Source organism: Teleopsis dalmanni, chromosome 2 (assembly GCF_002237135.1).
Source record: "Teleopsis dalmanni isolate 2A chromosome 2, ASM223713v2, whole genome shotgun sequence".
NCBI classification, from domain to species: domain Eukaryota; kingdom Metazoa; phylum Arthropoda; class Insecta; order Diptera; family Diopsidae; genus Teleopsis; species Teleopsis dalmanni.
This window is the reverse complement of record NC_051847.1, coordinates 93,913,893-93,985,981: the sequence shown is the minus strand read 5'-3', so window position 1 is coordinate 93,985,981 and position 72,089 is coordinate 93,913,893. Positions and strand designations below refer to the sequence as shown.

The following is a 72,089-nucleotide window of genomic DNA, read 5'->3' as shown; positions in this document are numbered from 1 at the left end:
ATTTTCTGTTAGGCCATATTAAAAATTTTTTCAAGTAAAATCGGAAAATCTCAGTTTTTAAAATTCGTAGAGTTTGCTTTGTATCGAATACCAATATATGTAAATCAGGATCATTCCTAATCAGAACACCAAAAAACTTACCAGAACCTCTAAAACGACTTACTTTTTATAATAAATCCTTATTTATTGTCATATCTATGTGGGCGAATAAATATTCACATGTGAATAATTGAAATCAATATTTCTGATAACCTTATCATTACTTCATTCATCATTAGTAAGTCTTAAATTAAATATATTACATATATTTATTTTTTAGACTCCAACTACTTAATCTTCAAAAGTCAATAATAATATTTTAATTTCATTCAACAGATAAATGATAAATGCAAAATGTTGCATGTTAAGAATTTCGTATTATCAGACGGGAATAGCAACTCCTGGTTTAATATTAATAATAAGTAATAAGGACGAATTAGTTTTTTTAGCTTGATTAACCATCTGAGTGTTGCAGCAATATCATCTTCTTTCGGTTACTATCTTTTTTCCTACCAGAAACTTTGTTGTGAAACCACTTCTTCACAAGGTAGTAAAGAAGTTACCGGCGACTCGGTTCTTAGACTCATTGCCATTGATCTTTGTGTGAACAGGCAACTCTTACAAAGAACAAGTTCTGTCCTTGCTTTTATTTTGTAGTGACTCGAACAATACATTATTTTTTATTTGTTTGAGCAGAGCCGTTATTCTCGTGAATCTTCACTTAAAAATTCTGATATTGGGGACAAAGACCCCTACATCAACTCTATCTTTAGTTTCGCAACCATCAATGTACTAACAAAAGATCACTATTGATTCGAAGTTATTTTCAATATTTAAGGATCAGGATTAAACACATCTTCTTAGCTGCAAATACTAAATTCCATAATGGGAATAATGCGATATATTCTATCGCAGATCTCTATGCTAACAATCAGGGTAAAAATATACCCAGACTACTAAGACTATCGTGTATATTGAAAACAGAGTGCAATCGTGCTACGATCAAATCATTTGTCCTTCTAATATCAACTATCGAATATAATGTTGGTGTTAAATGGTAATTGAAGTTAAATAATAATACAACCAATGGCAAATGATTAAATATTCAATACTAAGCTAAGTAATGTTGATAACTTTATTATGCATGAGTCTTATATATTTTAAGTAAATTATTACTTTAGCATAAAAGTGAACACACTTCTCCTTCACTTAAAGTTTTGGGTCGTTAAATTTTCTGTGGTGAATAAAATTAATTCCAATAATTCACAATCAAGCCACACTCCCCAAAAAACCGAGATTATCTTTAATTACTAAAAGTTTGTTTATTGCAGTAAGGCTAATTCTTTAAAACCACAGTTTTTTATACATTCCGAGTTAAGTTCTATTAAAAAGATACGAAAACCGCAATTATCCTTCCTTCTGATTACGAAAATGTTTGCTTTGCTGAAGTTGTGGTCTGATCTTAAAAGGCTAACTGCCATGTAGCACAACTTGTAATGATGTCCTCGCACAACGCAACAACGTGGCGTTGCGACACTGTTTGCTTTCCAATTGTGGGTGGAAGGATATACTAAGCATTTTAATGTGTTTTAATAAAAGCAAAATAATTTTTCGGTTTTGCTACAATTATTACATTAATTTGCCAATATAACGAGATTTTCCATGAATTTATAAATATTCGTTGGTTTTGTTAGATTAGTGGAATTTGTCACATGTCATCACAAGTCACAAGTAAATTAATAATGAAAAATTCTTTTTTTTTATTTTAAATCAAAGCTAAAAGCACTCAACTATTTTTATTTTAATTTATAATACATGAACACTTCTGATATTTAATTCAATGACACTTTAACATAACTTAAAAAATGTATTTGTAATTTTATGTTATTGTTTTATTTACAAAAAAACATCCCGAAACTGTGCAATAAAGAAAACAATCACTAAAAACTTTTAGTGAAGTAACATAAAAAACTTTACAACTACATTTTTTTAGTGTATAAATTCTTATTTAGTTTTTTGTATATTTTTATGGCACAATTTAACAATAACAAAGTCCTAAAGTTCCTTCCTTTTGAACAAAATTTTTTTAAAGGAGGAACAAAATCCTTTAAAAATCATAAAAGCGCAAAATTTTTCCTTAATATTCGGAGTTAAGGCACTGATAATGCCGAATTTGTGTACATAACCATGGATGCATTAACAGCTGCAAATAAGGAAATCCTGCACTTTATTCTGTTTATATACAAAACTTAAAAACACATCCTTCCACAAAGTTAAGAAAACAAATAAACTGTTATGTTGTTTCTGCAGCCATGTTTGTTAAATTTTTTTTTTACTTCTTCTTAAGTGTATTTAGGACAAATGTTTTTTTATTGCCTATACTTCAAGGGCGACGCCTAACAAAAACTCACATAAGACACTTGCAAACATGGAGACAAACTCGAATGTGCCTGCCCATTGTATGCTAGGACATACGAGCAACTGTAATGTATGCAGCCTCATACAAGACCACACCCACTGCAAATGAAATTACTCCTTACAGCCAAATTTTGAAATAACATTTTACTGTTGTTTTTACTAGGCAATCAAACCACTTACTTGGAAGCGCCGCGATGTAATAAAAGCCTGAAAGTGAGATGAGTTTACACTCCAAAGCATGGTTTTAGGCGCGTTGCTGGAAAACTGATAAATAAAAAAATTGAATGGCGTCGTTAAGTCTGAATTTTTTGCGTGTGTGCCTTGCATACTATTAGGCGCATAATAAAAATATTACCCCTTCTACAAGTCTCTAACTTTGCCAATTCACGAAGTGTTCGAAACAGTTTCTAAATTACTTCCACTTCATTTTGTCAACTTGGGCTTTATTGTATAAATAAGTATATAAATTTATGTATATTAATTCATCTGTATATATATATTTTTATGCTTTAATTAAGCAAACATACGGTCTTTCAAATGAATTTGACATGATTTCATATGTTCAGTTGACATATACAAAATAAAAATAAAAATATACACAACAGCAAATAAACCAAATTCAAACAGAAACTAAATTTATGCTCCTTATTAAGCACAAATACAAAGGACTTGTAAGGACAACATTTTCAGGAACAGAGAAAAATATGAAAACGTGTTGAATTGGTTTCAGATATTTCATTATATTCCATATATACGTATATCCTTTGTTGGTTTTCATTTATACAATTTAATTTTTATAGCCATAGAAGTTGGCTAATTAGTCCTTTTTCTACAAATTCATTGCTTTTCCGTTTTATTTATTTTAATTGAGTTCTCTTGGAGTGCAAATGAGCCCAAAGTGCGTAGCTTTTTAAATAAATTATTTGTATAATTAATTTTTTTCCCAAAAAAATATATCCTAATTACTTGCTATCTACCTTTGAGAGACAAAAAAACCTTTTCCTTATGAAAATAAACAATTAAGAAGTATACCTAAAACTCTTTTAGGATTATATTTTTATATAGATAAACGTCAGTAAAGTGTGAAGGTTATTTTTAAGAATTATATTACAATTTTCAACATATTTTTCTGAAAGCCATCTAATTAATAAATAAATTAATAATGAGTAAAATTTTTGTCCTCGTCTTTTCTTTGCTATTCGAATCTGTCTAACTTTCAAATAGTTTCTTTTCGTCATAAACGCGCAAGAAAAAAGAAAAAAATATTGTAAATATATTATATTTATTTTTTTGACTCCAAGTACTCATCCTACAAAAGCCAACAAAAAATTTTTATTTCATTAAACAGTTCAAATTGATGACCATAGATGACTTGATATGGAAAGTGTCGTAGCAAACCGTAAAAAATAGTTAAAATTGAAATTAACACTGCACTGACTACAAACGGTGTGGAGCACTATACCATAGTAAAACAAAATGTCTCTAACTAGAAGAATGACACTAAAGGATGCGGCATATGGCTTAGTAATTTTTTCCCATTCTAGATCAAAATCGGACAGTTGAAGAATGTAATTCTTTGACTCTTCTGCTTCAAAGCAAAGCCGATATTCTATCTACTTAAACCAATCCATCATGTTGAAATTGTAATGAAAGCGTGGTGACCCGCCATATAACCTTCCTACAACTTTAGCTCTATTCTACTAAGGATCGTAGTTTTAAGGCGGTTAGTTTGAGTATTACAAGTTTAGCCTTAAAACTTCCTATACTATATACATAACTTCTGTTTCAAGTCTGGAAAATGATATTAGTCAAAAACAGTCATATAAAATTATAGTAAAAACAACTACTCAATTTACAGTTTAGGACGGCTTATAAAAAGACATTTTGCTTCTTTCAAGATGTTTTTTGTCACCAATTATTGGATGGTACTACTTATACCAACCAAAATTGTATTAAGATTTAAAATTGTATTTAAGATTACTTTAAACAAGCTTTATTTTTATTATGCTTTAAAGCAATAAGCTAGGAATCGGGTTGCCATCTATTTGCTTTTTATTTTATTTCTGTAAAAAGTTTATTTAAATAATTGTTTAGTGTTTTACCTTTCTGAAGACAATTGATCCATAAACCCACCTGTAACATATTTATAGTTTCAAAATTATGTTGCCCCAAAACATTTCCTGCTAATAAAATGGTCTCATTTTCTTTGATTTGATTAGTTCCATCAGTTCCAATCCATATTTTGTTTTTCATTCTGTTTTTGTATCTTTTATCCCTCTGGTATATTTTCCATCTACAGCACGATTTCTTGTTTCTTCAGTTCTTAAGGCTTAAAATGAAAATATCTATATGTCATAAATGCATAAAATCTGAATCCAAATAAAGAATCAAAAAGAATACTTCTACATATTTGATAATATTTTATGGGATGAATATATCTATATATAATTTTATGTTGATTTAATTATTTGTCTGAAAATTATATTCATTACGTTACCTGATCATATAATAAAACTGAATAATAAACTTGGCTTTCGTCATAAAACTTAATTTGAATATATGAAGTAATATATAAATCTTCATCATTCGTTTAATAAATTAATTTTTTAAATTCGTTGGAAATATTAATTTACAATTTTATTACCAATTAATCAAAAAATATGAAATATGAAATGTTTTTTTTAAAAAAAACTTCAAATCAGACAAAAAATAATTTGTCGCATGAACTCTGAGTCTGAGTCGCTTAAAATTCCCGCGATTGCAATTGCATCCATCGTCTACTCCATGAATGCAGACGTCGTTGGAATCTTTAATATGAGTTCACAAATTGCATTGCATGCTGCATGCAGGGCACTGAAAAAGGACAAAAAATTTAAAATCCTTGAATGTGAGCAACATATTGCAAACTTACAATTTCCCAATATGCCATGTTGACAGCAATTTAATCTGAGAATGATACGAAAGGAAATGCTGGATTCACACATTCCCTGCTGCAAGTAATTGACGTATGCAAAACCAACTTTCCAAGTGGTTTTTTTATTGAGTTTGTCGAAAATATTTTGCGCTTACCTTGAATTTTCAACATTTCCGGAATATTTTACTTTGCCGTTGCCGTTACCGTTCCCGCTACCGTTGTTGAGTACCGGCGCGTCAGCGTGATTTTACTAATCGCGGTTGGTAGCAGTGTTTGCCACCGACAAGTCGTCAACTTCATAGGTACGAGTTAACTATGTATAGCTCAACATTTTTTCAGTGACGGCAATGAGATAGACAAAGTGCTAAAGTACTGGAGGGCAGCAGCTGCCACTTCAGCTTCAGCTTCAGCTACGAAAATGTCATTGCCTGCAAATTTAACCACGGAAAATGTGGTGCCGTGCGCACGTGAATGTCACAAAAAATTTCATTTAGTGCATTATGTGGCATTTTGTGGTATATTAAACATGCAATATAAGTTAAATTATCCCATTTAACATTAAAATTAAATTTGAATTTTATGTATTAGAGAAAATGCACGAAAACAGTGTATATATTCTGTAACAGCTGCTGACTTCTAAAGCTGATGATTTATTCAAACTGAAAGTACTGGATATAAAACCACTGAAGATGCTCTAAAATTTTATGTCACTTAAACCAATAATATCGAAGTATTTTAGTGATGAAAATTTTTTAATGTTTTTGTATACAATTAAATATTTTTTAAAAGAAAAATTATTACTATTATTATTATCCATTGTCGCAATGGAAGCATTAGTTCAAAAATTTCTATTAAAAAAACAGTTTTTTGAGTTATCGTTTGTCAGGTAAAGAATAGTTTCCCAATATCTTTGAAATATTGATCTTAAATACCTAAACAAACGCATACGAGTGCTTTTGACAACTACTCAATGTTAACTGGTTGTCTCTATCTTCTATATAGTGGGTATTTATATGTAAAAGGATCCTTTTTACGCTTGCAGTGCTAAGTAAAAATACTCGAGCTGTTGCCAAAGATAGTGAATAGACCAATATTAAAAATCATGCAGTTTTGACAGTTTCAGACGCAATGGCTTTGATAAACTAACAAAAATATTGTAATGAGATGATCTAAGAGATCTACATCCATAAAATATTGTGATATAATGGAATAATATAAAGGTCTTCATTTTTAAAACAGATTAATATTTTTTTGTGCTCGTTTAACTTTTTATCAATAATATTATTTTATTAATAGCAACCAATTAATGGATTTCTTTAAAAATCACCTATTAGCATAAGAAGCTTGTTTGACCAAAATAGGTATTTGCTAAAAATCTTTATTATTATAAAAGAATATATATTCTATTAAGCTTCTACCAACTAAAATATATCTTATATATTGCCTAGGACTATAATAAGGCAACTATGTTTCTAAAATTCGATAAAATAACACATTACTTACTTCCACGGTGTCTATGAAAACAACACTTTTTAGGCAAAATTCGAGATTATTTAGAAATATACTCTTTCTTTCTTTCTAATATTTCAGTGCCTTATAGAGCAATTTGTTTTTATCATTTTATATATTTTCGGAGTATACTAAAAAAATTTTTGCTTTCTTAAATTAATAGATAAATTTAATACTGTGCACATCTCAAAATATGAAGGACAAAATATAACTAGCTTTAGGTGTGTTTTTTCGATGACTATCCACTTAATTGCCCGTCGATTAACCTCTTGATTGTAGGGATGGCTCTATGTTTTATTCATTGTTTCACACCATATTGTAAGGTTTTTTTATTGTACTAAAATGTTCCAAACAGCACTTAGATCTGTGTGGGATACGTTCTTGTTTAGAGTTTGCTGTGACCAAATGCAATTTTTATTTCGAACTAGACCTCAAATCACGAAATGTCTATACCTAGACTTTATCAAATGTTCTCGCAAATGGATTCGTACATTTTTTTGATATTGTCTGAAACAACCAGAAAATTTAGGCGTTACTAGAACCACTATAACTGAACCATTTAACATCAGATTATCATGAAGTTTTATCAAATACTGTTTTAAGATTGTCAGATAGATAGATATATGCCATCCTACAAACTTATTGTAAATCACTTTAAATTAAGGTATATTTATTCGGGGCCTCCCAACAACCATATGAAATTATTGTTTGATTTCCAAAAGGGAAACAATAGGTTTATATTAATTATATATTATTTATAGTAAAAAATTTAATTCGAACTATTATTAGCATAAATAGCTGTATTTATGAATTTTGTGTAAGAAACCCAATGTTTTAACGTTTAATTAATTAATAAAAACCCCTGTCACTTAATTTTAGCACAATTAAAATTATTAATTCCCTTTGTAACTGAGTTCTAAGCTGATATGAATTAAAATTTTATTAAAATATTAATGTTAAATAAAATTACATTTTATTTTACTAATGAATTTTAAATTTATTTATGTTTTACAAACATAATGATGCGCCTTTAATATTCCTATAGAATATGTTTTGCATAAATCATATTTTTGGTAATTTATTTTTTTCTGTTTATACCGAATCATATATCTATTTTATATCTGTCGTTTGACATCTTTTCTAATAAAAATCTACAATAAATTTTAATTTTACAATGCTTTATAATTTTTAATATTCGGTCCTTTTAAAGGACATAATCAAAATAGCTTTGGTCACCATATCAGAAATGTCGAAGCAATTTCCTTTCTGAAGTTAAAATAAATCCCACCGAATGACGAAGGAAAAGTTGTAAAACTTATTTAAACAAAAAAGAAAAAAACAACAAATATTAAAACAAAGCAGAAAGGTACATAATGTTTATATAATCCTTATGTAAGTACCCGTATTAAGTCCCGAAAAAAGTATGAAAAAGCAAAAAAAAATACTCGCAAAGTTCCCACCACTCCCACAAATATTTGAAGTTGTTAACAATATTGAAACGCATTAAAAAATTATTGCGAGGATTTGTAGGGAAATCAGATCTCGTATCTCATATTCCGTTTTACATAATTTTTAACAATTTTAAGCTTCTCTTTCATAAATAAATATCATATTTATTATTTACAAATATATATTTTACATTTGCGTATTATCGGTAATACAATTAAATTTATTTGGCATTAAAGTGTTCATTTCTGTCAACAAATTTTATTGTCAACATAAAATGTAAAGCCATTTAAATCAATTTCATTTTGGATTATTGTTTAAAATATATTTTTATGAAATATTCTTAATCCTTTAACAGGATATATGTGTATTTTAATAAAGAGTCTTTCAAGTATAATAACCAATTAAGTATTAAATAAAAGTATATTTAATGGATAAAAAAACGTAAACGATTAAAGTTATTTGGATAATTTTTTTTTAGTTTTAGTTAATTTGACCCCCTGTACCCAATTAAAGTTTAAAAACAGAAACTCTGGCCAATATAATATTCTTCGTTTATTAAATCAGGGAATGACTTTCCAAAGTCAAAGAACTGCACAGCACTGTATATACTTTTATAGACTGAAATATGTTTTTATTTAAAATAAAGTAGAGAAACAACTTAGACTTTTAACAGAATAATTAATTCTCTCACAAAAAGAATGTTTCAATATAAAAGTAATTTTTTGACGTAATGTAATAAACCAATTAGTCGTTACGTAGTCCTATTTTTAAGTAACATATTCGTATCATTTTTCATTATTAACTTTATCTTAATTGATAACTTAATTTTATTTAATTTAATATTTTTTAAATAAATGTTTTTTAATATCCTCTCTAAGCAATACTAAATTAGTGAATCAATTTCAAAATGCCATTTTTTAATTTCTACTCTACATATACGAATACCTACACCTAGAATCGAATATCTCTTAGTAACTGAAGCGATCTTAATTGTGGCTTTGTCCTAAAATAAAATTATGAACTGAATCAATGATTTAGAATATTCTTCAACCACAAAATCGAATCACTTAAGAAACTAATCCGGTTAATGGACCTAATTTATAATGCCATTACTATTTGACATAATATAAATAAACGATATCGAGTTTAGTATAAACAATATTTTCCCACAAATGATGCGTAAGCTTATGTTATACAAAATGCAAGTTTTTATTAAGAGTTTTTTATAAATATGATCATCGATTCCTACAAAACGTATAAGGTATCATACCTCATTTACTCATACCATGCCTTATTAACAATTCTTTCTCTTACTTTTTTACTTTTCCTTAACTCCACTTTTACTAGAGGATAATTTTACTTAATTCCAAAAATCAATTTTAAGTCATTAAGTTTTGCATATTTTTATTGTATTTTTACTTTCCATATTTCAAATACAATTAGTAATGTTGGTGATACCGAACTACGTATTTATAATTATATAAATAAAATCGAACCAAATAGAATCGAATGATATTAAGGTCGTGTGCGAGTTAGGCTAAGTTGCGTTCTAAATGAGGGAAATTCTAAGTTGTGCCGATAATGTAGTGATGTGTCGATACGTGTTGATAAATGGCTAAATGTGTGCAGTGCAAAAAATCCCAAAAAATCTCCCATTTGGTTTAGCATCAACTTAGCCTAACTCGCACACGTCCTAAGACTAGTTTGTCTTCGATTGAGGATTTGCTGATATTTCCCAAACAAAAATATAAACATTGACTTACATAGTAACATTCTATATACATACAACTCTGTCACATGATATAATAGGATTGTTTTATGAACTTCCTTCCTCCTACATACAAAATTAGCTCACTTCAAAACGATTGCCGTGATTTCGACCCTCAACAATATTTTTAATTATCTTGAAAAGTGTCTTAATATCTTCACTTCATATCCAAATATGAAATTTTCTTTTCTTTATACAACTATGAGGGTATTAATTTTTTTAACCTGACAAATCTGTCTAGTTCACAGAATAAGGAGGTAAATATTTAGTTAATATTATATTTTCAATATTACCTGTACGTTGCGTAAATTAGAGGTGTTAAATCCAAATTCAATGAAGAGTACCCAACTTATTAAGTGCAATGGACATGACTACTAAAGCATACTAACAAAAACTAAATATGACATCTATAATTTTTTTATTTATCACTATTGGATGTTACTATCTTATAATGAAGAGTTCTATTTAAGTTTATAATTAACCACACCATACTTACATCGTTTAACTTAAAATCTCTACTTTATTTAAATCAACTAAAAATAAAAAAATTGTTTCAGAATCAAAGATCTAAATACTTAGAATTTATTTTATTTTCGAATAAGACTAAATACAAATTGCTTTAAATTCCAAATGCTGTTGTGAATTTGTGGGATGTGCCTATTCCGCAGATTTTGCCTTATCCGTTCTTATTTTCTTTAATATTAAAATGGTTTCTTGCCTCTGCAGACAAGCAGATTCATTAAAACAGAAGACGATGAATATTTAAGGTTTATTTATTTTCTTGAAATGAATTTCTCGAATAAATTCTGTACTCTTGGCGGTTAGTTTTGACCCAAAAAGTAAGAGTTGTCAGTAGCAGTTGTGAACAATGAAACGCAGTTGAAGGATTTTCAAACATTGTTTGAAAAGTCACTAGATTTTTTCAGGTTACACACCAAAATCCAAACGAAGTGGCATATTTGTGGAAGTGACAAAATTTGTAAGTTTTTCTTTCTCAATTCTCATGAAACTTTCGCTACCGTCGGCATTTGCTGAAAACAAAATAAAACAACTTTACATAGTAAATATTTGGAATTTCAGACATATTTTTTAATAAAAACTTCTTTAAAGTAGGTTAACTAATTTGAAAGCTTTGAATAGTTTACCTAAATCTTCTTCTGCTTTTGATACAAAAGTTTTGATTTATTTAAGAAATGTGCAAATCTGCATACTGCAGAAACTTTTTATTCAAATATTTTTAAAGTGTATAAATTTACTGATCTTTTTATTTTTCTTATTTTTTAATTTTAGTGTATGAAAGCTTACATCGAGTACGAAATTTCTGAAGGCGCTTATGAGATCTCATGCCCTGACGCCCAATGTCCAGAGCAGGGTATCATAACATTAGCTGAAATTGCAAATCTAACTACTGCAAACCTTATGAAGAGACATCATCGTTACCGTCTGAACAGAGGTAAGCCACATAAAGATACATTTATTATAACGAAATTGTCAATAACACTTTGTCTTATTTCCAGAAATTGAGTTAGACAAATCACGTACTTGGTGTCCTCGCGCCGGTTGCGAGACCGTATGTCTTGTTGGGCCGAGCCCACAAAATGACGCAGCACCTTCCACATCAACATCACAAATTGCTGCTACGAGTCCTGATACTGATGGTTTATCGCCACATTTATGTGCTGTACAATGCCCTACATGCAAGGATATTTTTTGTTCATCGTGCAAGAAAACTGTATGTCATTATCTTACTGATCTTAAACCATTATAATAATTGTTTTATTTTCTTTAATCTATAGTGGCATCCTAGTATCACTTGCGAAGAGCATAGTAGACGGCTGGTTGCAGATGGTCAGGATGATATTGGTATACCTTTTGATAATGACTTAATCAAGTGCTGTCCTATGTGCGCAGTTCCCATTGAAAAAGACGAAGGTTGTGCTCAAATGATGTGTAAACGCTGCAAGCATGTTTTCTGTTGGTATTGTTTGGCTAGTTTGGATGTAAGTTACTGAGAGATTGTATTCTTATACTAATATATCTAAAAAGATTTACAAATATGATAATATTGTTTAAATGTGTATATGTTGGTGTGGTATATAGGTTTATCAATTTCGTAGTTGTAATTTGACAAAACTGCTTAGTGACATATGATAAATACGTATAATTGTTATGCAGAACAGCATGCATTTAGAGTAAAATTAAAAATTTTTTAATTTGAATCATTTAGCAATGGCTAAACATGTTAAGATTTTAAAAACTTGTAACACATATGTGCACGATTCCCCGGACGCTCCTATTTAACAACGGATTGTATCAGATTCAATTATTGGTACGGCAGTTCAAGTAACCACCAGGCTTATGGCTTATCCTTACAACTACGGTTGCTCACGGTTCCTTCTCGATAGAACAAATTCTGAGATTGTTGATAGTTATCTGGCGAATCGGTTGCCAACACAAAAGATTTATGATAACCGCAATGCTTAGCACCATTACAATCTAATTATATCTATTTTATTCTATTATTTATACATAATATAATTTTAAATGTTTTTTTAAAGATTTTGACAGCTGAATTTAGTAGCTTCCTTCCCCAGCAATAATCATTCATCACAGATTTTAAATAGCAATAATTATTTCGTTTGCTGTCAAATGACAAACAATATTGTTCATCTTTACTATTTCTTTACCTACATAAAGTTAAGCTCAAGCAATTTATGGTGCTATATCTGTAGACGTTAAGTTTAAGACGTTAAGTCTTATTTGAAGCCAAGTATGCATTGCAAAGCGGTTATCAACAAGTTTCTATCTAAAATCTGTAGGAATGAAAGATGCTTTCTCGATACAGTGAGAAGTATCCTTGCGTAATTGAGGTCAGCGTGTAGTTACGAAAAAATCAGGACACAGTTACTTGTCAAGTATAAACAAGACTATTTCCAAAATGTGTCCAAACATGTCCTCATCATGATATCGCCAAACATGTTGACTTACATATTAATTAACGCCCAATTAATTTACAACTCTGACCTCTTTAAGTGGCAGAATTCATTCGTTGTGTGCCAGGTTTGTTTAAATTAGCATTATCTATACCCACATTTCTTCTACCAGGATGCTACAGAGCTGAAAATTTCCTCACCCTAATTTTAATTAGGGTGAGGATGCTCCTAATTTTATGTTTTCTAAATTTTCGATTACATCTATCATGATTTTATTCTTTTGTATGGTGAGTTACTTCTGCATGTGAGTTTTGATTTTAATGAAACCACCATTAATTTAATAATCGTGCTATTTATCTCCTCCCACGAGGCATCAAAACATCCCTTTCTTAGATCATGTTAAATGGCACGACTACGATTAAGACTACGATTACACAACAACAAAATTCTCGAATGGCATTCGCTTTATATTTCCTGGGAAGAATGACACTTTTCTTATACAACAAAACAACAAGTGTCGCAACTGCATTTTTACTTCCCAATATGCCGCCCATCTGTTCTCATGTTCCAATGCACACACGAATTTGAGACTTATTAATCTTTCGTTCCACCCCATTAAAATTGTGAGGTGTCCGCTTTGATCCGGAGTAGTTTCAATTAAATCGCCCCTATTCCTCACTTATTCTTTATCCCAAACACCTTTTTTGCCAAACTTACCTCCCCTACCTTATCTATATCCTAACCTATATGTTCGTATTTTTTAATTCCTTCCATCTCTTCTCGGACAACAACGTTTGTAACAATATCGCACCATAAGATTTCAGTCTAATTATTTTACAAAATTAACGATCTAAAATTGAAAACTTATATATTATAAATATGTTTTGCTGAATTAAAATGTTTTTTTTCGTTTGTAGGATGATTTCCTTCTGCGTCACTACGATAAAGGACCTTGCAAAAATAAACTTGGACATTCCCGAGCTTCTGTGGTGTGGCATAGAGCTCAAGTAATTGGCATTTTTGCTGGTTTCGGTATTTTATTACTTGTCGCATCGCCACTATTGCTGCTGGCAGCACCCTGTATTATATGCTGTAAATGTCGTAGCTGCAGTGGTTCTAAAACCGATGAAGGGGATGGCGAAGTAGAAGAGGGCGCAGTTCTACAAAGGTAATAACGATTAGTACAATTATATGCGTATAAAATCAAACTAAATAATATTATTTATTTCGTTTCAGTTAAAAATCCTTGGAGTTCGTAAATATGTACATAAAATAGTTTAAAGGATACACATTTTTTGCTTCTGAAATCTAAACGCAATCTTGTTTCACACAATCTTTATTTCTAATTATGTATTCATTTAAAATTACGAACAATGCATATTTTATTTTGGTTTTATACATAAAACTACTTTAAATTAATTATAAATTTACAAGTTAATAAATCTGATTTGTTTTACTAGACGCGTAGAGTACACATCCAATCGTGTACGTAACACTAAAAATGTATTAAAAATTGTACGTATATATTTAAAAAAAATTATTATGTGTTAACTAAATTGTGATATTTACAGTGATTCGATTAACTTTATAATATATAAAATCGATAACTTTAAACAATTAAATTTATGTTTTATTTTTGTTTCTCATTTGTAAACTATTTAATTGCATTAGTACTAATATATTTTGTACATTTCCGTGTACGTTCAATTTAGTTTTTAATTTAAGAAAAATGTTCACTTAAGAATATTTATTATAAATTTTAAAATTTTAAAATTTTATGCGTTTTAATTAGTTTTAAAGATCTTACTTTGTAATTAAAATTAATTAGTCTAAGATTGATATGCTCTAAAGTATTATCTTTGCGTACATATGTTTGTTAATGAACATAGACGATAACTTAAAGAAGTATGTGCTCTATTACATATGTAAAATATAAATGCTTTTATTTACATAATATATCATCTGAATGTAGTTATAATAACGAAATGAACATGTAATGCATAATGTTAAATACTAAATAAAATATTAAAGTTTATTATTCAAATATATATATATATATTAGATTTTGTAGTTAGTCACGCGTATTTACACACTTTATTGTAATTAAATTGTACTATATTTAATAAGTTTAGCTATTTAATATATTTACTACAATTCGACATAGTTTTGTTTTTATTGTAATAAAGTCAAACAATTGAAGAATTCTATAACCGATACGATACTTATTAATCTTGAAATTATATTATTAAAATCTTGTCATTTTAATTGCAGATAATTGAATATTTGAAGTAAGAATATTGTGACAAAATGTATTCTATAAATAAATATACTTAAAATCAAAATAAAAATGTTAAAAACAATATATGATAACATTTTTTAATTTTAATATAGAGGAGGGAAGAATTATTTTAAAATAATATTTATTTTTAACAGTAGTGAACAAAATTATAATTTTTAATTGTATATTTTACTGACCAAAGAACATATTGATTTAAAAAATAGTTTCTGTTTTCTTTGACTTTAAAATTAAATTTAAATTAAAATTTGTTGTTAAAGCTTTCTGTGAGGTTTTTTTCCTATTAACGTAAACAATATAAACAAAAGTGAACTCGTAACTATTCTAATTTAAATTAGAATTATTATAAGAAATAAGGAAAAGAAAATACTATTCGGAATTCCAACTCGGTTTATAGGGCGTAGAAACACATTAACATGACTTCTTTAAAATGGATTCCCTAATAAAGGACTATACACAAAATACCATAGAAAAAATTAAAAATGAACAATAAAAAATGTCTGTTGAATAAGAAAAGTACTAGTGTTTATAATTTGACAGATTCCAAGTTCTAAGTCTAACAGCTATTGTCCAGCAATTATAAATGAACTTATAAAACCAATGAATATTTTTAAAGACCGTTAGTCAGGTGATGATGAGTATTAAAGAATACTCGAAACGGTTATATAGTCGTCAAAAGAATTTAATTATAATTACAAATAAAATTTTACTGTTGTGAATAACTTACCATCAAAAGTCTTTGTATTTAAACAATAGTTACTTTCGTCATAATTAAAAATTAAATTTAAATGTTTTTTTTTTTTTTTGAAATGTAGATTATACTTTTACTCGTATTATCTGCTCTTGCTTCTGCGATTGTCAAAACACGTATCCAGTATACCCATACGACTTTCATTAAGACGAATGAGATGTGGGATCACGAACTAAGAGATACTATATGGTTATTCAATAGCATTAAAAAGTCCGAATTAGCAGATGAGATACTTTTCAGGGATAATAGAATAGATGTCATAAGTTTTAATATCATTATCCCTCTTCTCCACTTAGTATGTTTGCTATCGATTAAGATAAAAAGTAAGTGAAATCAAAAAATCTGCAGTGATATAAATAGCATAATACTTTCCAAATTTTATTCATTCTGGTTAATTCAATTGATTGCAGTGGGTAGATATACCTTTGCTTACCGCATAATTAGCAATTATTCAGAGTTTTAATACCACATTCTTTACAAAAGACTTCTGTAGATTTAACTAGCTGAGTTTATGTAATTTAACGTTGGTTTTGGTCTATCGATGAGCACTCCGATACACTGTCAAAAAAATTCTTTCTTAAAAGCCTTTGCCTTCTAACTCCTAATTGTTTTGTCCTTAAATTTCCTTAAATTCTACAATGAGTATATTCTAAAGTATAAAATATTTTAAGTTATACGTAATTTTTTCATGTAGGTTGTAATACATCAATGACCTGAAAGATCTATCAGTCTATCAGTATGGACTTAATCCCTCTCAATAAGTTCCGCGCACCTAGCATTAATGTATGCACGCCGGGATATACTGTACATGTTGCGAATGACTGGCACCTATTGTAAGTTAGCTGCAGAAATTAGAGATAGATGCCTATCTTAACGATATCTACGGAAACAAAAACCAATACCACTTAAAAAGCTTCTATATAATCACAAAAGAGTGCTAAACTTCCTACTTTATCATTATCTTGAATGTTCTTATAATCGAATACATGTTTTTTTTCTATTAAAAATTTCTATTAACAATTTTTTGATTTTTCTTTTTTTCGTTATTTTCCAAGTACCATTAAAAACCACAGTGTGTTACAAGTATTACTGGGATAATGAATAATACTAAAGCAATTATTAAAAAATTTTTTAATAAAAAAAAAGTGGATGAAGTAATGAAATTAATTTTATTTAATCAGCATGTTTACAAAATTTCTTATTTTATAATTTTGACCTAAATTATTTTTGTTTAAGTTTAAATTTTGTTTTATAAATAATTTAACAGTTATTTCAAATGACGAGTATTTTCCACATATTTAAAAAAGCTTATAATTTGTTTTTTAGTTGTATTTTATTGAAGAATCTGAAAAATTACATGTGTTTTGTTATGTTTAAATTAATTTCAAAATTTATTATTTTAGATAATTAAATTTTAGATAATATTAAAAATATTCATAAATTGTAATATTAAGTTTTAAATTTACTTTTAAGTTTAATTTTGAATAAATTTAGAAAACATTGAACAGTAACCCATTGTAATATTTACATTTTCATAAATAAATCTTTCCTTTCTACTATTGCGCTCCGAAAAAATTTTTTTAAAATGAATCAATCAGTGTAGTCCTCGGAAGTCGGAATCAAAAAATCCATATGAAAATAAATTTTTAACTCCAGTTATTGTAAATATACACCATAATGCAGTTAATATATTAAATAAATTGTCAGACATCTTTCTAATTCTTGATAAGCGGTGTAAGGACGGAAATTTACAACAAATTTTCGCATACATAAAAAATGACTATATTTAAACATTACATACTTAATATAGCACGTACTGGGAATGAATGTTGCAAATGTCTGAAATTAAAATAGATAAGGATAGGATAGGATAGAAATAAACGATGCGGAGCACTGCGACCATGATTGACACTTCGTTTGACACTTGCGAATTTTATATAGATTCCCCAATGCCTCTGGTGTATAGAGTGGGATTCAATACCTCTTCTCTAATTACGTTAATAAATGTGGGTTTGTTACCTTTATTAGCTATAATTAATCCAAGACACATAATATATTCTAATTAGCTGCCGCCCAGTAGACTTGAAATTAGCTGTTGGATTTTCTATGGTGGAACAGTTTCTTCTTCACCTGGGAAGTAGGCAGAGGCCATGACTATCCTATTGTTGAAACTTCAACTAGAACCGCTGCTAGGTCTCTAGAAATAAAGTTAGTTAACGGAAGATGTTTTACGTCTCCACAGATTATGATAGCTGCACGTGGCACTACTATCGATCGGTCATACACCAGCTTACCTGATTTTGAGTTTAGTCCCCGAAAAAACCCACCCTAGCACGAGAATAATTGCAGCACGCACTCGCAGTCCATCCAAGTCATCTGCAATTACATTGAAATAAAATATAATTAAATAAATGAATAATATCATAATAAATAAAATAAATAATAAAAATCACCAGCAACTGAATGAAAGGCAAAGTATGCTGGTGGGAATGAAAACAAAACAGTGAAACAAGAATTGTCAAAATATTCGCCGTAAGAGAAATTCGAAGAAAAGATCAAAGAAAGCTAATATAGAATATATTATTAGAATATAGAATATTATTATAAAATATATTATTATTATAATATATATTATATCGCAGAATATATACAAAGAATATTTCTACATTTAGCATTATCTATGAAAAACCTAGTTATATCATTGTGATTCATTGTATTCCGTCTACCGTAAATGATATAAACTTGCAGAATATATATATCAAGAAACATCAATACAAATCATATACATAAATACATAAAGAACATTCTTCCTTCAGAAAACACCTAAGTCAAGCGAAGGAAATCATTACGTTCGATCGCATGACGGCTCTTGAGTACGAATAGTTCATGCATTTGGTTATTCATACGAATAGAACAAACTCTAAAGACATCCAGTTGAATCTGCAGACCAATGAAAGTTTGAACCAATATATACATAGCTCGGGATCACTTGGAAGAGACGACCATCGTTTTTTAATTTATACATTCATGTAATCATTTATTTATAAAAATAAGCTTAACTCTTCATAATATTTATTGACCACTCAACATTATTTAATTGTTATAAATCATAAACTACAAAAGATAATATAAAACAAAAGCGAGTCACTGAATATTTTGGTTAAAAATTTTATTGTAACGATCCTCGAGAAGCGGAAGATATCCCAGCAAATAGAAACGACCTCGAGAAAGTGTCGTTATAGAGCCTATTAAATTTGTCGTCTGCATGGGTTAAGCCTAATAGGGACGCAAATTTGCACAAAATTCCTTCTTTCATAAACATCACAGTAAATTACGTTTAACACTAAAACAAAATATCCACTCACGTACAATTGAAGATTTGTTCAAAATTCTTAATTGTTGTTTTGTTCTCAAATTAAATAAATTAATTTGTATTTAATAAATTTATTATAAGTAACTCACCGAAAATCGCTCCGCAGCTATGTAATTGTACCAGTTTAAAATAATCTGAAATTTAGTTAAACAAAATTGTTAATAAAGAAATATATTTAAACAAATAAATAATATATATACCTTTTTTTATATTTATTTCTATTAATGCGTAATATTTATTTTATTTATTATTGTAAAATAAATTTTAGAACTACCGCCGAAAAGTCACAGCATAAAAAAAGCGTCAAACGTCAAAGTTTTCGCCGTAACAGGTATGTTGTGATGTTGCAGTCACTTCTCGAATGGTAAATAACGGTCAGCGTTGTAATATTTTAGTACTATTTTACTAATATTTTGATAAACATTTATTAGGTTATTTGTATTTTGATTCTTAATATATAAATAAGTGTTAATTTAAAATATAATAGAAAGTGTGGAAACGAGTTATATCGATGTGTGTATATTATATTTTTATTATATGTATATAAATTCTTAAAAATTTGAACATCTATATAAAAAACGTTATATATTGGTGAGAAATACTTAAGATGAAAATTCAAAACAGTTTAAATTTCCTTCGAAAACTTGAACAACATAAAAAATACATAAAATACAAATGTGAATAAAAATACATAGAGAATCGTTTGATTTTATTGACAACAAACTTCAAAGTAATGACCGCGACCATATAAAGACCATGTAAAACCATTGACCATATAAAAATTAATTTTTTATTTTTAAAAATGACGGTTCCTTCGAAATACTATTGGTGTTCGTGAAGAAAGATTTGCAAAAAATTACCTGCAAGCTGTAGCACTGAAATATTGAAATAAAATAGCTTCAAAATATTAAAATACAAATTAAGAATATCGCATTCATACTAAGTATATTGTATACATAAACTTATAATACAATATGGGAAAACACGAAGCATCTGTATGTAAAGGTAAATTAAGTATTCGTTTTGATGACACAAATTTTATAACAATTAAATTAATTTACATCAAGTAACATTTACTTACTTACGGTTTATTTAGTTTATAATTAATTAATAATAACATGTTTAACGAAGCATTTGTACTCTCAAACGTATCAATTATAAAGATACCTCACTTTCTGAGTGAGGTTTCACAAAAACACAAATTTTCTCTGTGTCAAATACAAAATGTTGCCGTTACATGGATTACTGTAATTAAGATTATCTAGAAAAGAAATAAATTAGTATCACATCAAAAATTCCACTACATACCAGGTAATAACCTGGTATTATTATTATAGTTATTAAGGCCGTGTGCGAGTTCGAGTAAATTGATAGTAAATTGAGTGAATTAGTAAACTATGTCGGTATGGCTGCGAATGTTGGTATTTACCAGAATTTCGAGTAGTGTAACTTAGATAAAAATTATGTAAATTAGGCGTTACCATTGTGAATATTTTATAAGATGTTTAATAAATAAATAAACAAATTTGAAAACTTTTGACCAAAAATAATAATTAAGTGCAATAAATAAATAAATAAATATTTACATAAGTACAGTGCAAAAAATCTCTAGGAAATTTTTATTTACTTTACCTCAATTTACTCCCACTCCAACTCGCACATTAACATTTTATGTTAATAGACAATTTCGAAAATTCTATTTTACATGAAAAGCATCCACGTGTGCTCAGGATTGGGAAGTAACAAATAAAATATATATATGTAGGTTATCCCAAACAACCTTTCAAGTTTAAGATATTTAATTTACTGTAGTAAATCGGACTTTAAATTATGGCGCTAATAATTGTATTAGTTAAATAACTTAGAAAAAATTTAAGTTTCAATTAAGTTGATTAAATAATATCATTTAAAAACATTATGCTTAAATCAATGTTACAATCAATGTTGTTACAGTATCCCTTGCTACCCAATTTGAATATTTGGTTAGTACATGATACACTTCCTTTTTACATTATTTATCGCCTCTTTTTTTCTCATTATTATTATATGCTTTTATAATGTTAAAATGTACTTATTTTATTAAATAATGCCGTGTTTACATTACGAACTTTCGTTAACGAACTTTGCTAAAGTTGATTTAATATTAAATTATCGTTTCGGGTTTTCATTTCGATAAAAGTCACATATTTTAACATATTGTTGAGCAATTAGCTGTAAACATTATTATGAAAATCTTGTTTGTTACTTATAAATAAATATTGAAAAACTTGTTTTTTAAGAAAATTAACTGAATAAAAATGCAGATTATTTATAGAATTTTGAAGTCTTTCGATTGGTATATAACATTAGATCTCTGATGCGTATTTTTCAAATGATACAAAAAAGTAATTAGCAAAAAAGTTTATTTTTAGAAAAATCTAGAAATGGTAACAATTTGTACGCAAATATTTCTAATACAGGAATAATTAAAGCAATAAAAAACACAAACTAGAGTAGTACACTTTTGTGAAATTTAAAGTCAAAGCTTATAAATTCGGCAATATTTCAACTCAAATATCTCCGAAAAAGTTTAACACATAAATCATTTTTTAAAATTTATTTAAATAACAACCCAGCTTTCCATTGAAATATTGCTAACTTGGCACTAGCAACATATTAGGTCTGTTCCACGAGCTACTCATAGTAACTTTGAGTACACACTGTGTATACACAAGCGCGTTCTACAAGCAAATTTTCAAGTATTTTTGTGTAAATTTTACTTCTGTTTTACTCATTTTTTACTATGAGTAGCTCATGGAACAGATCTATTATTTTAAAAATCTACCAATTTGCCATTTTTGTACAAAAAACTTATCGATAACGCATTAAATTTAGCACTGTATTCTGAAAAAGGTATTAAATGAATTAAACTTTCAGTTAAAGTTCGAAGTTTGTTGATCCTATTTATAATGGGTGCTGTTTTGCGCTCAAAGTCGATTTCCAACAGAAAATCTTGTAATGTAAACCCCGTATAAAATAGATAAAATAGCAACTAGGAAGTTGCACAATTTTCTACAATAAATTTTATAGCAACTACTTCAACTACTTCAGCTACTAATTACTTTCAGTAACACCCCTGTTTTCATTTGCTTTCATTTTGAAAGTTATGTTGGCTCTGTTTTGAAGTCAGCTGTTTTTGACTTTTGGGTTTGTGGAATCTAATTTATTGCAGATAAGCGAGCTGTTAAAGTTTGTTTATTGTTTAAACTGTTTCACATTAAACTTGTAAAGAATAAAATTAATTTTTTTTACGTTTCCTATAAGTAATTATTAAGTTATCTATTTTGTGAACAAGATGGAAGGACAAGCGTGCCCACGTTGTAAAACAACAAAATACCGGAATCCTTCTTTGAAGCTTATGGTCAATGTGTGTGGACACACATTATGCGAATCTTGCGTAGACTTGCTCTTTTTAAAAGGGTCTGGCTCATGCCCAGAATGTATGGTACCATTAAGACGTAACAATTTCAGAATACAGCTCTTCGAAGACCCGCAGGTAGAAAAAGAAGTTGATATACGAAGACGTATACTACGTGATTACAATAAGAGAGAAGATGACTTCGAAACTCTAGATGATTATAACGATTATTTGGAAGAAATTGAAAATATTATATATAATCTTGCTAACAATATTGATATAATTAATACAAATAAGCGCATCGAAACATATAAACGTGAAAATAGGGAAATAATACAACGAAATAAAACACGTGTTGGTCGTGAGGAAATAGAATTGACGGAGTTGATTGAAATTGAACGCGTCCAGGAAGAGACGAGACGACAGGAATTAGTTGCGCTTGAAGCTGAGCAAAAAAAGAAGAAAGTCCGTGATAAGGAGGCAATGATAGACGAGCTTATGTTTAGCGGTAAGAATGCAACGGAAATTGTAAATGAATATGCGGAAAAAGCAGAAAAATTACGAGAAGAGCAAAAAAAGGTTCCACCTCCTGTACAATTTTCTAGTGGTGTAAAGTTCGGTCGTGACAAAGATCAAGTTTATTTGCCAGTTCCAAAAGCCGAAGAGGGTCCTTTATACGTTCATGTTTTACCAAAGTTATATATGCTCGGTCCAACTCCTCCAACAGCTGATGATATACAAAAAAAGAATTACTTAGCTCATATACGCCAGGAAACTACGGCAGAACGCGCAGGTGGTTATCGTGCTAACATGGCTTGCCAACGGGCGCTACAGGAAGCTTATATGGGGTTGTACTTCAGTAGTGCAGATATGTAATATAAAATCTAAAGATTCCTAATGCTTTAATGTATTTATGCAGTTCATAATTAAGAAATTTAAGTATTTTAAATAAAAATAATTGTAAGCGCTAAACTTTTGTGATATTAATTGTTAAATTTAATCAAATTATTTCTATTCGATTACATATTATGGAATATTTTAACTTCATAGCAACAAATTTATACTGAACCACCTTGTATTACCAAAACAAACTGTAAATCAATTAATGTTGTTGCTGTTATGGCTTGCGTTGGAAGAGGTGAGCGTTTCTTTGACATTTGAAAATACAAGTTGGTTCGAGAAGTAAACCCAAGCGTTCCTGAAAGAAACTTGGTTATCCGTGGTCATCGAATATCACAAATTTAATATTAATCGAAAGACGCTACGTTATCATATATGTAAAATATATTTATTCTATATTAAAACAGCATTTAATATATATATATTAAATGCTGAATTATTGTCAGTTTTGAAATTCCAAAAGAGTTATACATTTTTACTAATTGCTATTGCTTGCTTAATTTTGAAAAGACATTCATAAAACTAAGGATAATATCAAATATCATCTATAAATCCAAACTGCACAGAAAAACTATGTTAAGGAATGCCATAAAATATTATTACCTAAGTTTTGAGTTCAGGATTGTGTTCAGGCTAATAATTAAGTTAATTTTAAAAGTAGATAACCTAATGCATTAACCCTGCTATAACTATTTTTTTATACTCTCAAAAATATATATCCATATTTTTCGATAATAATAATTCATGAAAAGTATTATTATTAGAAAATTTGTTAGAAAATTATCATCATTTAAACATTCCTTAATAGTCAAATTGCGCTTTAACCCACATAACCATGGTTAAAATGATGTAGGCAACTCTTGAATCAGGAACATATAAACCGCAAGAACTTTATATAGGAATGACCAAATTACTAGGAAGGGGACTTGTTAACAAGAGTTTTGAAGTATTGCAACGGACGTTCATATATTAATAAGGACACTGATGTAACGCCGGTGTCACAGGCGATTATATATATCCTAACAGACTGCTTTACCATTGAACCTATCCTCTTTATAACAGGCCTGACGTAACGCAACGAACCTATCGGCGGTTATATGCATCCGATATACTGATTTAACCTAAACATCTTAATAAGAATCCTTATGTAACACAACGAACTTATAGCCGGTTAAGTGGAACCTGATATATTTATTGATTCCCATATTTAACATCTTAACGAAAGCCTTGACATTACTTAACAGAGTCATTACTTTATGTGAAATTTGATATGCCTATTTAGCCTTAAACCTAACATCTCAATAAGAGTACTGATATAACGCAATAGTATCTCTGATGTAACGTAGCAGGAGTTCTGATGATTTACTTCAAGGCTGTCCAGAGCAGATGCGATCGCGGACCAATACAAACACTGTACAGATTGAAGGGCCGCATAAATAAATACTTACGTTCATAGTTGTTTTCAACAAAAATAAAAATACGGTTATAATGTTAAATTTAGTTTTCTTAATTTATCAAATTAAATTAAATTCACTTTGTGGTATACTAACATAAATAAAATAATGTAGTTTTATCAGTACACGAAAAGAAAATTTGCGTAACTGTGCTAGATTAAAAACAGCCCTGATATACTGACACATCTTTGAACAAACATATTAACAATAGCTTTAAACTAACTCTACGAACCCATAAGCGGTTTATGTGGAATCCAATATAATGATTCACATTTAAATTATAGTAAGAGCCGTGACTAAACCCAATTTACCCATACAACCAAAATTTTTTTTGATATAGTGATTAATCCGTAAACTGAATATCTTAATAGAAGTTTTAATGTGAAGCAACGGTATCTCTGATGTAACGCAATAGAAGCCTTGGTAATATACCAATACATAATATACCAATACAATATACCAATAGAATAGTCTTGCATATCGGTCTCTGTGGTATGACATACTGTTTTATCCTTAAGCCTAACATTATGATAAAAGCCGTGCTAAAACGCAATGGACTCAATTACTTCCGATTAACAAACAAAATCGGAATTTGATATGCTGATAAGATACTGATTGCTATCTTAATAAGAATCCGGCTGTAGCGGAACAGGCTGTTATGCGATTACGTTAATTCTAATATACTGATTTATTCTTAAACCTAATATCTTAATAATAACCTTAAAGAAACGCATTTTTTGTGCTACTGTCGATAAGCTATAAACTATGTGGAATCTGATATGCTAATTTACCCATAACATAACTTAATTGCTAATTCACCTTTAACATAATTTCTTTTAATAATTTTTACATTACGAATCGTTTGTATTTTTTTATTATCTTATCGGTAATATATGCTGGTTCAGAGGAGTGTGTGTTTAATGCTTACTTCAAAACAATTCAAATACATTGTTGTTTATACATATATATGTATATATATTTATTTAATTATATCGAATACTTTTTTAAATATTAGTTATTTTAATATATAATCAATTATATATAAACTGTCATTTTTATACAAATTCACATGTCATAGTTTAAATCTATTTACTTATTAATATGAAATTTATAGTACTTTCGGTATGAGGTAAAAAGGTAAGAATTGGCCAAAATATATTTAAAAAGGTAAATGTAAAAAAAATATGATGAAAACCAAAGCGTTTAGAAAGTAAATATAAGTAAATAAATTTAAAATATTAATATAATTAACCTAACACTAAGTATTTAAGTTAACATTGCATTTATGAGTAAACCACTTAGACTGGCTTACACTATAAAATATTCACAATCGTTTTTTATAACATATATGCATGCGTCTTAAAAATAAAAAAATAATAAATTATAAATAAGAATAAAAAATATTCTAAGCACTTGAAATTATGTACAATTAAAATAATAACACATTCATTTAACACGAACTAAAGTCAATTCGCTTCTAAAGTTAATCAAAATTACTATAAAAATAATAAATTTATGCTTTTATGCTAGAGATAATGTTTGAAAATATTTTATAACATAAAATGCCTTTAATTTTTTTTTTTAAGGCCAATTACATATTTGTTTATTTCTTTTTTTGACACTACTGTAATTTAAAAAAGTTTAAACAGTCAGGAATGTTCTTGATTTGTTTTTTTTTAACTAATCATAAACTTCTATAAATTTAATTACTGAATTGTCTTCAACAATTTTTACAAAATCCTCGATTCCTTACTTAAGGTTTTAAAAAAACTTACATAGCATTTCTTTGCTCTAAGTTTGAGATACAATTGTTGAAAAGTCAAATATGAAACATTTTTAAAGAAATTGCTTAAAAATATATTTCAGTATTGAAGTTTAATATATTATAAAATTGGTAAATAAACATCAAAGTTTTGCCAATTTTTTAAAAAATAAATTTTTCCTACTCTTGATGTGTTTGAGGGGTTTTTTTATTTCTAGCCAAAGTACCGATAGCGATTGTTGTAGAGAAGATTTTAAAATTTTGAGGTACTTGACAGTATGCCACTCACACTAGACAGAGTCATCTGTAAATCAAAAAAAATGTTAATTAATTACATTTGAAATATTATGGAAATTATGAAGGAAATACGCACCATGGTACCACCACTTGGTCTTCTTTGGATTTTTGTTGCAGGTTTTGACATAGAGTGTGTTATCTGGCGGACGTTTCTTTTCGCGGCAGCTACTCAGCATGGAGGCAATACTTAAGCACACAGATTGAACTGATAACGCTGGTGACCAATCATCAGTAAGAATAGAGAGGCAAATGTGACCATTTGAATAGACGTGAGGATGAACAGGTATATTATTTCCAACAAATGTTACCTAACATATGCATTTTTTGAGAATTTTATTATTAAATCAATGTATAATAATTAATATGAAATATAAAATCAACAATTTAAATGCACTATATATATATACACTACATATTGTGTAGTATATTAACAGTTTTTATTTTTGCAATTACAGGTCCTATTCACACTAGCGACAGCTTTACGCTTGAAAATGGTTTAATTGGCTAATAATAATAGTGCTTATGAAAAAATAAATCAATTTTCGTTGACAAATACGTGGGTTAGGATGTGAATGAGTAATAGTTGTGTGAAAGGAGAGAAAATTGTAAGGCAGTACAGTTTGATTTAGGGATAGGTCAGAAAGTTTGTATGTACGTTGGAGCAAGAAATCAGATGGGCAACAATTGAAGATGTTTAATCCTACACTCCTTTCCCTCTCTTCTTCAGGAACTCTGTTTTAAACATAAACTGCTGCATGTGTAAATATGCATAAACAATTTTTTATATTTTATTTCTATATGGACTAATTGTTCAGTTAATTAAAAAATACAACACAATTATTTTTTATTTATTTTCTATTCGAAATAAACCTGTTGCCAAAGATGATAATTAAAAATATTATATTAATAAATTATTTTTTAAACAGATAATTCAGTTATTTTGGATAATCTCTGAGGAACTAATATTTCCAATTAAGGTATCATTAGTTTCTCGAAGGTTATTATCAATGATCGATTAAATATTGGTATAAAATAAAAATTAAATAACAATAAAAATATTTATCGTTTAATTAATTGACAAATAGTTTTGAGGCTCTATGCTCCACTGAGATTTAAAGGAACAAAGAAGAAGAAGAAAGAATTTATAAATTACCCGATATATAAACATAATATTAAAGATTTAACTAAAATTTATAATAACTTACCTCTGGCGAATCGAAGGGATATTTGTTATTGAATTTAAATAGAAGCTCAAAACATTCTCCTTCATACAGCGTACCCTCAAAACCAGCAATTTGTATTTTCCACCTATGGATTGTTATTATATATCAGTGTTATTTGTTATAGAGGGAATTGTTGTAAAATAATACTTACTCTGCCAAATTTTGTCCAACACTTTCCGTATCAACAGTCACGCCTGGTGGTGGTTCCTTAATTAAAGACATCAGCTCCTTGTGAAGTCGTCTCTGTAATAAAATAAAACAAACATTTTTAATTTTATATAACATATTTATATAATAAAATATATTAATATTTGTGTTATATATAATTAAAGTACAAAAAATAAGTTTTTGCATCCTATGCTTCAATACAATTTTATTCTTGTGAAATTCTTTTTTCCTTTCAGGATATCGCTTAATAAATGTCAATTATTGATTTAATTAGCAAAAATGTCGTGTGAAAGCGATTTTAGTTCTTGACAGCGATCTAAAATTTTGCTGTGTGAATAACGTATGGGGTTAAGTTAGAACTATTAATAATGGGGGATATAACAATAACACTTATTAAAAAATTAGAGAACATATTGCAATTTTATTAAAGTGATGTTGGAAAACTTGAATGGAAAAACGACTATATTCCAGAATTAATTTCATAAATTTCATGCGATTGATGTCAGTTTCGTAAGAACTAAAAGTATGTAAAATCTAGTTTCATAATAAACTGCTTAATTGAAATTTCACAGGAATACTGTGAAGGTGGTATATTGAAAAGGGCATCTGAGATAGTAAGAGAATAATTTAAACCAATATTACAAAGTTGCCGTTAAAAATGTATGAATACAAGTATCTTTTTCTGGAAAAAAATGTACTAATTCTTAGGAAAGCGAAAGGTGGAAACATTTCATGAAAGTTAAAACTCTTGAAACAAGCAATATGGAATAGAGTATACGATATGTGTTAAAAAAGGACTTAAGGAATGGTGAGATTTGAAACAGAATAAAAAAACAAACTAAATCTATAAATATTTTGTTATTTTTTTTATATAAATTAAAAATTGATTAAATACTTCTTGATTCTTCTTCTTCTTGAGTTAGTGCTATTACGCACTTTTACTCTATAATGGCTGGGGGGCTTATCTCTACCCCACACTAGGCTTTAACTGGGTTAAACAAAAAAAATCATATCATTCATAAATAAAAATCATATCAGCATATCTTCCTGAGAGTCCAGAAGTGGACTTGAGGATTATTAGGGCAGGGTTAATTAGCGTATCAACTTTAGTGAATAATTTTAGAGCTCTGTCTCTGATATATTTTTTCACTGAGTCAATCCTAAGATCTCTATGTATGTCTGTTGATCTAATATACCATGGAATCTTAAACAGTTTTCTTAAAGCCAGGTTTTGAGCTATCTGTAATTGTTTTAAGGTAGTATTTGAGGCTTTGCTATATGTAACACATTCGTACAGTAGTGCAGGTCTAATTACTTGCGTATAAAGTAACTTTCTGTTTTTAAAGTTGAAGTGATAATTATTAAATAGCGGTTTTAATAAATGTAGAACCTTAGAGCAGCTATTCCGTTTGTATTTCAAATGTTTAAGCCAATTGAACCGTTTGTCAAAAGTGACTCCCAGATATTTTATGTTATCCCCCCACTGTATCTCCGTGTCGCAAACACTCACTCCTGGAGGATGCTGTCTTCTTTTTCAAGTTATAAATATAGCCTTGGTTTTGTCATTATTAATTTTAATCTTCCATTTTTGGAAGTATTCCACCATAAGGTCTATATTTCCCTGTAAAGTGTTGCTTACATTTATGGCATCCCGATCCGAGTAGATCAAGCACGTGTCGTCTGCGTAAAGCGCCATAGACGTGGGACTAAGTATTAGAGTTCAAATGACCTACTAAGTTCTATTTAAATATCAAAATATAAAGCTCGTAAATTGCAGAATTCTTATCCTCCTGTCACTCTATACTGACTGCAAAATATTTTGTATACATTTTAATTATCATAAATAATGAACTTAATTATTGTCAAATGTTTTTTATTTTGTTTTCCATCTGCATATACTTTAAATAATCGATACGATATATCAATCATACTAGAACCTCTGTTGACAGACAGAGATATGATAATTTCACACTTGCAAAATACAAGGTTAATTTTGTATATTTAAGAACTTCATTTTATTATAAATAATTTCATAAATTGTTAAGTTTTTGTAAAGTTCTCATATATAATTTTATAACCAAAAGACGTCAGCAAAAATGTTTATAAATAATTGCAAAAGATAAGATTGTAAAAAAATGCTTAAAAAGCTAAAAATTTATGAGTTAAATGAAAATATTTTATTACTTAGAGAAAAGTGCAAAAATTAAAATGATTATTTAAAAAATTACCCCAAAATTAAAATTTATAATGATGTTTCTTAACCTTTTTCATGCCCTACAAAAGTAAATCTTCAGTTCACATAATTTGTTTCGGCTTTTTAATAATAATATATCAATCAAAACATCAGTTGAAAATAAAATAAGAATAAAATTTTTATAATTAAAGCTTTTAAAAACCAATAAATTCATTATAAAAAATGTATATATTTAAATTTATTTTGTCTCTATTTACTATATTGAAATTGAATAGAATCACAATAGTTCAGAAATTAAACTCAAATCTCAATTCAGAACTGGACCGCAACTATAACAAAATATCTCAAATTCAATTAAATTTAAAGTGCCTTTTATAAAAATACTATTGAACTATTTTTAGTAAATATGGTTCTTGAGATATCTAAAGCCGGAGATTAATGTTATACTTGAAAAATAGGACTTGATAAATGTAAAACAGAGAGCTACAGGATTAAAATATATATTTAATTACTGTATAAAATTTTTTTTATTAGTTATAATATTCTTACTGACATATAAGAGGTTTTCACTCTGCTTTGCAAAGTCAAGTCATTGCAAGATGCACGAAATGCAAAAATGCTACACTAAAATGGCGAGAGTGCGAAAACACACCTCTGCTGCATACTACATTCACATGAGAAGCAACAGATGTCAAAACATGTCTTTGCAAGCATATATACATGGGTTAAAGTATAGTAAGATTGCAAGCAATTGCAAGAAAGGTTTTACTGTCCATTGACAGCTCGCGCAGTCTGTATATGTCGTGCATCTTGCAATGAATTTGCAAGACAGAGCGAAGAACCCTATTATATATATAATGTAATATATTCTGTATACATTATTATTTATTCTATATATCCATTCTACATACATTTTAAACGTTCTTTATATATTCTTAAATATGGTGTATACATTCTCATATATATATATAATTCAATGGGACATTATTATATACGTCCTTACCATATACGTCCTTAGATATTCTATATATATTATTTGTATTAAATTGTTTTGCATTTATATATACAATAAAGATTTCCGTAGTGTCTTATACTGAATGTACTGATTTAAATAAAAGGTGTGTATTTTATTTAAAAGATATGTTATCTGACACAATTAATTAAGTATTATAATTAATATATATACATATATATAACAAATAAATAAACCCGTTCAGTCTATTAAGCCAGAAAGCTTAACATGAAATATTTGAAATAATTCGATAAAATTACAAATAAACAAGAAATATAAAAAAGTAATAAAGACAAATATAATGCGAAGTTGGTTTGAAATACAATATACATTATAAAAGAACGCTTTTGAACCTTTGTTTGAGTGCCCTGAGTGCAAAAACCGTATTTTGCAAGTATCTACGTGCTTATTTTTCTATTAATCAGTAAAAACAATGAGTTGTGTACAGTATGAACAAAATAATGTTCATACTATACTCATATAAGAGTATTGATTTTAGATAGATAAGATATCAATAACTGATTGCTAATCAGCTTTGGGAAAATTGAACTTCTAAAAATCTACAAAATATCATATTCCATGATTTAACAGTCATAGACTCAAACAATTTCAAATGAGAAAGTAAGAAATTAAAAAATATTAATTTTTTTATAATTACAATCGTATGTATGAAATATTCGTAGAATTGTTTATATTTTATTGTCCTATTTTAATTGTTTATTTTTGTCATCTGAAGACAATACAAATCTTACGCCACTAAACACAACATGGTATCATACGATTATGTCATAAATATCACAATACTATCCTTATCAGACAGTCTGTTTATTATTTTACTATCCTCTCTATCTAATTTTATCTCTATTATTTTTTTAAATACAATTATACTAACTAGCAAAGAAGCCCTAGTAGCTAAAATCGTATCGTGCCGTGATGATTAATCACCATGTTTCATTTAATTAATAAATAAATAATATTTTTATATTTATATTTAGTTTTTTTGTAATTATTACAATTTTTTTAGTATTTTTATTAGTTCTTAGTTACTATTTTTATCTATAAATTAGAATTTGATATATTATAACTGATGAGAAAAAAATAGTAGAACTTAGTTGAGTCACAAATATAATTATATTTTTCATGATTAATTTTTTTGCAATAATTAATAATTTATAACAGATATAATATGCATTTTTTAAAAGAAACTTATCTACATATATTTTATATTCAAATTTTATATATATGTATACAAATACAGATGATAGATCTATTTAAAATACTATAAAAAATAAAAATAGATTCTATTAAAAACCCATAAGGCTACAGACCTCAGACCTCCAAATGATTAAAAATTACTAATTATTATTATTTAACAAATACATAGAAATATAATGTAAGAAAAAGAAATGATATATGATTTAATTTATTTAGTATATTGTAGAATGATCAACCCACCACACACTAACTATACTAACTGTACATCAATAAAGTACCTCAGTGGGGATCTGAATAATTAATAAGTAATTAAAAATTTAATATATCTCTGATATTATTTAGATATATATTGCAGAATGATCATGTAAGAACTTTTTATCGCTATCTAATATAGTAATAATTTACTATCTCTCTTCCTCGCTTATGTTTAGCTATAAAATACTTTAAATTATATACTCAAAGAAGGGCACCACTACTATATTCTCATGTCTAAATATAAAAATAATTTTTTAATTATAAAGTTTCATTGAAAAATACTTTATAGTTTTTTGCTGAATCTTAACCTTATATTTATTTTATTTAAATATTTTTAAGAAATTTAAAAATGTTTTTTTGTTTATATAGCGTTTTTTTTTTTAAAATAATTTTTTTTTTTTTATTATATACTTGCCTCCCAGCGATGGTTGTCTAGTACTAAAGGTTTTCCACATTTTGTAGTAGTCGACTTCGTCGGTATATTTGTTTCAGTGATAATTTCCGATTTAGTCGGTTTGTCTTTTTTATTTTTAAAAATTTTTAACATATTTGCTGTATTTGTTTTTATTTATTTATGCTTAAGTTTATTAATTTAATTTTTTTTTGTTTATTTTTAAAATTTTCTTTTCAAAGTTTTTAACACATTTTTATTGATCTTTTCAGACCCTCTTTTGGTTTTTAATGTACTATGAACTTTACACTTTCTTCGGTCAAAATTTACACTTCACCGACACCTCAGGAAGTTCCCTTTAGTCGCAATGTAACGTTTTAGGCGCCGTGTAAATTTCGAATGTATTTTCTGTATAAATTTCCGCTTCGAAGAAGTCTACTGGCTTCTAAAATTGCGATAATTTGTACTCAGCCGTGAGAGTAATTTTACAATTTTTCCGTTACTGGCAAAAATAAAGTAAATAAAAAATGCGATATGAAGTAAAAGCTTTTCATAAAAAGGCAATTATTTTTAAGTGTGCGAAGTGGAAGTGGGGAAGTGAAAGTACATAATGCTCTGATATATTTTTACTACACATTTATATTCTTTCTGCTTCGATAAGATTGCAAAATGAGACAAGCGTTTACTAGCTTTTAATTAAGGAGTAGACTGCTGCTGCTGTTGTACTGTTATCTGTTGTTTTCATTCAATAGTACGAACCCCTTTCACTGAAAATTTTTCAAAGGGAGTACCAATCAACTGATCGATAAGTCTACCTCCATACTCATACGTATATAGTATAGACCATTTGTTGGTCTAAGCAATTTTATCGCAATTTTTTTCATTTTTTAATTTGTTTGCATTGCAAGCAAAATGAAAAAACAAGTTATTAAACAATTAAGTTCTTATCAGATAAATGCGCAAAATAAACTGATAAATAAATTTAAACATTTACCGACCTGTTATACTACTTTCAGACTGCTAAAAATAATTCAATAAAAATAATAATAATTTTAACTGTTAGTATTAAATGCCAAAAGCTGCGATGCTAGAGAAACAAAATTGTTAAAACATATTTGAAATAATCCATGTCACTATTTCTTAATCCAAAACTTACTGTAGATTGAAGATATAATATATATGACGTTAAGGGCGAGAAAAGCCAACCGGCAGTTAAGAAATCAATGGGCACTAATACTAACACGATTTAAAAAGAATATTGTTAATGTGGCATTATCAACTGCAAATCCTCTTCATACTCATTGGACTAAATCAATACCTAAGTAAGGGATAGCAGATAAAAGATTAGTAATTACTGTAGTCCGTGCAAATCTTTTAAAATCATAATTATTATAAAACAAATCTTTAATGTTATGAACAGGGACCGTAACAGTTATTATTGAAAAAATAAAAGTCAACTAATAACTCTTATTATTAGCTTTCTAACATAAAACTCAAAAAATAATTGAATATGCTTTATACTATATTTTTCAAAAATAATTATTATTATGTGCTTTTTATTTTTCCACATTACTCATACACGCTGCTTTTTATTTTAAAACACACAAATGATTATTATTTTTGAAAAATGTAATATAAACCAAATCTAATTACTATTTCTTGCCTTTCATTTTAAAAAGCGTATATATTATATAAAGCATGCATAATATTAAAGATGAAAGTTATTAAAATGATAACTATATACTTAAATTAGAATTTAGATAACTGTTAGTTGCTACTTTTTTTTTTTTGAAAATTTTTGAAATAAATATGGATTTCGATCCCTGCTTACGAAAAAATTCCATGCTGATAGGTAGTATTAATTCCATGCTGTATGGAATTTTGACTGTAGTAAGTTTTCTAAGCTTCATTACATTATAATTTTAAATTCAAGGTGTTATAAGAAACTAAGGCTTCTGACGATAATATCTGAGGGCTCCATTAAAAATTAAATGACTATACTGATAAAACATGTTATGTTTCATCTTACTCTGAATGAAATAAAATTCAAGTTGGAACATCTTAAGATATATGCTGAGAGTAGTGACTTCAACATTAACTACTGAAATATGTTGATATAGCAAGAAAATCCTCGCTTAGTGAGTTTCGTATATACCATAGAGAATTCGTTATCTTAAGAGTCTGCTTTATAATTATTTGATTTTAATACACGTTTCAACGACACATTAACCTTAACATATAAAAACGATATATAATAACTTTAATCTGATGAACTTTTATTAGAGAGTTGCTTAGAAGTCAATAAAAAGCACGAAAAGCATAGGAAACCAATTCTGACTACCAACCAAGTTATACAACCTCTTATAGAGCACAAGACCTGTTTACGTATTATTAGCGAATGCAATTGAAATTTCAATAGATAAATATATTTGAGAAATCATAAAAACTCAACCGAACAAACCATTGTCATGAAATAAAATTAGGAATATTCTTCATAGTTTCCTATTTTTGTATTTATTATTTGTATGGTACAGAAACACTACTTCCAATATATGAATAAAATGTGATATTTTTAGTTTCTCCAACTATAGAAATCTAAGCACAGATATATAAATATACCTGGGGTGATTACGACTTATGAGGCATGCAGAATTGACAACGGTTCTTAGAATAATCTGCTATTATGATCAATTTCTCCACTATCCTATATGCTATTATAGTTTATTTCCCAAGATATCGAGATTCCAAGTTGTAAAGTTTTTATAGTGATTATGATACAGTGATAAAGGTCTAGTCTTCGCGATTGCACTAACTACAAGCGCAAGCGTAATGGCAAGCACTTCTCCATATCAACTCTCTACAACAATGCCAAGATCACTCGTGTTGACGAGTATCTTCTGTCACTCGCTCGCAGGTATCTCACCCGGCTCCATGACCTTCCCCCCGACGTCTCTACTCTTCACACTCTTTCAGAAGACCTTGTTCTAGCTTTGCGCTATAACCCCCCCAATACCTGGCACACTACTTCGATGAAGTGGACCATAACCTTTCCACTATCCCCTTATATAACCGCGGCTTTCGTGACCCTAGTCACAAAGTATATTGTTGATTCAACCCCCGCTGGTTAGTCGTAACCCCTTCCCCTTCTATATCGTCCTTTCTACCTAGTTCATGCCCTTGCTTTCTGATTTAGATGAGCCTAGTTCACTAGGTAATAAATCTATTTTCTCATTCCTCTCTCCCATGATTACTGGAATGAAGTTTCCACATTGCTGTGGAAATCTTCTCCTTTCATTCCTAGGAGGTGGTTTTAGTGGGTTCAAGTCTCACACTGTGGCTTTAGAAATCTGTTGTCTGTTGACAGCGCGTTAACGAAATCAGAATAATGCTTTCATAGATAGACTGGGATGTTGGTTTATTTCATAAACTAAGTATAAAGTGCTTTATAACAGGGTTCTTCGTTTATTTGTTAATATACCATATAAATGTATATCATTTGTATACTTGAGACGTATATCTATGTAATGATATCAATTAGTTTAAATGACATTGAACTCATTTAAAAGTAGTCCGCTGATTATTGTCTCCAGTGACATTAAAAAACAACCTCTTTAAGTAAAGTATAGAGGAGTACCACTGTTTTTATGCTTTATAACAAAGTTAATTTTACAAGGGAACACGGCAAGATTTTATCAAAAAGAAATAGATACTTTCTAATTGAAATGCATAATAATTTTTAATTTTTTTATCACTTCTTGTTCATTTGATTAAAAATTGTTACTAGTTTCGTAATATAAGAGAGAGAAAAATTAATACGAGAACACATGTGATGTGTCAATCATTCGGAAAGATGCAAGATACTTCATAAGTGCCAATTGACCTTTGGCATATAAATAATAAAAAGTAATTAAGGAGCTTTAGTAATAGTGAATTGAAACTATGACAGCTACAGTCACAGCATGCAATAATACAATAATAATTGCAATTATTTCAAAGCTGCTTCAAAGTGCTCTAGAATAAATCAGAATGTAAGTGAAAATCATTTTCCACATTAAATAATTTAATTACATGTAAAATATGTTTAAATATTTCATTATATTTGCAATAAACAGAAGCAGAGTAGGTTGACGTAAATACTAGACAAATTTGTTAAAATAACTTAAATTATTTAAAATTAAAAAAAACTAAATAAAACTGTAATTAAAATAAGTGAAAAATTAATGCATTTGAAAAACTGCCAAATTTTCCGCGGTTGCTAGGGGAAAACTTAAAACTAAAATTTTTACAAAATATATTTTTATTTTTATACTTCTTGACATGCACTTTTTGAGTTAAGCAACAGTAGATACAGATAAAGTATCTCAGTCTTGTTTTGAGAAGAATATTTCGTTTTTGTTTATTTTTGTTGAAGTGTTGACTTAAATTGTGTTTTCTTTAATTTTTTGTATCTGTCAAGGGCTAAGGCTGAGTTCAAGGCAAAACGAATTTTTTATTTTTTATTTATTTTGTTTTAGTTTCAATTTTTCCCTTTTTACAATTTTGTATCTTGCGCTGGTCATGGTAGTTGGTTGTATTCAAATTAATTGACTTGATATTGACGATATAGTAAATGCCAACACTGATGCTTTTTAATTAAGAAGCAATGAATATAAATTAAGTAATGTACCCATTAACCAGCTAACAATTAAAGATAAAATTATTTCAAGGCATTGAATTAACAAACTGATTATGTACTTAATTTAGCTGACAAGCCCAGTCCAGTCCCAAGGCGTGAGTCGGTGAGTGTCACCATTCGCGTGTAAAAGGCAAATATCAGAATGCGTGAATTCAATGGAAATGCAAAATGTGTAATGTGTAATTTAGTAGAGTATGTTTTGCCACGCCTAATAGATGTCTATCACATTCTACTATTAAATAGATTTATGTTAAAAATAATTAAATTATTAACTAAATCTGAGTTAAAGCAAAAAAGTTGAATATAAGTAAGAAATGAACTTCATAAATGTCAATAACTGCGTAACACCGATGATATTTTCTTTGTGTAACCTTACCTACTGCTTCAATTTAACTTAAAATAAATATGAGCCACGTCTTAATACAAAACCAATACATAAAAAAATTATGCCAATTTCTAAGTAAAATATTTGAACTAGACATTAATCCTTGAAATAATATTTAGAATTATTAATGTTTGGTTTATTAACATAATAGAAAGTATTGTATCTACCTTTCTATTTAGCTTTAAAAAAATTTGAGTAATGATAACTATTTAACAACTCCCTCTAAATAGCATTATAAGCTTTGGCAAAGGTTTTAAGTTGTTCTAACCCCTGACTTTTTAATTATACGGTAGCACAATGGGTCTAAAAGCCTAAGTGGATTTCTTGGCATAACACTGATTAAGACGTCAAACCGAAATTAACCAAAAAAATAATGTTTTTGTTTTAGGTTGTGATATATAGACAGTTGTATGAACGGTAATTTTACGCTCTTTCGGGTCATGACCCTAAAAGCATGTTATGCAGTTAGTCAAATCACAATAGTCGATGTCGTTCCATTATCACAATTTTTTTAATTTTCTGATTGTGTCTAAATGATATTATTTGTGCGGATCTATGAGCACAAAGGTGCAAATTCTGATGTTTATTAATATAAAACACTGTTTTGACTAGAGAGAGAGAGATAGGCTTGTCACTATGACCAAAGCCTAGAAATTTTCCACTTGCTCATATTCTTAAATTTTTAACGTCACCATAACTGCCTGCATAAAATGGCCTTAACAGTTCTCCTATTTAGATATATTACTTGTTTTACTTGTTTAGATATATATATCTAAACAAAAGTTATTAGTGTTAGTTTTTTAGTTGATTATGAATAGGCATTTCTTCACATATTACACATACGATTATTACCCATATCTATATACAAAACTAAACAAGGCAAGCAAGCAATTGCGAGAAGTCGTATAGGAAAGGGAATTATAAAAACAAGCGTGCTAAAAATATGACGGAATACACATCCTTAGTTAAAATTTATGATCATACAATCCCAATCATACAATAAGAAGTCTGACAACTGATCTCTGTGCAATATGAATGGTGTTATCTTCATTCCTAATCTTGTAAAATATATTTACAATAACTATTTAAAGCAAAGCAATTAATACTATTATTTCAATTGTTTTTATAAAGGGGTTTTTCTAAGAAGTTTGCTTTTTAGGTTGATAACATTGATAATTTATATTCAACACGTTTTGCTATTGCAATATATATACACTTTGGTGTTCTATATGGGCTGAGGGAATCACTCAACCACATCTCTTTTAAAGATGTTACCGATCAGAACATAACGGTCCATAGAAACACTCTCTTATTTTAATAAGACAGTGTAGCGTACCAAATAGTACCGAATTTAATCAGATTACTCATATTACTAAAAATATTCGATTAACCCATAATTTCATGTTATAATCCTATGGATTGGATTTCGTATTAGCGAGATCTTACTCCTTTGAATTATTTTCAGTTTATATTCTGATTATATTATTAGAATTTCTATGTGAAGTATTTTCAGTCTGGAGACCTCATATTCAGATATTAATGGCATATAGTATTTTTCAATAACAATATTTTTATACCCATTATCATGATTTCAATAAGTTTTATTTCACTTTAAAAATCAAATATCTTTCTAAAAAAAACACTTTGTTTTATTGTTTAAAAATTTTGAAAATTACTTTCAGTTAATATTTCCATTTCTTATGCAACAAATTTTAGAAAATAGTAATAAATATAAAAATACTTAATGAGTAATAAATTAGTTTTTAAGTGTTTTTAGCAATAAAAACAATAAAAAGTCTAAATGTTAAACTTAAAAATATTTTCAGCATTTGTTCAGATGTTCAGAAGTAAAATAATGTTAACAATATTAATGTAAATAAATAACAAAAAAATATTTTAATTATTTACAAACGTTAAGAAATGCTGCCGAGTCGTGTAGAAAGGGGTATAATAGATGGCCTATTATGCACTGGGTTTTATACATATAACGGCGCCACATGGTCTTCAAAACAAATAAATAATAGTAATACTATATATGAATATATATGTTTTATGTGGTCACCAAAAAGTTATGATACTATTTAAGTTAAGCTCGCGGCACCATTGAAGCTGTCTTCAATTTGCATTGTTTGGAAATTTATTTAAATCGCATACATCAACATTAACTGGTGTTAAAAAATTATTGAAAATGCTGTTAACAAATTAAGAGATATCAGCAAACAAATTGTGGGTTGACTCATTTATTGCGAAATATCTGAAATAATTAATCAGTAAATATTCGTCATTAGCCTTAATGACGTCAAAGGCAGAGAAAGTTAAGTTTTTAGGATCTTCTCAGAAAAAAAATTAATTTTTCCACCATATAAGTGGTGGCACTGTTTATCATGTCTGACAAATATAAAATATAATCACATATTAATATACCTACATATATACGAGAACTATGTATTTTTAAAACCAAGTAATTAACAATGAATTTAATAAAAAACTTGATAAAATCATTTTATTCAAACTTAACAACGAGGAAGCATGCATATCAAAAGCGACATGCAACACTTTTTTAATACACAAAAGCCAAACCCAAGGTGAATGTCAGAACATTCTGAGAGCTCTCATTCCTTGTTATTTGTTTGGCTTCATAATTTTGTATTGTTTACACAAATCTTATAGAGCACTTCAACTTATAGTGCTGTAAGACCATAGACTGCCCAAGTGGGCCAAACCTCCACCTTAAACTATACAGTCAAGTTGAATGAAACTAGCAGAGTAGAATCGATCCAATTGAATAAGTAAACAATCGTTTAATAGTCTATATGATTGGCAATTTGAGGTTTCTCCATCTTCATATATGAAAAATCAGCATTTCATTAACGTCATCAACACATCGAGTATATTCCACTTTAATGCACTCGACGTACACAATAATCACGTACATACCAGCTGATAGCGTTTAAAATCTGCTTTACGAATGAAAATATAATTAAATTTATAAAAAAATAATTATATGTGAAATAAATAAAATGAAAATTATACCTAAAAAAATATGCATTGTAAGGCAGTGGTTTTATTACATATTTATATATTATTTAATAATTTTATTGTTTCATTTCAAATATTGAATCACGTGAATGACGCATGAACCCTGACCGAAATCGCTGCCAATTATGCACTTTCGTGCAACACCGGTGAATCGCTTGATGGCTATTAGTTGTACACATATCTATATATATCTTTAATAGAGCAGAAAATAAACGTATAATTTATTTTGAATACATCAAGGGCGGGTAACGTCAGTTGACTTTAAGTCTGTGGAATATTATTAGTTGTTGTTAGTAACACTGCGTCCATTTATGGACTATTATATCCGGGCTAAAGGATTCGTTTCACTCAATTCGATTGATCAATTTTTGACTGATAATACTCTTACTATATTGTATAAGTGTAGAATATTATTCAAACATACGTAAGGATGTTTCTATGTCTTACATAAATAGTCTGTAATAGGCAGTTGCTGAAAGCTATAACCGCACTTCTATGAGTGCTTTTAAAGTAGATCTGTTCAGATTTAGGATAAGAGAAGAGTTTAATATATACTCTGTAGACTATGCGTATATTGCAAATAAATACCAGTTTAATGTCTTAAGCGAGATCGGTACTAACCATCACCTACCTATGTATATCGTGTTGTAAAATATTAGCTACCTGATTATCGTACTCTTTTTTAAACTATTTTAAAAAGGGTTATCCATTGCATAGCATTGATTTTATAGCATCGACTTAAAGACATCTGTTATTTAAGGTATCTTATGTTTAGTTTAGTATCTCCGATCTTACAATATTACCAGTGGTTTATGTTGTAATGTGAAAATTGCATATACTAGTTGGCAGAAGCACGTTTTGTTAGTGTCATCAATGTTAAAAGTGAATACCTTTAAACATGGATAACGGGTTACCACGCACTACGTTACCACCTCAACAAAATGGGTCTGCCCGAAGAAAAAGAGTGTAGACTCTGCTCAGAAGCAGAAGAGATATCCAGACACATTCTATGTGACTGCCCAGCCTTGATCTGGCCCAGGAGGAGGTCACTGGGTTCTCACATTCCGACATTAGAAGGTCCTCAACGACCGACATTTTAGCCTTCATCCGGAAGGCGGAATGTCTTCTATTCGGTTAGGGTCTGTTGTAGCACAAAAGATCAATCATGGTCGCAGTGCTCTGCTCAAGTGAGAGCTAGTACCCCATTCATTCTTATTATTCAACACGGATAAATCGAAAACTAAGAACTATACATCTTAAAACGATATCTCATAATAATATCGGCATATAGCAAGAAAAATTCCTTAGAACAGGGAACTTCATTAAGTCCATAAGTTTTTACTTAAAAATATGAATCTTCTCAAAAACTTACTATAAAAATAGTGATTCCGCAGAAGGTATATTTCGTACTGAATTTTCTTTAGTAATGGGTTTCCATTTTTCGCTTAATGAATATATCAACAAACAAAACTGTCGTATGTGATCGCATTGAAAGTCCGCTAGAGTAAATAGCGAAAAATCATTATACTAAAAAAAAACACTGTATGGTGTGTCATTTGGGCTGGGTGTGATGGACCCAGTAATCTTTCTATGATATTTTATGTTTATTTTAGTTCCGCAAGATCACTTAATGAAAGTAAAATGATTGAAAACAAATATTTTCATCTACATCCTCAAATGATGCAAATATCAAAAGTATATTTTTGATAATAAGTAATTTTTGTTATCGAAAAAGGAAGCATCAACAACATATTATTAATGAAGTAGTTTTTTCAGTATTTAAAAAAGATATCTATTCTATGACTGAAAATAATAAAAAAGAAATTGAAATCGTTGAATTTTTATTTAAGCGATTTTTATATGACTTTATAAGTAAATTGTAAAAAAATATTATTTATTTGATAAAACTTTTATTTATTTTTTTAAATTTGCTGAGAATCACATCTCGGCTCAACGATATATCGTAGCAATCAGTCAAGCTGCAGTAATTATAATTATAATGTATAATTATAGTAGAAATTAAAATGAATATACTTATGTAATTTTATAATTACGTAATTATAATACTATATATATTATATATAAAGGCAAATGTAAAAAACAATTTTATATAAGATTTACTTTCAATTGTTTATTAATTATTCATACACAGTTGTGTGATTTACAGTTGTTTCTGAAATGAGTTGAGCTGATACGAGCTGAGCTCAACAAATTATTTTTTAGCAAGAAAAAAAGTGAAATAGATTCTCTCTAACCACAATTAGTGACTAAGCTCGGTTATATGAATTTAAGAATAAATTAAACTTGGCAATATCAAACAAATTTATTTGAAAATTTCTTGTGAGACAAAAAAATTTTATTTTTTTTAATATAAAAAATTGAATAAAAAAAAATTATTAACTTAATTTTAATAAATATAAGTCGCTTAGACACAATATCATTTGTGCTTAAAGGTATCTTTATTCAACTTAAAAAAATCAGATATGGCCATAAATGCACACCCACAAAACTACACAAATTCAATACCTTTATAAAATAGTACATGGAAGAGTATCCTGCAATCCAGTCAGAAACTCAAACCTTTATGTCTACAAAAAATCTTGCTTAACCGGTAGTTCCAAAGAAATTCTAATATTAATCTGTGGGCTCTAACAAACCAAACTATAGCAAACTTAACTATATACATAGAATATAAGGAATGCAAATAGGACTAGATAGGGCACACTTTGAAAGTATCAAATAGCAATATTGTGCGATAAGTACTAAGATGAGATTCTTTGGATTGTAGTTGGTATACCGACCATGATTTGGAGGAAACAGTTAAACGAAAGTTAAAAGATGTCCATTATTTATATAACGACACCGCTGTCTATTCCTATAACAAAGATCAATTAAGACTGATAATAGAGGATCTATGTTTCACCTAGGAGGACAGAAACAAAAGCTATATCGAAAGGCTAAAAGACAATTCCAATTAAATTTGTGTAAAATAATTTTTTTTTAATACTTGGAAATGCAACAATGAATATTAATGACCGGTCCTAATAGATTTTGGTAAGTTTTTTACGACGGTGATAACATTTTCGTGAGAAAAGCTAGTGCAAATTAGATAGAAATCGCGATAACTACGATATTTTTTTCACAAAAATCGTCTTTCCAATCTTTTTTTTTTATGAAGTTGTAGATTTCATTCGATATCATATTTGCTGTAGTTCCTTTGATTGAGATTTAATATTCTTGATTTAAAGCAGTGTGAAGAGTTTGCAAATAAAAAAATTTTAAATAAACTATGAATTAGTCAATCAATAGAACTAGTTTCTTATATTGATATTTCAAGTATTTAAGTGTGCAAGTCTTATCTATGACACAAAGTAACCAAATGTCAATACACACAAAACTATCTTTACAATGAATTACATCCTTCAAGCGTAAAATACTTAAAAATTTTTTTTTTCTAGGAAAAGAAATCAAGACACAATAAGGGATAAGACGTGATAAGCGATATTTCGGTAAATTATATGTTACGGTGAGATATTATAAGCGACACGATTAAGCGATTAACTAATCGCTTGGAGCAACACAGCATGCTTTTAGGTCGGGGCAATATAAGTATTTATAGTTTTAATGATTTACTGATTCTATTACTGATGATTTACTTATTTGCAAGTGACTAAGCATTCTAAACACACTATAAACTGTTATTTATTTGATCGCAAGATCTAAATCTCGTCCCATTCATTATGTGTGGACACCGCTTAATCATCATAAAGAAAGGTTTAGGTATGACCATACTTAAATCAGCCGATATACGTGATTTAGGAAACTTGACTGTCGAATCGCTAATGTTAGTAGCGGTTTCTCTCTTAAATGTCAGACAATTGAATAAGATTTCAGTGTTGCTATAAACACCAATTTCAAATTTAATTTCATTATTATTTTCATTAGTCAAATTATTACATATTGTGCTATAAACTACAAACAATTGTAATTATCGTACTAATTATTACAAATAATTATGAACTAATTAATTATCGTACTTCTATCTGGAACAGAAAGTGACAATTAAAGATGCAATATAAACAATATCTATATTTAATAATTAATATATATATTAATTATTGATATTAATATATATGTATATAATATATATTAATATAAATGCATTAGCACTACTAAAAATAATATGCGCTATTATAATATAAATAATATATAAATAATATATAAATAATATATAAATAATATATAAATAATATAAATAATATGTAAATCATCTAAATAATATGTACTACAGTAGCTCTGGCAGACGACTATATCAGTTAATGATGTAGACTCTTAGCTAAAATATATATATAATGTAACTGAAGATAAAATATTGAAAGTAACCCGAACGAATGATGAGGTCAAATTGATTTATATAATATACAATATATACGAAAAATTGATTAAATCGTGGTGTTTTCAATCTGATTTTTCTAAAATTATAACATTATATACAATATACAAAAAAACGATTATAAAACTTGCTACTTCTTGTGGTAATATTTAATAATAATTTGACAATCAAAGCTGATTAAAATCAATTATATATCTTAAATATTTTGGACTATTGAATATTAAATATGCGAAGATATTAAGAATATATTAGGGACCATGTATGTATATTCATGATCGGCATTATTAGATCATTAAGTCGTGTATATATGTGTTATTACAAGATATAATATTCGCCTATTAGCGAATTTTATAATATTGTAGCTAATATTTTTACAAGATGTAAATAAGTAAATAATTTGCTAGTATTTATGATAGAATTCATTTATGATTGTTTTCTAATACAATTATCTGTGTAATAATGTGAAATCGTACTTGTTGTTTTATTTAAAAAAGTAAATGAATAATAATAAATAAATAAATAAAATAAAATAATGAAACCTGAATAATAATTTTTAAATTAAAATTGGAAATACAGTAGAACCCCTATAATTTGATGCCCAAATGAATAGCAAATCCGTTCAAATGATGGAAGGTTTGATTTACAAAGTTGTTGAATTATAAGCGTTAATTAGTTTTATTTATTTTTATTACATTTAAACTTCTCAAATGCAAAATATAAAACTATATCTACATACTCTTGATTACATATTATCTGACATGAAATGCATACAATGCTTTCACTTTATATTTTATGTTAAAAGTGTGATTGCTTTAGTTCCCAACATCAACCCACATTGGACAGAAATTCCGAATAGTTTTTAAAAAATCTAGATTATAAAGGATACTTGAAATTGACATGATTTATGAAAGGTTAATAATTCAAATTGTTGTGGCTTACGTCTTCAAGATAAAACAAATAGGGAATTGTGATGAATTAAAAAGTTTGAACTTTAAGTAGTTCGAATTATAGGAGTTGCACTGTATTAAGTAAATTTTGCTAATATAAATATTTATTAAATAATATGACAAATCTATTTTATGCAATTAACTAATTATTTATAATTTCTAAGGAATATAAATTGTTTTCTACCTCAATTCACACTTTTCACGGAATTTTATTTTTATTATTTAAAAAATTAACAGCAGAAATTTTTATATATTAATTTTGCGGTAAATACGATAAATAAATAAACAATATTGACATTAAAAGCCAATTACATTCTACACCCTAATTGATGGCATTATATTAGTATATTATACTCATCTACTTAATTATTTCCGATAAATGTTGTGAGATACAAGTTATATAAATTGAAAATGAATGAAATTCCTGTGTATTTGAAAATTTAATTTTATATTTATAATGCACACTTAATTAAATTAAGCAGATAAGAAAATGTTTTATTAATTTAAGGAAAATTTTAATATTTTTACAGACAGAAAACTTGCAACTACAATAATATTTCGTATAGTGTGTTACGTAGTATATAAATAATTGTATTGCTTACTATATCTGTTTATAACATCTGCTTTATTTAATAATTATACAATATACTACGTTATTTTATGGAATATTACAGTGAATTAAAAACAAAGGTGTTGAATTTTATTGTTTTATAAAATTTTTATTGTTTTACTTTTCAAAAGAAAACAACGCATATATTTCGCTATAAACAACATATGAATTTATAAATATATGTATATCATTAATATTAATATTAAAAGAATTCATATAAATATATTATAAAATAAAAAAGAAGTGCCTGCTTTCTACATGTGTCGAATTTAAAATAGTTCACCGAATTCTTGGTGTTCTTATTTTCCTTCAACAACAGACCCACTGCGCACAATTTTGAAAAATTAACATTTTTATGTGAGTCCATTAAACATAAATTTATGCAAAAATCTATTGTGAGGCATTAATGCTGAGATATATTTTTAAAAAGCAGAAAACGTGAAAGTATTACCTATCAAATATACAGTGGACATCCAATATAAAAAATACCCAATTTGATGAAATTCTGCCATTGACTATACCTTAAAACAAGTTATAATTTCAATGATTTAACAAATACTATAAGCTATATACATATATATGGACGGGGATCTCGCGTTGAAATAACACCTAAAAAATAATGTGTTATAGAAAATAATGTACATTACACCAAAATTATAATATACATAGAACTATGAACTCATCTAGTTCATAGTTCACTTTTTCATTAAAGTAGTTTACAAACTACGAGTGCAAGAAAGAGAAGAAAAAAACTATATGCGTGAAGTATAAAAGAGAGAAGGAATGAAAAACAAAATGAAAAAAAATAATAGAGTTCATATAAAATATGTAAATGAACGCTATTAATATCAGACTTTATTAAAGATATATTTATATCCTTCCCACATACAAGATCCGTTTAAATTAATGGAGAGTGACAGGGGAAAATTATAACCTATATTCGTTTGTATTGTAAAGTATGATGACGTCATATTTAATATAAGATTTTAACAATATTATTTAAACCGTAATACTAAAAACAAATAAAAGAAATAAAATTTTACATTGTCGCAGTTTGAATGCCCTTAATAAAGGTTAATAATAATAATTAATAGCCGTTTTTGAAATGAAGTGATAAAGTTATATATTAAAGTCACATCCAATCTGTAAAAGCATTGATAACGATCTTGGATTTAGTAAAATACGATTAAAAATTTAAAACAAAGTACATATATAAATATTCGCAAACTTATTCAATTTGCATATTTTGGGAAGAAGTTAGTGATAAATACAAAATTTTCCCATATAAGTACTTATCTGAGCTGTCAGTTGATATGATAAGTGTATAAGCAACAATGGACTTACTTATAGAGCATAAGCACATTTTTTTAAGTTGGTACTGGTATGATTATATATTTATCGATAGATTAAAAATGTAATAGGAATATAATATATATTAGATATATACATATATTAGATATATATCAAAAAATTTGTTCATTAGGTATATTTTATTAAATCAACTATTAAAATTGAATAAGAAATGTCAAATTGCATTGCCCAGTGAAGTGATATGACTTTACTGGATTATGCTTAGTCCAAAAAATATCTAATATAAACATAACAAATTTTATTAACGATCAATAATAACTGAATAAAGTATTAGTGTTGCTGTTAAGCTAGACTTACTTTGTATAGGGAAAATAAATTTTTGTGTTTGTCCTTTATTTCTTTCTTTGTTATTCGAAAACCCTCTAAATTTTAATAAAGCTTCTTTGTCACCATACAAAGAAAGCGTAGCTTTATAGCAACACTAATACTTTATTCAAATATTAGACTTGTGAAAAGTAAAGAACAATATGTTAAAATATAATATTGTTCAACTTTTCCTAACCGCGAAAGCGGATTTGTAGAATAACATAGCATAGCTTCTTTGTAAAAAGCACCAGAATGGTCGCTTTACATGTAGTAAGTAAAACAATATGCATTACAAAATGTCTCTACAAAAAGAGTAGCTTTGAAAAGAAATAAAGAAATAGGCAAAACCCAAAAGTTAAACTTTCAATTCGCTGAACTTGTGTTTCTAAAAATAAAGCTGAAGTTTATAAGCTCGTTCTTATTTAAAAAGCACGGCAAGTGCGTTGGTTGTTGTCACTAATTAAATAAAAATAAGTGACAATAAAACCTGGAACTTGAGCATTGAAAGTTTGTGCAGCCTTGGCTTCTTGTGGATAAACACGATTAGTCATCGCTTCTAATTTGACAGGCACGAGTTCTAAGCCTGGCACTTGCAGTCCAAACAAATTATATACGGACTATAAGCTAATTAAATAATATTCGATTATTCCCAAAGACCACTGATGAAGAGTACTTGGTAATACTCGAAACAGCGTTGTATGGTCAGCCAAACTTCAATAAAATTAAAAATAAATTTTTGTGTTTGTCCTTTATTTCTTTCTTTGTTATTCGAAAACCCTTCCTAAAAAAAAGATCAATAATAACCTTATTAAAACTAAATGCTTATAAACATAATGAAAACAATCTGATTATTCAATTTATATAGCATATCCACGTGATTTATTTTAAATTTAAATCTTGAACATGTGATTCAAGGGGCACAACTGTGTGCCTCAATGGAGTAGTGATGCGAATACGCAACCTAGCCTCTTCAACAACCAACCTCACCTACACGCAAAGCCGGTATAACCTGTGAAAACTTTCTAGCTATAAAAATCTTCCAGGTTTGTGGTTGATCGTAAGGACAGCATCCTCGCATCGGAAAAAATACATCCGTTACGCAACCTTCTTTACAGCCAAGGTTCACACTGGACTGTAGTGGTAAATACGAAGAAGAAGGAATTTGGAACATTCTGACAAATGTTTTAATTCTATTTTTCAAATGTTTATGCACAAAAATGCATTCATTCGTCTGAACTGAATTTGAGATATTCGTTTGTGTTAAGATAGATTAAACAAATTAGACAGACAAACATTGGTATTTCGATTTGTGAAGAATATATTGTACATATGTACTTTATGCCGCATTTGATAACTCCATTGCTATGTTACCGATATTTCGGAAAACTTAATATAGACCTTTACACTATGTATGACAATCTCATTTATTTTTTTTTTACAGATATTTTTATTGTTTATTATCTGAAACTTTAACACAATTTTTTACTTTAGCAAAACCTGGTTTTAATTTAGAAAGGCAAAGAACTTTCACATTAACATATATACACATTAATAAAATATTTCAAATAACTTAAGATTTTATTTTTTATTTTAATAAATTTGAATTCATAAATAAATTATTTATATAAATATTTATGTTCGTAAAACCAAAATATCTTTTACTTTAAATTGCGAATGACTTCTGTCATAAAATGGACTTAATATGTATTTTTAGCAGTGGTAATGAAATATATATATATTTTATATTTTATATGTATAATGTATTTATATATTACTAACAAAATTATTAGAATAAAAATAAAAAAAAGAAATATTCTAATAGAATTGTATATTTTGTTATTTAATGGAAATAGTTACTATAGCAATTTTATTAGAAAGCTACCTAATGGATATTTGAAAAAAACCGGATTTAATTAATACAAAAAATTAATATGCACTTTGACCACATTTGTTATCTATGAAGTGTAAATATTGAAATTAAAATAAGACACTAAAGTATATTTAAAATGAAATATACTCAGAAATAAATAACTAATTTAATCTAAATGTGTGGTAGTGACAAGTTACTTTATTAAAACTAAAGTATTAAGACAAGCAAGAACTGCAAGGCAGCTTTAAAATTTCTTCAAACTTGTACCCTCACATCTATGGTGATAAAAAGCTGGAAGATCCTTTTTTTGAATTAATTATTACAAATAAAGTAACACTCCTTTGGATACCAGGTCATGAGGGATTCGACGACCACAAAATAACTTACGAAGGTGGACGCACCCTTTTGTGGATTCTCAATCTCTTTGTAAGACTGCTTCAGTACTTAGCAACATAATATATAAGCTGTTCGATCTTGTCTAGCTTCAAAGGCCTAAGTCAGTCTAAAAAACCTATTCGAGTCAATAACAAAAATGACAGAATTCACAATCTAAACAGATTTAAATTGAGCTTGATAACTGGTTTCCTAAGTGAACATACTCCTGTTAACTACCTGACAAATTATTTTAGTTTCCAAAATGAGACAAAAGTGCACCAACACCTGCAGATTCTGTGAACTAAAAAGTGATATTTTTACTGATCGTATCTACTCGTAAAGTATTATTAATTAGATATTAAAAGTAATAAGTATTAAAAATACAAACCAATCTAATTTGCTAGTATCAGATAAAGCCTATTATATACAGGCAATATTCTAGAGATTTATCAAAACTTATTTGCAATATTCGAAACGCTAAAAACCATATATTTTCTACTGTATTCGTTTCGATTTGTTATAAAAATCTTAAGCATAAATAAATGTTTATTTATAATATCAATCAAAACTGGGTTTTAATACTTCATTCATTGAAGCTAAGGCATAATACCAAGTATGGAATGGAAGATAAATTCCTAATGCCTTTTTTTTATTCTGGACAAATGCTATTTGGTTTTAATTTTCGAAATAACCAGTTTAACCGAATCTAACGTGAACAGTGATTAATACACCTTACAACGCTTTTAAATTCTCACTTCTAGCATTATTTTGATTCCATGATAGTCGAGCGAAATTGCGGGACTCATTTCATGCCAATCGCTGAAGACAAACAAAGCAAACTTCTACTTGTTCTTTAAAACGATACTAGGTCTTTATATGGTTCAATCGTTGTAGGTGTTTTTGTGGGTACAGTAGCTTTATAAATGCTGTAAATTATTAAATTAGCAATTAAATTAACATCCAATTTAACAATTAGAACTACTTTGAACAACTACTATGTACGTTTTATTTTATTAGCTTCGCTGAAACTTTAATACACATCACAAAAAAAACCATATTTAAAATCAATAATTCACCATTTATCTATTAAATATTGATTTTGTTTAACATATATTTAAGTGCAATACATTTATAAGCAACAGTTCACTTGGGTGCTCAATAATGCAAAAATAATAGTCCCTATACAAAGTTTTATAGATGAATTTCAAAATGGAATAGTTTAAATGTGACTATATTTATATTAATTATATTATTACAATAAACAATTATAATTATTATAATTGTATATAAACAAATAAATATACTTGTATTCTGTATCCCGAATTTACACAATAGTTTATAAAAAAACACTGAAAGTCTAATCTAAATATTATTTAGCATAAATGCTGTCGGGATTCGACAACTCACAATACTAGGGCATCTTAGAAAACGGTCAAATAAATGTCTGGGATGAAAACATATTACTCAAAATCTAATGTCTTTTATATTAGACATATCTGCTTTACAACGGCACTTTTTAAAGTCTTTTTTTTTTTTTTTGTAAAATCTTAATTTTATTATATCTATTTTGGAGCAGTGCCTTAAAAATAATAATAATAAAACTATTAATTAGCATCGATAAATTGAAAAAATGCATTAAATTATTAAAATGGAAGTAGGACATCAGAAATTGGCAACAGTACCATAAAATTTCTACCTCGGAGGTAGAACAACCAGAAACAGGGCACAGAAGTGTGGACTGCATTTCAACGTCTTTATAGAAAGACAGATAGACATATATGTAGAAGTACAAACTTGGGTATATAAATTCGTCTCATATATGTGTGATTTATGTTGTATTCAAAGTATCTTACTACCTTGACAAATTTGATATATCATATTTTCACAATTGTTTGTATTGAAGTGTATAAAAAAAGTACCCCTAACATACTTTTTTATTTTATTTAAAAATAAATATTTATAGTTCATTAAACTACAGAGAAGCAAAAAAAAAGTATATTTTAAACAGGCTTTGGCTTTTTCCGTTGTTAGTTTTTGCTTATTAAAATTTTGTCATAACATTTTTAAAACATTTAGAGTGAAAAAACTAGTTTTGTGATGAGATATTTTAGATTTGTTTATAAAAAATAGCTATATAGTTTTTTTTTAATTAAACTATAGGGAATGCATAAAAATCATTAATTTTTTACATTTTTCTGGATAGAATTTAACAAAAAAAAAAAAACCATAAATACTATAATACTCTGTTGTTATAAAAAAACAAAAACAATAACTAAAAATTAAATTATTGTTTAATTATTTTAATTATTATTTCAAATTTTTAAATATTTTTCGATCGTAACAATATTATGGAAATCAGCATTTTATACTTCGTTCACTATTCACCCAGTTTTATTTTAATTATTATTGTTTTATTTTATGTACCGTAGACAATAAAACAGATTTCTACAAAAACAAAATTATAAACTATAATTTTTATTTTTATTTGTAGTTTTTTATTAAAAATCTTCACTGAAAACAAATCGAAGCCCGATTTTTGCTTGCAGACGAACGCTTTGCAAATTCGCGTGCCAAATCGCTACTGATGCCAACCGTAGACACCAGCAACGAAATGAACTCCCACAGAATAAGTCGACGTAGCAGCCATCGTCAGCGTCGTCTGGGGCGAAGCAAGTTGGATGCAGAGTACTACTAAAGGCGGCGTGAGCACAACGAACTGAGAGCGAAGACCGGTACAGAAACGCATACAGAAACTCATATGAACACAAACTCATAGTAAAAAATCTTTTGTCTGAAACGCGTTCAGGGTATTCACTGCTGACTCATTCGCTTGAGCAAAAAGATACACATATGCCAAATGGGATATGTATATGGGATTTCTGGAACGCATCTCCAGCAACAGCTCAGCTGAGTTAAGCACGAAATGCTGCTGATTCGTTCAAAACTTAAGTAGACCCTTAAGAGCAGCATAAGCAACACTTCTGAGTTGGTGAAAATTCAAGGTAATTTGTTGCAGTTTTGTTTTGGCTTAACACGTAACAACATTTGAAAAAAAAAAAAACAAATAAAAAAAATTATTTAAAAATAAAATTTGTTTACGTGCAGTAAACAAATTGCAAAAAAACCAATCCAAGACCCGCAACTGGCGCACGTAATCTGTGGCAAATGTGGGCGGCATTTGTAGTTTTTCCAAAAATTAAATCAACTTCCGCAATGGCTTTCGATTTTCCACTCGTACGACACCAACAACTACCGGGCAAAATTGCATTAAGTCACACTTGCAACATGCAACGACGCAGTCAACATTCGAATACATAATATTTTGCACATCAAGGAAGTGCAACCGATATATTACTCAACCGAGCGAACACAAAGAACAACGGAGCAGCACATGCCTTTGTGCCACTACAGACTTTTTCAGTACAACTTTTGTTTATTTATTTAATTATTTATATACATTTCATACTTCAATAATACAAATTTAAATTAATTGAAAAAAAAAATGTTTGCTCATCATTTTATCTGACCACAGATCACAAAATTCTAACAATATTTTTTATTAAATTAGCATTTAACCAGCCATTACGCACTTCCAGGAAACCGGAAACAATTATCTTAAAGAGATTCTTTGGTTGGTCCGGTATAGAATATCATTATGTACACTTCAATGTAGCAGGTTTGATAGTCACGGTACTAACAAGTATTGCATGAAATGGTAATGGAGCTTGGACTACGTCTTCATACATCAACACTTACCTTATGAACGAATAATGTACTCATTAACAGCAGTACCGCCGTTCAGAAATCAAATCGGACACCAATCAAGTAAATGCATATCACTCAAGTGATATCACTATCACACTATCAAAATGATAATCGATAAGCTCAAACATCAGATTTAACTTTTGTAAACATCTATATGACTTCCTTCATAAAGCAAATTATTACACACCTAATACTATAGGTGTATATATATATATATACATAATCTAAGGTATGTAATCTGAGATTTAAATAAACTATTACTACTTTGATTTAAATAATTTGATTTAAATAATTTAACTATCAAACGCTTGATAAATGTAAGAGTCAACGGTCTGGTAGCTCAGCTTGTATTAATTAAGTAATGTTTGAAATTTATTGCTTTATTTCTAAAACTGAATATTAAAAATTTTTATTTCATAGGTTTTTGAACAGTATTGAATTACAACAACAAACATTTTTTTTAACATTCTAATTAATTAAATTTTTGGGCTGACTATGCAGCTATGTCGAGTATTAACGAATATCTATAATCAGTGGACTTTGGTAATATTTCTGAGAACTAAATCGAGATCTAATAATATTCTAAACTGCAGGCACCACAGTTTAAACCCATATCCTGCCAAATTTGAAGCGCAGAGTCAAAACAGTGCATGACTTATGTTGTTTTAATTTGGAAGTTATAGCAATTTGTTAATCAATAATATTATTGAACATTAATCACTAAAAAATTGACTTGTTGTGCTATATAACTAAATAGAAAATATTTCTCCACAGTTATACAATAATTAAATTAACTACTGTAAGCTTTTTTAGAGGCGTTATCTTAATGCATATTTCATACTTTCTTAATGTAAAGCTCCTTGTCTTATTCTATCATGGATTTAAGCGAGTTAAAAAACCGGACATATGTTTTGTTCATTATTTCTTATACAAAAGCTTAATTGCAATATTTTTTTAGTTTAAAAATTATATACCCAATTGGTTAGGTTAGATTATACCGGTTAACCATAGTGGCTCCACTTAGGTCTATTGGTCTATTGTGTTACCGTATATAGAGTAAACTCTGGGTTTAACACTACTTAAAACCTTTGGCAAAACTTAGAATGCTGTTTAGTAGGAGGACTTGTAATTGACCAAGATGCTCAAGAATGAGGGCACCTAAAGTGTTAAGTCGCCGCCGTGTATAAGCTGGGCAAAGACCACATATTTCTAAAGAACCCTGGTGATAAATATTTCACAATATTCCCAAATATTCGAAAAAGATCTTCTATTCCAAAAAGTATGTACTGATGATAACGCTGTGCGACTTTTAGTCCTAGTTTTTGATTTATCAATGATTTTAATTTAATTTCAGGCTGCTGTACTCAAATTTGCCGGCTAAAACTAAGGTTTAGAAAGAGTTAACAATTGACCAAAAGTTGTTTTCGATTCTCACAAATATTCATTATTATTGATTTATTATTTAAATTAATTATCGTATATATTGTATTAAACTACCAGTGCAAAGAATCGATATTTTTGATGAACCCGAAAAACAATGACGATTTCATTCCTAGTCTGGGAGCAAACTACCATACATATGTTTAACTAATTAATTGGAAATCAATTTAACTTACTCCTACAATACCTACAATATCACCTTTCTTTATTCAAAGTTATTAACCTTAATTATATAAAATGAAGTTTTTTCCTCTTTACTCCTAACAAGAGTTATAGTTCTATTCCCTTTTAAAAATTGTTGAAGCTTTGAACTTTCGATGTGTACTAATATATATTTTGTTTACTTTGCTATATACTAGTATAATAAATAAAAAATTGGTATAATGACAGTTGTTTGTAATAAAAAAAAACTGATTGGTAATAATAATATAAAAACTGTTAGTGAACTACACTGGAGATATCACGAAATGAAACTTTAAATGGAAACTTTTCAAAACTCTATCGAATCCGTTCGAGAATTACTTATAATATTTATAAATATATTTTCTTTCTTTTAATTATAAAGAGGTAGTTAGAACATGCATTATAGAAATATATAATCAGAACTCATATTATAAATGACATTTATAGTTTTTTATATACAACAAAAGTATAAAAAAAAAACAAAATGATCACGTATAGAAAAGCTAGATCTTATATTATACATCATTTAATCATTTAATTAAAAAAACGGAATAAATAATTTTTTTTAAATATATTTTTTGTGATGTATACAATAGATAAATATAGGAAGCAATAATTATATATTTATATATATTTTTATATACATATACCGTAAATATATGTAACATTAAAATAATTTTAATGTGAACGTTCTATTTTATAAATATTTCTGCTAAATAAGATCGTTTAATGAACTTCGGTACAATGCTTTCAAATTATAAATTTTCTATTTTAAATAAAAACGTGATTTTTTGAATCAAATGAGTCTTTCTTTTTGATATTTTATTTTCGAATGAATTATTTCTGCTCACATCATCCATAATTTGGTCTTTACTCAATTAGTGACTGAGCAGCAAAAATGCAATAAAATTTATGCTTAGATTTCTCCAATTAGATACCTTAATATATAAAAACATTTATTAATTTTAAAATAAAAAATTAATATTACTGCACACACACATATATTATAAACCAATTAGAACTTAACACTAATTAAAGTTGTCACATTATGAACTCTATTAGACCTTAACTGACTTAGAAAATATAGTATATAAGTTCCCTTACCAAAACTATTTGTTGCTCAAATAAATTGGATAATATCTTTATTGATAATTGAAATACTATTTAGAACAGGTAAACCGAAAGGATATATTATCATTTTGGTAAATCTCGGACAGTGACAGAGTAGATCAGTACATTTATCTTCCTTCCCTGACTAGGAAAATTTAGAAAATATGTATTGCTTTAAATAAAAAAAATATGCTTATGACAGAGAATGTAGTTCAGTCATTTATCACATATATAATTGGAATGGTTTTTTAAAACACACTAACAGATATTGCAAAAAAAATTGTTAGATCGATATTTGACATAGCGCATTATTAATGTATCCATGTTCACAACATGGCTATGTCATTAATTATTTATTCCTTTTAGATCCCATAAAATTGTATCTTAAGAATGTAGGAAACTAATACAAGACCCAGTATAATAGTCAATGGATTTAAAATCCATGTAATGGATGGAAATTCTTTGAATAAGTTTATTGGTCATTTGTTCCCATTAGATCTCATAAAATTGTACCGTAAGAATGTAGGAAACTAATACAAGACCCAGTATAATAGTTAATGGATTCAAAATCCATGTAATGGATGGAAACACTTTGAATAAGATTATTGGTCATTTGTTCCTATTAGATCTCATAAAATTTTATCTTAAGAATGTAGGAAACTAATACAAGACCCAGTATAATAGTTAATGGATTTAAAATCCATGTAATGGATGGAAACACTTTGAATAAGTTTATTGGACATTTGTTCCTATTAGATCTCATAAAATTGTACCTTAAGAATGTAGGAAACTAATACAAGACCCAGTATAATATTTAATGGATTTAAAATCCATGTAATGGATGGAAACACTTTGAATAAGTGTATTGGCTATTAGAAAATATATTATAGAAATATATTAAACTAAAATGAATATTTATCAACTTCAGGTGTTCTGGATACATATAATTTCGAAGTTCATGTACACAAAATGCAAAGTAGATAATCTCAAATTAATAAAAATGTTTTTTTGAAGAAGACACAGTCTTTCTTTGTAACTCGGCACATATCTATAACTACTTAAGTTTTAAAAATTTACTTTGACCACAGAAAGATAGATAATCATAAGTTTCGAAAAAGTTTTCTGAAAATCTGGGTCAAGTTTGTTTGTTCCCTTAGGTGACTTTATAAACAAATTTTTCAGTATTACCGATTTTATTTTACTTTTGACTTAGCAATGCAATTCTGAAACCTTGAAATAAAAAGTTTTAAATTACAAAATTATGTAAGACAAATGTAAAGCAAATTCCTCATAGGCAAATATGTACTTTCTTTTCAAGGGCGAAAAGTGTAAATTACTACATGTCACGTCAACAAAGGAAAGTAAAAGTTTTCACTGGCATGTCAAATGAGATATTTTAAAGGAATTTCATATTTTATTGAATAATTTTAAATATTTACACATCCATTTAGTGACTTAATACACTAAATGGATGACAAATTTACATTTTTTCGAAAAGGTGAAATAATAATCTAAATTATTGTATGAAATTCCACAAAACATCACAGTCAATCTCAATTGAATAAGGTTATATATCATTTACTTCATATAGAATTGAAAAATTTGACAATTCATTATATTTTCCCTAACGAATAGGTCAAAATTTTTAAAAGCTTTCTATGACAAAGATTCTTAAAAAAAACAAAAACGCACTATCATATAAGACACTGTATCGTCTTGCCTAAAATAGTTCCTTTTTTAAGTTCATAAATTGGAAGGATAATATATATATATAGAATACTTTTTAATAATAAAATAGGAAAAATGTAATTCACTTACATTTCACTTACGTTCACTTACTTTTCGATTGGTAAGTCAGGGGTAACTTATTCAATGGAGATTCACTTTTAGTGCAATTTTTATTTCGAATTTCAATGTGTACTGACACTAGTACAAAAGTGTTAGAAAACTCTAAAAATGTTCGATTAGGCAACAAAATTTTAGAGATCGAGAGTATATATAGATCGAATCGAGATTCACCAATCGAAAACGCCATTACTAAAGATAATAAGTAGGTTAGATTTATAACATACAAATACGTTAAAAACTGAACAGAATACGGATAAAAACGTATTTTTTTTTTGTTGGAATAATAACCGGAACCGAGCCGGTAAATGTTTATATTTATGTATATACTTATATATACGTTTAATACGTTTAATATATAAGTACATTTATAAATGTACTTGTAATATATACTTAAAATTTATAAAAATCGGCAATAGTTAAGACAAATAGTAAGACCTTTAGGAAATTCAAATATAAGCGATTAGTGGATACTGGTGATACTGTCCTCTAAGAAAGATGATATATTATAAGTAAGATTATAATTGACAATACAAGCACATTTTATATATTTTTAAAACTCTCTATGTTATCCCGGAACATCAATCTATTGTATATCCCGGTTCAAGAAGATGAACCGAAAAAGTAGTTTGTTTTGTTGGAACGCAAACAAGACAAGCCGAAACTCTATTTAAAATTTAAAAATCAAAAGGATTAATAACAGTAAAACCTTACGAAATTTAAGTATTTCCTAAAATTAAATCTAATAGGAAATTTCAATATAAACAATTAATACATGTTAATACGCTCTCAAGAAGATGGAGACCTAATAATGCAGACTATTAGTGACAATATAAAAATGGGTTTTTATTTCATTAAAACCAGATACCAATCTATTGTTTCAATAAAGCTGGCGTTATTAGATGTATTCGACAAAATTGCATATATATTGATAGCTCATACATTGACGGATATATTGGTTCATATTTAAAACTTTAACCCATCAGAAGTCTTGGAGTGTTTAGATTGTCAAACATTTAAAAAAAAAGTGTTATAAATTCCTTAAGCCAATTAAACATTATAAATTTAAAGAATAATTAACAATTCTCATATATTTTATTACTTTTCGTTTAAATTAAATTTAACATATATTGGCTGATAAAATGATTTCTGTTTCAAAAACTGATTACTGTTTCAAAAACATGAAACATGTTTAAAAATAAGTATTTGATGCTTTGTGATTAATTGGTTTTTAAATAAACCAACAGTCCTTAAGAATTGTTATAATTAATCGGTTTTAGTTTTTATTTGCTTAAGACTTAAACAAATTAACACACATTAATGCAATTTTATGCAAAACAAAATTGATAATTTTTTAAAATTCATTGATAACAGCAACAAAATTCTTATAAAATTATATAATTTATATTGTTGTATTTTTTAAATAAAAATTTGTAATAAAATTATCAATTTCTCTTCAGTAAAATATGTGTTAAATAAAAATTTTGTTTCCTCATTCCAAATTGTATGTATGACAAAAAAGTTTGAAATTGATAACATGTCATGAACCTTTTGCAATATTTTAAAACATAAAAATCGAGACCAGAACAGCTCTGACGAATAATCAAAGATGACACACATGTTTTCTGAATTCTTAGTGTTATTTGGAATAAAAGCTAATATGTTGGTTGCAGATAACATATGTTTTGTTGAAGTCATTTGTTGAATATTGATTTAATTTATTAATGAAGACATCAAGAAGATTTTTCTTAGAACCCTACAGCAAATCGAAAATTATGAAGAAATTGAACTACCTCCTAAAACGATAAATTAGGTTAATAATTTATTGAAGTATTAGAAGTCATTTTTCTACTATACCTGCATTTAAATGGTACATTCAGAATCCACGTCCAAGAGCAGGATCTCACTTTGTATAAGAAAAATTCTAATAATGCACTATACCAATTTAATCTGGTAACAAGAATGTACTTAGATTGCAAAAAAAAAATGATTATCGATTTTTTATGTAACTCAAATTAATCAGCTTTGAATGAACGGGATTATATTGAGATATATGATCGAAGATGGACGTCGCTGGTACTAACAACTAATAGGCAACCAGGGACAGAAGCAGATGGAGAAAACTCATTGATACGGTTAATCCCTAAAACAGGCTCTTATTAGTGAAAATAATGATTTTAGCAACTTTTCAATGTCAAAATTATAAATTTTCAGAGCTGATATATATTAACATTAGATGGTAATTAATTAACAGAAATATAAAAATCACATGATGGAACTTAAAGATGAAAATCATTTAAAGGAAATTAAATATTTATACATATAAATGATGAGTGATATGTATTTGAAAATTGTTATTGACAGAGTTAATGGTTCTAGAGATTCTAAGATTGATTTTATTAAAATCATTATATCCATGAAGTATTGAAGATTAGTCCGGTGCATCATTACGGCAATATTTTTGGAGAATGACTCTTTAACTTCAAGTTAACTATTAAAGCAGCTATTAAAGCGATGTTGCTTTAACTGTAAGAATATAGGTTTTTTTATAATTTCGGTAAACTTAGATTAAATTAAATTTGCTAACATTAAAAATCAAAAAACTATATTTTGATTTAAGCAATTGAAACGTAACAAAGATTACGGTTCAAGATACTACCGGGTGTACGTCGTGGCGCTACTCGTCCCCTAACCTTATCATATTTATTGAATTATAGATTGTAGATAGACAATATCTATCTATATAGAACATAAATTCAAGCAGCGGGTAAGTGAAATCATGGAGATGCCCGTATTTCAAAAAGACCAAATCCTTTTCACTCTTCCCAATAAGAACTACAATGATCTTATCTTCTATATTTAAGTAAAGGTTACTGCGGCCGAAAACAAAATGCCTGTTACTCCTTCCAACAGAAACTCCTCGAGCGTTATCTTCTGCGTCAAAGTTTCATTCAACATTTCTTTCCTTTAAACTTAAGTTTATGGTGTGTTCCTTTCGTTTTCTTGTTGTCAGTGCCTTAACAACAAGAACCAAAGTTGATCTTCTCAATTTGGATGTACCGAACTCATTAATTTCAATTAATTAAAATGTTTTTAAACAAGAATATAATGAGAAGTATATCAAAACCAATGCAACTAATATAAATATTAAGTCAATATTCATTTCTAATGTGAAATACAGCAATAAGATGATTATTAGTATTATCACATTATTGTATAAACATATTTTTAATATGATTATACAAGTGATATAACATATTGGATTGATTATGCACATTTAACAGATTTGTTATTCTAAAAATAAAAGACAATATTATTGCATTAAAGTATCAAATAACTGAAACTATATATATATAATATTACGAGTACATAAATATGCTAGATTGTTATCTTTAAATAAATATTAAAACTGAAATGAGCAGACAAAGAAAAAATGCGATGTGAAGAATTTAGCAACCAACAAAAGAGATTAATTGTTGAGTTAATACGAATTTCCTTCAGGATTTTAATTTGCATAAAGCGTTAAGCTTATTTGCTAAGGCTGATCCACGCGGAGCATTTGTGACAGTGCATTCACATTCGTGTAATGGACTTTTCGTTAGCCACTCCTTTAAGGCAGCGCCTTAATGTAAGCAGCACGTAAAAAATTCTTCTTCATTCTACAATACGTTCAGTTTTTTTGTTTTTAAATTAATAGTCTAACTGAAACAACTGTGTAATACACATATGGTTATGGCAAAAACAGACCCCACATTTCTCAGAAATTAAATTTATAGTTTCATGTTTCAGAAATCTCAGCAACTTGGAAGTTGACGCATCATTCGATATATTAATAAACAATTCTACTACTTCTTTAAGCTCTTTATATTGTCCTATGGAAATATATGAAATTTAGATATTTATAAAATTCCAACTTATTTAAGTAAAAAATATAAAATAAATGTTTGTTTTTGTCGCATCAACAAAAACATCAATTTCACAGATTTTTTACAATACGCCGATCTGAATGTTCTCACTTACCTCACTTGGTGACATTGATGACATGCTTACGGTACTCGTTGTAGGGAATGTTCAAAATTTTTCCTTCAATACTGAAATATTTTCACAATTTTGTTTTCTATTAAATTTTATTTTCAGCCGTTTGGCTTACACTTTTCTTAACTTTATAATTCTAAATTGACGTTTAGTTTTGTGCGTGAAAGAGAAAGCACAACAGCTGATATGAAAATATTCTCTAAATTTTATTGTAGACTTCTGGTCAGTGTTGTAAAACGAAACCTATAAAAATATAACGTAAGCACCTTGCGCACTTTGCTAACAATATCGTAACACGAATTTATAAATTATTTTAACATTTTTATTTCCTTTATAATTAATTTTGATATGTTATTGTTTAAAAATTACAGGTTTAAATGCAGTTTTTTTTATATTTAAATTATTTATTTGATATATTATAAACTGTTAACTTGAGAAGTAGGCTATATTGACGTAAAATGTATAAGAAAAAGCTAATTAAAATAAATGAATTCACCAAATATCACCAAAACATTATAATAACACATCTACAATCTAAAATTAATATAACAAGATTAATAATATCTGTTTCTTACTGTATATCGTGTACACTGTACAATAGCGAATCATTTTGATATTTTTTTTATTTTGCTTATAAAGTAAATTTTGAATAATTTTTAAAAAATTTAAAAGCTTAGTTTTAAGTAATAAAATTTTCATAACAAATTTTTAGTAAAAGTGCTCAAGTGCACCTGCTCAAGTAGCTTCAACATAATAATAAGCTTATTATTATCCTATGAACAATGTATTTTATTAGCCATGGCATGCATTTCATAAAATAAACTTTACAAATGATTAATATTTTATAACAATAATAAAAAAATAAAATAATTTTAATTATTATTAACAAATTGTGGTTAGAAAAAATTTGTTAAAAAGACTTTTCTATCACACTTTTGGTGTGTGCTTCACTCCATCGATTTTACATTATTACATCTTCATTCATTTCAAGAACTTATATTAATTATAATCATCACATTGACAGCAGTAGTTTGGTAGCTTATATTGTAGTTAGTTAACCAATACACAAAAAGTATATGTATTTAATTACTAACTGCTTAGAACTCCAACGTATCTAAATATGTATCATAAAATCTTTCATTACCTCTTGCACCTAACGGATTTTCTTCTTTGACGAGAAATAAGAAAAGCAACAATTTTCACTCTAACTGTATTTTTATCAAACCATATCAAGAAAGGCATATTTGAAAGGCTACTTCAATGGTTACTCTTTATAAATAATACGTTATTTATAAATAATATTTCAATTATGTACTATTAATATAGTATAATATAAATAATATTGGAAGTATGTACAAAAATATTACAATACTTACCCTAGAATATTTATTGTTTAATGTATAACTATTGTACAGCTTTTGACATTTTATTTAAAATTCCTCAAATATCGTAAAAACTATTAGATAATAACCATTCGAGACTTTAAATTCATCGCGACCAAACGGAGATTTCATTTTTGCAAATCTACAATTTAACAACTAAATTAAAATAATATCGGAAGCCGCTTTTACAAACTTTTAATCTCACATTGTAAACGCACTATTAAAAACGTATTAATAATCTCATTATATTGTAATGGATTAAAAAGATTAAAATTGAAACATTTTAATACAATATATAATATTGTTTATTTATTTTTTCAAATTCCGTTTATTTATAATTGGTTGCGATTAGTTTAACAAGCAATTCAGACAATTAGTGAGGAATAAAAAACTTATAATTAATGTAATATTATGACAAAATATTTGTCAAGCAATATATGTTATGAAAAATTGAAATTGATTGATATATTAAATTAACTAGTTTTATCTCAAACGTATCGTTTTAAGTTGCTACATCATAACACACAGTGTTACGTTTTTACAATCTCGAAGATGTTTAAAATGCAACACTGAAACTTATCGATAAGTTATCCATATTTTTTTTCGTGGGTATGAAGCGCAAAAAATTAATTTGTTTATATTAAGAAATAAGCAAAAAAGGTTTTATTATTTTATGTTGTTTTGCTGCTACGGAAATTTAGAACGTCAATACACATATTATATTAGCAAACCAAAAAATAAAATACTAGGTTTATGCAACAATTACCTATATTGTTTATTTAAAAAATTTTTAACAATTTATGTACATAATAAAAAATGCTATAATTTGTGTTATTTTTGGATTAAAATATTTTTGGGATTAATAAAATTGTTTAAAGAAATATAAAAGGTATAATATATACATGAAATTATTATATTGATTAAATATTTTATAATTTACTATTGCTCGTTATCATATCGCGCACAATCTGCACTGCATGTTGTGATGTACCAGGAGCTGTGGTAACGCCATAACCACCATGTCCATAATTGTGTACAACTTTAAGAATGCTACCATCGGCACGTTTAATTTTTTCACCTTCAACTCGCACAATAGCGCGATGCGGACGCAAGCCAACACATTCACGAACAACTTCTGCACGCTTCAGGCTGGGTAGCATTTCGTAGCAGCGCTCTTTTATAGCCATTGAGTCATACTTGCAAAGGTTCATGTTGTAGCTATCGAATTGTCGACAACCGCCTAGTGTAACAGTCTCAAAGCCAGGTATTATATATGTGTCATAATCTCCATAAAACGCTGTTTTAATCCAAGGTGCACGCACTTTGAAAACTTGACCACGAATCGGAACTAATTGCTGATCATTGCATAGTTCTCTGGCACCTAGTCCAGTACAATTTACAACGACATCAAATTTCTCATTCAAGTCCGAAAATGAGTGTACGTGCTGGCGAACTACTTTACCTCCAGCTTCTAGAAATCTAGGGAAAAAAAACAATAATTAAATTTCCAATTATTGCTGTGATTATTCACAAAATTTCATAAATATTTTATTGTCATAATTAAGATTAGATATTGAAATCTCACATTTTTATGCATTTATGATGCCGTAAATTGCATAAATTATTTTCGATCTTTTCCCGTTTTCTTATTTTTATTATTTCATGTTAAAACTTTGGACTCGACAATTAATTTTAGAACTTTTACGCGTTTGCTAAGAAATCTATATTGTTTACTATTTGCTAGGGAAATCAAAATTTTATTATATCAAAAATATATTTTAAATTAACCATTAACCCCTAAATGGGGGTAAATATTTTTTGTGTTTGCTTTTATAATGAAAATTTTTTAATAAAATTACATTTTTTTTATTATTGTTAGATTTTTTTTACTATTAATATTAATATAGACTTCTTTTAATATTAATATTAAAATAACCTTTTTTTTATTATTAATATTAATATTTTAAACTAATATTATATTAATATTAATGTTTTTAAGAAGCTATAGAGTTCATCAATATGTATGATGTCGAATTTTAGAATATATCAACATTTTATTAATCTTACAAAAAATTTATTATTAATATATCTCTTCATTTATATAATTATGCTTTTCTAAAATTTTTTTTATATGTTTTTAGTTTAAACAATTTCTGATCTACTTGGTGATGAGGTAGTTAATCGAAAACATCTATGAAAGTTAAAGGCTAACGATGATCTACAAAGAGCAGTAACGGATCTACAAAAAGCAGTAACGAAATATGTAAACACTATATAATTCTGGAAAATGAAGACATTAACAGCGACAAAGAGTGAATGAATATTTAGTTACTTTGCTGCTGACCTGCTGCCTACATCTGGAATTATGAAAAGCATGTATGGAAATGTTAGTGGCACATTCGTGCAACAAAACATACTTCAGCTCAAATAATGGCGCATTGTAATAATAGGCATAAACGCTGCAAATCTAATGGAACACCAAAAAAGGTACAAGTTGGAAGTAGTCAGTGCATTGACCACGTCCAAAATTCATGTTGGACTGACCATTAATGTAAACCTAGGTTAATAAAAACCTGAAATGGTTTTAAAGGCGAACAGTTCGGCGAACAGATGTCAGTAAAAAAAGGGAGCTCAAAGACTTTTAATCTTATACTGCCCAACGATGGCCGAAATACAATACTTTTATACTTAAGAATCATATTAAGAATATTGCAGTGAATAAAAGGTCAATCCTTTTAGGAAACTGCGGCTATCTATCAGACCAATGACTCGCCTTCAGTACGGTCATTTCTCTGCTGTTTGTGAGTCGCCGATAGTCGGGCGGGGGGAAAGAAAAACTCCCTAGGGCAGGGTCTGTTCATATTCCAGGTTCCCAAGGCTAGGACTTGATAGCCTGGAGTACGAACAAACCTATTGCCCCAAACAAACCCCCTAAACTCACAGTGGAACAGCAATGCTGGCGAACTTGCTTGACGGGGTAGAGTCAAGCTTAATAGCGAACTCCGTAGCAGGTCTGGCCAACCTACGGTTTCAATTTGTCCTTCTCATGGGGCGCTCATGGGTGACCAACCTGCACTGTTTATTAAAATTTACTTTTTTTATGGATTTAAATACACTAAACTCTATGGACTGCACACCTTTAAATGTGCAAAATATGACTTTATAAAGCCAAAACTCATCACTGGCCGAGGGGGCACATGGTACCTTCGTTAGTGAACAAATAGACCACGACTTGTTGAAGGGGGCACCTGGTCCTCTACCCGACAAACCGGAAGAGATGAACATTCCACTTAGCCAGAAGTCGGCTGGAATGTCCATTACCTCGGAACAGGAGAGAGATCTTCTTGAGCCTGGTCCAACCAAAAAGACTCAAACAAGAGTGAAGCTATTCGGCTCTGGATACAAAAGGTTGAAGGCTTTACTTGCCAAGGGCATTCTGCTGGAAACAGCAAGGTCCTTGGCAGTAAAGCCGCCCACCGCAAGTAACGAAGGACAGGCAATACTAAAACGATCCCGATCGGACAGCTCTACACCAACATCGAGCTCCAAACCGACAAAGCGGATTGCATTACAGGGCAAAAAAGTTGATAACAAAACAAAAGTGCCTGCAACTGGTTTGTCGATTTTCAGCAGGATGAAGGAAGTAGAGACCTTACACGGGGCAAACCTGATCGCAGTAATGAGGTGGCAACGGTATCTGTGGGGCAGGCTAAACAGAGCGTTTCTTCCGAAGACTTCTGTACAAAGCCTACTCTAGCAGAGACTGTTCGCTCTAAGAAGATCGGTATACTACCGCACAATTTCCCAGAGAGCATTTGGTCCAATAAGGAAATTGGTAAGGTGCAGAAATGCATCCTCGACAAGATGTACGAAACTTGTAAACTGCTTCATTCCAAGTCCATCAGAATAACTTGAACTGAACGAACATCGTAATGCTCGAGGACTTTGACGCATCACTAACTAATGATATGTATTCTATTAAGGCTATATAAAATGTACTTTAACTTTAATTTAATTTAAAATTCAACAACATGTAACTAGTAATTAAAAGTACGTTTGAACTAAAACTAACTCGAAAGATTACAAAGAGTCTATACTTCATACAAATACCCAACTACTCGTATCAAGTAAAGGAAATACATATTATTAATAAGTATTGTAGAAATAAATTAATAACCGTACTTACTTTTTAGTGGCATATGGCAGAAACAGACGACTTTCGGTTAAACAAGTAGTGAAGAAGGAACCATATTTCCAATCACCATGACATAGTTTTAATTCCTCCTCAGTAGCTTGACGATAAATTGGTAATAGTTTTTCTATGAAATGATTCTAAAAATGTTTAAAAAATTAGTTTATTACTTTTATTTTCCAAATAAACATTAAATATAATCGATAAAGCAAAAAAAAAACTAGTTTGATTACTGCTTAATAGCGGTGATTAACGTTATCTGATTATAAAAAAAATCATTTACTATCAAAATAATATTTTTCTTATATACTCACACGCGTAATTTTTGGTGAAATGCTGGAGAAAATGTATCCTGATAATTGGCAAACACCAGCAAGTGGCGCTTCTTTCGAACGACGTATTTCATCCCAGTAGTTGAACGCATCTGTAATCCATTTTCTATTCAATAAGAATTAATTAAAACTCTTAAGAGATTAAGAGAATAACAGTTTATGTCAAATACTCACTGTGTTATGTCGACTGTCGGCCCCATAAAACTGGTGCTCGGACGAAATATGCCGGCAGCCACATAACTTGTGGTGTCTTCATTAAAATTATCCGCTATGATGGATACTTGTGCATTAGGATAGTGTTTTTGTAATTCCAAAGCTGTCGTAAGCCCAATTATGCCACTGCCCAAAACACCGAAATTCATTTTCTTGTCTTTGGTTTTAGAGAAACTTGAATTTATACGACTGCTCCGTATGACTTCTTTTCACCAACTGATCATTGAGAGCCCGTGCCAAGCATTTTAACACTGCATTTTTGATAAGAATTTCTCTAATATCTCTCCGCTGCCGACAATCTATTGTCGCTGAGGTGTTGAAGTGCTTATCACTTAATTTTCTATGTATTTAATAAATTATTGTGTACATTTAGTTTATTTGATTAAATTCTATCATTTTGCGGCTTTCACAAACTTTTGAGTGACTATGGTCAGCTGGTAAATTTTTAGAGATGTGATTTTATTGTAATAAGCATGAGTATCGATATTTACACACCCAACAGTCATTGTGGGTGGTGCGATTTTATTTTTAAAATAAAATTTTATTTTAATTTTAGGGCTATTAATTTTGGGTATTATCAAGAATTAGTCTATGTATTGTTTAGTAACATTTAATGTTTAGACATAGCTTACACGATCATTATATTCATTGTTTATTTAGAATCAAACAGTGATTGAATTGTATTTTATAGTTCTTGGAACGACACCTAATGCACTTGAGTACGATTTTAAGCAAAAACAATAATTGTAGTTTAGTCCTTACGAAGAAACCTAAGAGATGATACAGTTGAATAATATTAAAAATAATAAATAAAAATGAGAATTTAATGAAATTAAAATTATTAAATAAAATTTTATAATTTCAATGCATCAGCAATAAATATATAAATAAATGAATATTTTTTAATAAATATCTATAAATAAATACATATAATTAAATATAAATAAATAAATATAAATATATAAATAAATAAAATAATATATATATAAAAACAAAATAATATATTTCAATAAGTTCACAAAAAGCCTTTAAGTAACGAAAATACTGTTAACAGTAAGTGAACTCAAAACTTATATATATAATAACATTAAATATTAATATTAAAAGTATGTATTTTATTACCATAAAAAGATATTTAAAAAACAATGATATTTTATCCTAACAATTTACCTATAAAAAAAAATTTATTAAAATATTTTACTTTTTAAATATTAATTTATGCAAATAGTAACTCTTTTGCCGGTAGATATAACTCCAATTCTTGAAACGATTGCAATATATTAATGTTGTTGTTTTGCAGATGGAAAATAGGGGTTCAATAGCTGCCGTGCTTACTTAGCAACTAGTTCTTATTTTTGTGGATATCTGAAATAAATTTTGACTGTTCCTTAAAGACACAACAAGCAAACATCACACCTAGTCAGGAGTAAGACTAAAGAAAGGTGACAGCTTCGATGCTGAAGTAAACCAATTAGGAAGAAAATGATGATGGAATGTGTTTTCTCTATGTAAATTAATAAAACTTGGTGGCGAGAGAGTTTCAATCGCATAGTTGCATGATCCATCATGATATTCATCTAATATACAAACATCAGAGAGCATATAAAATTTACATATTTATTTAAATTTATATAAGAAAAGATACAATAAATATTTGTATAAGCATGTACTTAAAAAAAAAAATTAAATAATATAAATATATGTGGGATGGTATAGATTCAGTCTAGTGGGTATATAGGGTTAAGAAACTTTTTAACTCATTGGGGTGAACTCAGTTTTTAGTGCGCAATAATAAAAAATTTTGCAGTTTGGGCATATAAGTTGACAATCGCGTCTTCCGAATCCGGCCCTGTGCTTAGTTTCATTAACGAAGTAATAATGCGATATTATTCGACGGATGATT

The 72,089-nt window shown here is 28.2% G+C and overlaps 4 protein-coding genes and 2 long non-coding RNA genes across 9 annotated transcripts; 3 read left to right on the top strand and 3 right to left on the bottom strand.

The window, feature by feature from the left end:
• Window positions 1-11,390: 11,390 nt before the first annotated feature.
• LOC119685880 (E3 ubiquitin-protein ligase RNF144A-like) lies at window positions 11,391-14,609 on the top strand. Its single transcript, XM_038100279.1, has 5 exons — window positions 11,391-11,550; window positions 11,615-11,829; window positions 11,894-12,097; window positions 13,948-14,198; window positions 14,267-14,609. The coding sequence occupies exons 1-5, from the start codon at window positions 11,391-11,393 to the stop codon at window positions 14,268-14,270; spliced, it is 834 nt and encodes a 277-aa protein (XP_037956207.1). The 3' UTR covers window positions 14,271-14,609.
• A 3,079-nt stretch (window positions 14,610-17,688) lies between these two features.
• On the bottom strand, window positions 17,689-19,586 carry LOC119685879. Of its 3 annotated transcripts, XR_005252836.1 has the most exons (4): window positions 18,531-18,566; window positions 18,372-18,453; window positions 18,097-18,274; window positions 17,689-18,032 (listed from the first exon to the last, which is right to left on the bottom strand). It is a non-coding gene; the product is annotated as an uncharacterized LOC119685879 (long non-coding RNA). The 3 variants fall into 3 exon arrangements; XR_005252835.1 differs by lacking the exon at window positions 18,531-18,566 and adding an exon at window positions 19,540-19,586 and having other exon boundaries at window positions 17,690-18,274; XR_005252834.1 differs by having other exon boundaries at window positions 17,690-18,274.
• A 3,058-nt stretch (window positions 19,587-22,644) lies between these two features.
• LOC119685878 (CDK-activating kinase assembly factor MAT1-like) lies at window positions 22,645-23,809 on the top strand. The gene has a single exon (XM_038100278.1). The coding sequence runs from the start codon at window positions 22,785-22,787 to the stop codon at window positions 23,721-23,723; it is 939 nt and encodes a 312-aa protein (XP_037956206.1). The 5' UTR covers window positions 22,645-22,784; the 3' UTR covers window positions 23,724-23,809.
• Window positions 23,810-27,103: 3,294 nt separating this feature from the next.
• Window positions 27,104-64,399, bottom strand: LOC119685877 (ubiquitin-conjugating enzyme E2 W-like). Of its 2 annotated transcripts, none has more exons than XM_038100277.1 (5): window positions 64,053-64,399; window positions 28,635-28,726; window positions 28,466-28,568; window positions 27,337-27,568; window positions 27,104-27,267 (listed from the first exon to the last, which is right to left on the bottom strand). In XM_038100277.1, exons 1-5 carry the CDS (start codon window positions 64,074-64,076, stop codon window positions 27,254-27,256), a joined length of 465 nt encoding a protein of 154 aa, XP_037956205.1. In that variant the 5' UTR covers window positions 64,077-64,399; the 3' UTR covers window positions 27,104-27,253. The 2 variants fall into 2 exon arrangements, with proteins under 2 accessions (XP_037956205.1, XP_037956204.1); XM_038100276.1 differs by lacking the exon at window positions 64,053-64,399 and adding an exon at window positions 33,743-33,919.
• Window positions 64,400-66,319: 1,920 nt separating this feature from the next.
• On the bottom strand, window positions 66,320-70,744 carry LOC119685875 (D-aspartate oxidase-like). Its single transcript, XM_038100275.1, has 4 exons — window positions 70,148-70,744; window positions 69,956-70,079; window positions 69,636-69,781; window positions 66,320-66,928 (listed from the first exon to the last, which is right to left on the bottom strand). Exons 1-4 carry the CDS (start codon window positions 70,333-70,335, stop codon window positions 66,379-66,381), a joined length of 1,008 nt encoding a protein of 335 aa, XP_037956203.1. The 5' UTR covers window positions 70,336-70,744; the 3' UTR covers window positions 66,320-66,378.
• LOC119685876 lies at window positions 67,945-71,837 on the top strand. Its single transcript, XR_005252833.1, has 3 exons — window positions 67,945-69,576; window positions 69,643-69,756; window positions 71,487-71,837. It is a non-coding gene; the product is annotated as an uncharacterized LOC119685876 (long non-coding RNA).
• The last annotated feature ends 252 nt before the right edge of the window (window positions 71,838-72,089 follow it).

What these genes read in the sequence shown, in the direction of transcription:
- LOC119685880 (XM_038100279.1), top strand. Translation starts at nt 11,391, where the DNA reads ATGAAAGCTTACATCGAGTACGAAATTTCTGAAGGCGCTTATGAGATC. An exon ending in GTTCATCGTGCAAGAAAACT is followed by an intron (nt 11,830 to 11,893) that starts GTATGTCATTAT and finishes TTTAATCTATAG; the next exon opens with TGGCATCCTAGTATCACTTG. An exon ending in ATTGTTTGGCTAGTTTGGAT is followed by an intron (nt 12,098 to 13,947) that starts GTAAGTTACTGA and finishes TTTCGTTTGTAG; the next exon opens with GATGATTTCCTTCTGCGTCA.
- LOC119685878 (XM_038100278.1), top strand. Translation starts at nt 22,785, where the DNA reads ATGGAAGGACAAGCGTGCCCACGTTGTAAAACAACAAAATACCGGAAT.
- LOC119685877 (XM_038100276.1), bottom strand. Translation starts at nt 33,874, where the DNA reads ATGTTAAAAATTTTTAAAAATAAAAAAGACAAACCGACTAAATCGGAA. An exon ending in GTTGGACAAAATTTGGCAGA is followed by an intron (nt 28,569 to 28,634) that starts GTAAGTATTATT and finishes AACAATCCATAG; the next exon opens with GTGGAAAATACAAATTGCTG. An exon ending in ATCCCTTCGATTCGCCAGAG is followed by an intron (nt 27,569 to 28,465) that starts GTAAGTTATTAT and finishes TGCATATGTTAG; the next exon opens with GTAACATTTGTTGGAAATAA.
- LOC119685875 (XM_038100275.1), bottom strand. Translation starts at nt 70,335, where the DNA reads ATGAATTTCGGTGTTTTGGGCAGTGGCATAATTGGGCTTACGACAGCT. An exon ending in TTTCACCAAAAATTACGCGT is followed by an intron (nt 69,782 to 69,955) that starts GTGAGTATATAA and finishes AAACATTTTTAG; the next exon opens with AATCATTTCATAGAAAAACT. An exon ending in CTGCCATATGCCACTAAAAA is followed by an intron (nt 66,929 to 69,635) that starts GTAAGTACGGTT and finishes TTTTTTCCCTAG; the next exon opens with ATTTCTAGAAGCTGGAGGTA.